The sequence below is a fragment of the Aulonocara stuartgranti genome, assembly GCF_965226115.1.
Source record: "Aulonocara stuartgranti genome assembly, chromosome: 22".
Classification (NCBI taxonomy): domain Eukaryota; kingdom Metazoa; phylum Chordata; class Actinopteri; order Cichliformes; family Cichlidae; genus Aulonocara; species Aulonocara stuartgranti.
Genome location: NC_138957.1, coordinates 137,853 through 200,812, shown reverse-complemented (window position 1 = coordinate 200,812; position 62,960 = coordinate 137,853). Strand labels below are relative to the sequence as shown.

Genomic DNA, 62,960 nt, shown 5'->3' with positions numbered 1-62,960 from the left:
CTTGCCAGCCACGCTGTGGAGTACTTGGACGCGTGTGATGGAGCATTGTCCTGCATGAAAATCATGTTTTTCTTGAAGGATACAGACTTCTTCCTGTACCACTGCTTGAAGAAGGTGTCTTCCAGAAACTGGCAGTAGGACTGGGAGTTGAGCTTGACTCCATCCTCAACCCGAAAAGGCCCCACAAGCTCATCTTTGATGATACCAGCCCAAACCAGTACTCCACCTCCACCTTGCTGGCGTCTGAGTCGGACTGGAGCTCTCTGCCCTTTACCAATCCAGCCATCCATCTGGCCCATCAAGACTCACTCTCATTTGATCAGTCCATAAAACCTTAGAAAAACCAGTCTTGAGATATTTCTTGGCCCAGTCTTGACGTTTCAGCTTGTGTGTCTTGTTCAGTGGTGGTCGTCTTTCAGCCTTTCTTACCTTGGCCATGTCTCTGAGTATTGCACACCTTGTGCTTTTGGGCACTCCAGTGATGTTGCAGCTCTGAAATATGGCCAAACTGGTGGCAAGTGGCATCTTGGCAGCTGCACGCTTGACTTTTCTCAGTTCATGGGCATTATTTTGCACCTTGGTTTTTCCACACGCTTCTTGCGACCCTGTTGACTATTTTGAATGAAACGCTTGATTGTTCGATGATCACGCTTCAGAAGCTTTGCAATTTTGAGACTGCTGCATCCCTCTGCAAGATATCTCACTATTTTTGACTTTTCTGAGCCTGTCAAGTCCTTCTTTTGACCCATTTTGCCAAAGGAAAGGACGTTGCCTAATAATTATGCACACCTGATATAGAGTGTTGATGTCATTAGACCACACCCCTTCTCATTACAGAGATGCACATCACCTAATATGCTTAATTGGTAGTAGCCTTTCGAGCCTATACAGCTTGGAGTAAGACAACATGCATGAAGAGGATGATGTGGACAAAATACTCATTTGCCTAATAATTCTGCACTCCCTGTATTTGTAAACATCGTTAGGCATGTCATTTTTGCCTTACACTTATGTACCTGCTGGCTCTTCCTTCTTGCTTTTCTAATGTTTCTGCCAATTTTTCACAGTTGAACAACAAGTAGTTCAGCTTTTTTCAGCTGGCCATTATGCTTTTCTAATGTTTCTGCTTAAGTTATTACTTTTCTGCTAAATTATAGTGTTTCTGCTACTATGTTGCATTTCTACTAAGTTATACTATTATGCTACTTTATATTAAGTTGTACTCTTACACATTTTCTTCCAAGTTGTTATTTTTGTGCTAAATATTAACATTTCTGCTGTATTACAATACCTCTGCCATGTTGTACTGTTTCTGCCAAGTTACTATGTTTCTACTAAGTTACAATATTTCTGCTAAATTCTCCTTTAATGTAGTATTTTTGCAAAGTAATTGTGTGTCTTCTAAGTAACTGCATTTCTGCAAAGTTATTATATTTTTGCTAATTTGTCATTCATCTGCAACATTATTACAATTGACAAAACAAATTTCCCACGTGTGGGACTAATAAAGGTTATCTTATCTTATCTTATCTTATTTCAACAACTGTGAAGAGAAAATTATTTAGAAGATAAAGAAACTCACAACTCAGATATCTATTTTTTACATGCGCATGGGCAGTCAACGGTCCGATCTGCTTTGCACTGACGTGCACAACAGATGAGACACAGAAAAACCGCGCAGGGCATCCAGAACGTCCTTTATTTATACTTAAAACGAGCTTTCAAGGAAGTAGGAGTGGCAAAAACATTTCCATAAAAGGAGAGACTGTTCGCTTGTCAGCTGAAATAGGAGATAACTTGGTATGTATAGAAATGCAGACATTCCCATAAAAGGAGAGAAAGAGAGAGAGAACGCCAGCTTGTCTGTAAGAATAAGAGGAAGTGTCGTATGTCACCGCATTCCTCTACACATATGGCTTCAATCTCTCTTCCTGTGTTGGCTCCAATTCACAACCTCTTCTTCCTTTAAATGAAGCTACAACTAAGCATTAATCACAAAATTAAAAATCTTTCCTCATTCCCTCCTGTTGTCGCGAATTTAAAGAATATACATCAATGTGTTTCAGACACAGACCCTACATTGTGAGTGCTTTCGGTCTGGTCGTCATAAAATGTGTATCATTCAAACATAATCATTCATCACATTAGTTTCATACTCATCGTCTTCTCCTTCTTCCTCATCTGGCACAGTGACATATGCAACGAGAGATTAGGATATCATTCGTGATATCATTCCTCTTACACAGGGAATAATACATGTAGTAAAGATACAAAACATGATAAGTATTAGGCCAATAAACATCAAAACCTTAAACATCAATGTTCTCCATGAGCCGCTCAATCGGTCACCTGTGCCTGTTGAACATTTCTAAGTAATTGTAGAGCATTTGTCATATTATCAGAATGCACATTGTCTAAAATATATGTACAACAAGTCGTATCGAACAAAACACACAGACCGCCCTTTTCTGCCAAGATCATGTCCAGGGCGACTCGGTGTTGCATAACAGTCATTCTTATGGCATCAATTTCCTGATTTTGCTCATTGTTGATGGTGGTTGATGCATTTAAAAACAGCCCAAAACGATAATCCAATAGTCAGGGGGTCACTGTGGTTTAGGACAATTCCTGAATATTGATAATCTGGACTGGCAACGCTTGCTGTGCATGTCACTTGAGTCATATTCATAGGTTTGCCATATAATATAGCATACTGTGTTGTAGTAGGCATGTGTGAGCATATATATTTGTATCAGGCGTTGTTCATCCAGGGATGGATGTGGTCCTGTGTCACTTCGACCAGGTGTGAGTTGTCATATGTCCATGTCCTTCTATACAAGTTGGCTTCTTGATCCATTAAGTGCATCAGAGTCCATGCTGTAAGCAGCAGGGCCAAGGTGGTAAACAGAATAATCTTCATGATGACCAGACACACCGATTTGCTCTGGTGAGTAGACTACAGGCGAGAAGTAGAAGGCGGGATATACCCAATCAGCCCTCCCTTCACCTGTAGATCACCAAAGAGTCGGGGTGGTGGTGTCTTTTAGGTTATGTTGTCACTCACTTCCACCTTTTTGCAATGGCTCTGGTGGATCCAAAAGGGCCTCTCAGCGATTTTGCAAGCTGTTGGTGTCGTCAAGAGTACTTGGCATGGACCTTATCGCCTGGGTTTAATCTGCAAGAGACTTGAGAAGCGTTGCACAGCAGTTCAAAACAATATCCCTATTTTCTACTAAAGTTGTCTCTCTAACAGATTTATCTATGGGTTCACTTGCATCAAATCATGCATCTTTTCACTGAGGTCTGATTCAAACTATCTGACTACTGATTCTTTCCAAAAATAATTTCACATGTAACAATTTATATATGTGTGTTTTCTATTTTTATTTACCTCTTTGTTGTGATCTGGTGGACATCTCTAAACACCATCATGAGTTCAGGCTTCAATTTCAACCCAATTATACTCCTCTGGGCTTCACCTTCCCACTGGCCCCTGTACCCTTCTCAAAGTGTCCTTTGTTGTCTTAAATCTCCAGCAAACACAATCTGTTTCTTCTCCGTTTCTTTTCAGTATTTTCCTTATAGATTAAGTCCCAGCCAGGCAAAATATCACATTCAGTGCCTTTAAACAGTTATGTCGCACTGTTCTTACCAGCCTGCTGTTAATTCTTCAGGCTCACGATGTTCTGTTGGTCTTCATCAGGAGATTGACTGTCCTTTGAGCTTCTTCTCAGGATCGGGACAAGTGGGAGGTCAAGCTGTAAAATTTTAAGCCAAACTTTGGCCTGTTTTCTCCCAATTATGTTAATCTATGGTTTTGCTGCTATGCTCAAAATTCTAGGTTGAGAAAAGTCCACCTTTATCTATTTGTGGCCTATATATTAACACACTAAACCATACCATTAATATCATTTTCATTTCTTTTCTTAAAGCCTCCATTGCTTCATCTGGCTAGAGTCTGTCTCTTCTGTTTTTCTCTCTGGGTGCTCACTCCTTCTATGGGCATGCAAAGGTCCTGTCACACACACTCTTCCTGTTACTCTCTTTTGTGTTTCTACAGGCTAATCAAACTCATTTTGCATTTACAATCTACAAACCCTTTGTAATTCTACTAACTTTTGATCTAAAATGTAGCGTCATTCACACAATAATTTCATATTTTGATCCTTGACATTCATTCAATTCAATAAAATCCATGTGGATGGTGTGGAAAACTGGCCTCTCTTAGGTCTTAAGTTTCTTTGTGAGTTGTGTTTTTGACAGAATAGGCATGTTCTTACAAATTAAAGTTTCAAAATTTATAGTGTAAAAGTGTGTATTGTATTGTTTATCTATACTATATCTCCCTCCTGTTTACACATGTATTACTTCATGTGTCACTACAGCCGCTGTCCTGTGTAACGACTCTGGTAATATTGGTTTTCCATCACAGACCATTAAGTCATCTTTCAGTTGTGCTCCACATTTCAGCCACTTGTTTTGTTCAGTGGTTGTTGCAGCTTTTTGTTCGGTTTTTAGTACATCAAGTGGTATTTGTGGGCAGCAGTCGGATACTAGTAGCTCTGCCAATTGTTGTGCAGCCTGTTTTGCTACTTGATCTGCAAAATTATTACCTTTTGTGACAATAAAATTGTCTTCTTGATATGCTGCACATTTGCAAAGTGCCAATTGTTTTGGCAAGGTGATCACTCCCAGCAAGATTTTAAAAAGCTGCCGTGTTTCACTGGGTTACCCATAGAGGTAACCATACCTCTGTTATGTCAAATTTTTGCAAAGTGGTGCACTGCTGAAAGAACAAACTGGCTGTCAGTGTATATATTTATATTGTGGCCTGTGTGCAATTCATATGCACATATGACTGCGTACGTGCAGCTGACTTTTTTACTGCCTCTGCTGCGGCTACACAGCCTTGCACATGCAGGCAGGCCTGACGCAACAGAGTCTAATTTACACGAGTCTAAGTTTCACCAGGAATGTTAATGAGCATTGTTTTCCTCCAAACGCCTGTGTTATCACAGCTGTCATATAACCTGCTCCTCTATCTACACGTAAGTAGAAAGGCTTATCATAGTTAGGCAAGGCTAAAACTGTATCTGTCTGTAATGCCTATTTTTAAATAACTGAACGCTTCTTCTTCTTTTTTCCTCTCCATAGATGAAACATTACATTTTCACTTGAGGCATTTTTAGATAATTTCTAGTTTTTCAAAGAACTCACACATCTTACATATTTCAAACTTCGAAGTTAGGGTTTTGTTTTGTTTTTTTTATATATATATATATATATATATATATATATATATATATATATATATTTTTTTTTTTTTTTTTTTTTTTTTAAACTTTGCATTGCTCACAGTTCATAGCTTACAGCTCTAAAACTAGGCATTTGTAAATCATATGCCTAATCACTATGTGTCACTGTGATCCACAAGTATGGTCACAAATTTGTTTCCAAACCAACAAAATAAAATAATCAAACAAAACTGAAAGCATACATGAGTCAGGACACAAAAAGAAAAATGCTGCTACTGAAACAGAGCAGAAGTGTGAGGGAAAACTGAGCTCACAGACAGCTGCATGTGTTGGCCTTTAATAGCATGCAGCCTCTGTTCTAAAAAAACAAATAAATAAAAAATAAAAGAAATGTGTAACATGCTCATCAACTTAGCGGTGTCCACATATTTAATTCAGCTTCTCAATCCTGTAGGTTTAGCTATTATCTACAGGGTTTGGCTTATTAGTTGTTATTATTGATGTGCTCTATATCTCAGTAATATTTTATCTAGGATAAATGACAGGTTTTCAAGCAGGTTAAGTGCCTCTATGCACCTAATTGGTTTAGATATTTCCTTTATTTTCTTCATCTCATATGTCATTATACTGAGTTTGAGCAAACCTTAAGCTTGATGCAGACTACTTCATAACAATTGTCCATCTCACATCATACTGACTAGGATACTTCTTGTTATTAATAATATTATATCATTATTAATATTATCATCTTTTTCTTTCTATATAATAACAATAGTATATTACAATATTTTATTAGTGTATATCACTATACTACTACTGAGCCAATTTAATAGTTAGGATCATCTTACTCAGCAAACAGATAATTTAGAATTCATCCAATCTGTACAAATTGCTTTTTCTCTGAACAGGTTTGTGCCTACTTTTTAGACTGGTCTTCTGTTTGCCTCATCTCAGATCCAACCTTCAGTCACATTCATTCTCTCTGTTGCATGTCGAACCAAGTAATTTATTATTATATATTTTATATTTTATTTTGTATCCATCAAGGGCTTCGGGTGATCTGCAGTTTCACCCTTTCCCAAGCTGGAGACATTTACCTTTTCACACACTTTCCTTGGCTGAACAATGACACAGCCTTAATGTACCTTATACATCTCTCTATTTTGTTTAAAAGGTTTTCATGTGAATTATTTCCTTTTATTTATTTTATACATTCTGGGCATGAACGTCATGCCAACTATGTTTCATTGTTAATATCAGTTTACAGGTTGTTATCCTTCCTATTATTAGTTTCAATACGTTAAAAATAAGTTCTAATGTAATTTTGTCTTTGTTTATTTTATTTTTGTACTTCTTATATTTATATCTATTCGTTGGGGTCTGTTTCCAACCTTTTTAAACTACTTTGATCTCTAGTTTTCACTGCACTGTAGTGTGACCTGATGCTGATTTTACTATTAAATTATCTTCTGAGAGTTGTACTTCCTGTGGTTTTCTGTTCAAAACGGTTTTACATACTTCTGTATTACGTAACATCTGCACTGGTTTGCCATTGACATATACTGTCAGTGTAGGTTTGCCTTTTACTTCAGACACTAATTGATAGACATTAAATACTTCTGCGTCACTTTTGTCATTTTCATTTGGCTTTTTTCTCATTTAGTCATTCATTTAAATACTGCCGTTTGTCTGTTTTATGTCTGCAATCTCTGGTGAAATGCCCTTCCTTGCCACAATTCCAGCACGTACTATCTCTTTCTTCACTTCTTTCACGTAAGTCTGTCTGTCCTACATATCTCTGGCCCTTTCCTCTAAATCCTCCTCTTCCTCTGCCTCTATTTCCTCTCCTCTGTCCCTGTCTGTTACCTTCTAAATCCTCCTGAAAATGCGATAAACTCTGTTTCTGGATCTAATGTGAAAGTACCTGTGCTTGCAGTTTTTTATATATTACACGGAGCGCGTGCTCGGCATATTGCAATGCGTCGGCTAGTGGTCATTCATTGTGACCTAGTGTTTTCCAACGTGGGATTTCACTGCGGGTAGCAGGCGATTCAGGAATGCATTTTTTAGCTGCTGTTGGTAAGGACCGTCGGGACCTTCATTATAATCCATTCCTGAATGTTGCCTAAAAACCGGATGCAGGCGATCTAAAAAATCGGACGCTATTTCATTTTCTTTTTGTGGCCACGGCCGGAACATGAATATATTTGGGTTATTATCACGTTGTGCCTCTCCACCTTCTTTACCTTCCCCCGTGGGTTGGCCATATCTGGGGTTTGGTACTGCTATCATGGGAAAAATGCCGGGAGGACCAGGTGGATCGACATCACCTCCCATATCTCGTCCGTAGCGATGTTTTCCTATTTTTTCCTGTGGATTTTCACCTAGTGCCATTTTATCTAACATGTTTTGTGCCTCTGCATAAGGACCAGGCTGAGGTCTAATCGGATCAGATGATAATTTAAGGGGGGTCGCAGCAGCGGGAGTGGGGGTTTGCCTCACAGCAGCAGGAGTGGGGGTTGACTACCTCTGCCTTTTTCATTTTTCTTTTCTTGTTTCTTTTTTTTATTCTCACATCGTCTATCTGCCTCTCGCTTCCATACTTGGAAATATTTAATTCTTGCATGCGTTTTCCTTTTTTCTTTAAATCTTTTGTTTCTCCTACTTGTTTCAGTAATGCTCCTTTAAGTTGTGATAATGCAGATGGGCTACATTTTCCTTCCCAGGTGGTGTCACGATCTGGTACAGGGATTCAAACGCAGAGCGGTAAGGTATCTCCAAGGTGTAGTTTATTTACAGTGCCAGTGCAATATATGTACAGTGAAGGGATCCAAAACTCCGGGGGAATCACAGGGTAACTCGCTCACGTCTTCTTTGCTCACACTCACACACGTTCCCGCAGCAGGGAGGTCGCAGGTCCGGGGGGGAGATCTGAGGCAGACGAGAAGGCAGGTCACCAACTAATCACAAATCACGAATATGAAGCACAAGAGCTGTGAGAACACTAACGTTAGGGGTACAATCATCCAGCGACGAGAGGATCTGTGTTCCAGCCTCAAATAGTGCTCCCGGTGATGATGGGTGAGTGTTGTCAGGTGTGTGTGTGGGCCAAGGGCGGGAGCCCACAGTGAGCTCCGCCCAGGCAGAGAGGGAGAGAACAGAAACAGCAAATGTAGCCTTGTGGTGCCGGGCAGGCACGGAGACCATGACAGTACCCCCCCCCCCCCCCCCCCTCAACGGGAGCCTCCCGGTGACCCACCAGGCTTGCCTGGATACCTGCGGTGGAAGTCCCGGAGCATGGCCCCATCCAGGACAGCAGCTCGAGGCACCCAGGAGCGTTCCTCTATCCCGTAGCCCTCCCAGTCAACCAGGTACTGAAAACCCCGACCCCGGCGCCGGGAGTCCATGATGCGGGTGATATTGTAGACCAGCTGACCATCCACTAGCCGGGGGGGTGGCGGGGCCCTGGAGGGAGGGCACAACGGGCTGGAGAGCACCGGCTTGACCTGAGACACATGGAAGACATTGTGAATGCGCATGTTGCGCGGCAGCTTGAGGCGGACAGACACAGGGTTCACAATGGCTTCAACGGGAAAAGGGCCAACAAACTGAGGAGACAGCTTCTTCGACTCAGTCCGTAGCGGCACAAAACGGGTAGCCAGCCATACCTGTTGACCGATGGTGTACACGGGGGCCGGTGTCCGGCGACGGTCAGCGAGGGTCTTGTTCCGCTCCTTAGTACGGAGTAGGGCAGCCCGAGTCGCCCGCCAGGCACGACGGCACCCGCGGAGGTGAGCCTTTACAGAAGGAACGGAGTGCTCACCTTCGATGGCCGGGAGCAAAGGCGGTTGATAGCCCAGGGACGCTTCGAAGGGAGACTTGCCCGTGGCGGAGGACGTGTGGCTGTTGTGGGCGTATTCGATCCATGGAAGCTGTTCACTCCAGGTCGATTGGTTGTGCGAAGCGACACAGCGGAGGGCAGCTTCCAGCTCCTGGTTGGCCCGCTCCAATTGCCCGTTACTCTGTGGATGGAAACCGGAAGACAGACTGACCTTGGCCCCCAGTGCGGAGCAGAACTCCCTCCAAACACGGGACGTGAATTGCGGCCCTCTATCCGAGACGATGTCCTCGGGGATCCCGTGAAGACGGAACACATGGGAGGTGAGGAGCCGGGCCGTCTCCAAGGCAGAGGGGAGCTTCGGGAGGGCGACGAAGTGTGCAGCTTTGGAGAAACGATCGATAATGGTAAGTATGGCGGTGTTACCAGCGGAGGGCGGCAGGCCCGTGACAAAGTCCAAAGAAACATGGGACCACGGTCGGGCTAGTGTAGGGAGAGGCTGCAGAAGACCCGGTGGAGGGCGGTTTGAAAGCTTATTCCGGGCGCAGGTCGAACAGGCCGCTACGTACTCCTTGGCATCCCTAGCCATAGCAGGCCACCAGAAGTAACGTCAGAGGAACGAGTAGGTGCGGAGGACCCCAGGATGGCATGAAAAGCGAGCGGTGTAAGCCCACTGGAGAACCTGAGAGCGGACGGCTGAAGGAACGAAGAGGCGACCAGGTGGACCAGTGCCAGGATCCGGTTCGGTCTCCTGCGCCTCTTGGATGAGCCCCTCGATCTCCCAGGAGATGGCTCCAATTACGCAGGTGGCCGGGAGGACAGGCTCAGGGTCCGAGTCCTCCCCAGTGATGGAGAATTGCCTGGACAGGGCGTCTGGCTTTACGTTCCGTGTTCCTGGCCTGTAGGTGATAGTGAAGTCAAAACGAGCGAAAAACAGCGCCCACCTGGCTTGCCGGGAATTGAGACGTCTAGCCGAGCGCAGGTACTCCAGATTCTTGTGATCCGTCCAGACGATGAATGGTTGTGCCGCTCCCTCCAACCAATGTCTCCACTCCTCCAGGGCCAGCTTGACGGCCAGAAGCTCCCGGTCCCCGATGTCATAGTTACACTCTGCTGGGGAGAGACGGCGAGAATAAAAGGCACACGGGTGCAGCTTACCGTCCGTCTGTTGAGACAGAACTGCCCCAACCCCGGAGTCCGACGCGTCCACCTCCACAACGAACTGCCGTGTAAGGTCCAGTTGCTGGAGTATGGGAGCAGTGGTGAACCTGTCCTTGAGCAGGGCGAAGGCTCGCTGAGCGGCAGAATCCCACTGGAAGGGAACTTTGGGAGAGGTGAGTTTAGTGAGAGGGAGAGCGATTCTGCTGAAATCGCGAATGAACCGTCTGTAAAAGTTGGCGAATCCCAAAAAACGTTGCACTTGGCGGCGATCAGGAGGAGTAGGCCATTCCACCACAGCCCGCACTTTCTCCGGATCAGTCTGCAAGTCCCCCTTCTCGATAATGTGGCCCAGAAAACTCACTGACGTCACGTGGAAATCGCACTTCTCCCCCTTCACAAAGAGCCGGTTCTCCAGAAGGCGTAGCAGGACCTGCCGGACATGGACCTTGTGCTCCTCGAGTGTCTTAGAAAAGATCAAGATGTCATCTAAGTACACAAACACACAACGGTTAACAAAATCACGAAGGACATCATTAACCATCGCCTGAAACACTGCGGGGGCGTTAGCCAGCCCAAACGGCATCACGAGATACTCAAAGTGGCCCCGATGCGTATTGAACGCGGTCTTCCACTCATCCCCCTCTCTGATGCGCACCAGGTGGTAAGCGTTGTGCAGATCCAGCTTGGTAAAGACGGTCATGCCCTGAAGCAGTTCAAAGGCGGAGGAAAGCAACGGCAAAGGGTATTTGTTTTTAACAGTGATCTGGTTAAGGCCCCGAAAGTCAATACACGGCCGCAGCGAACCATCCTTCTTATCCACAAAAAAACCCCCAGCCGCGACAGGGGAAGAGGAGGGGGGAATCAACCCTGCCGCCAGCGACTCCGAGATGTAGCGCTCCATAGCATCCCTCTCAGGCCGGGAGAGGCTGTACAGGCGGCTAGACGGCAGCGGAGCTCCAGGAAGAAGACGGCACAATCGTACGGGCGGTGCGGGGGAAGGGACTGCGCCCGATCCTTACAAAAAACATCCCGCAGATCATGATAAACCCGCGGAACCATCAAGAGGTCCGGGGCGTCCGACGGCGAGGCCGCGGGCGGGAGCGGAACGGGGGAAGCCGTGGCCCGGAGGCAGTTCATGTGGCAGGCCACACTCCAACCCAGCACGGCACCCTTCTCCCAGTCGATATGCGGGTTGTGGAAGACAAGCCAGGGGTGACCCAGAACCAGCGGAGTGAGAGGAGCCTTAAACGAAAAAAAACAAATCCTTTCTGCGTGATTGCCCTAGAGAGATAATGAAAGGAATTCAGAAACATGAGTGATGTCAGGCAGGCGCTGACCCGACAGTGCGTGAACGCGGAGGGGGCGTGACAGAGGCTCCAAGGCGATGTTCAGTTTGGCGGCGAGTGAGGTGTCAATAAAGTTCTGCTCAGCCCCAGAGTCAATGAGAACGGAGAGAGAATGAGAAACAGTCCAAACACGCAGTGTAGCCGGCAAAAGAAGTCTGGGGAGAGGGCTTTCACTCGACAGATCGCCCACCAGCACCCTCACGATCACTGGTGAGCGTGCCCTTTTGCCAGCGTTGGGCAGGAGGAGACAGAGTGGCCTTTACGGCTGCAATAAACGCACTCACCGGAGGCAAGGCGGTGCTGGCGCTCCGCGGGCGACAGCCGTGAGCGCCCAAGCTGCATGGGCTCTTCCCCATCATTGGTGTCGGCGTCAGACGACCCATGGGCTGCAGTAGGGGTCCCACAAAAGTCCAGCGGGGCATGCCCCGAACGCGCGCGTGCGCTCCGATGTGCGCGCACCTGATCGCACATCGGAGCTTGAGCCCAGGTTAGAGCACGGTCCTGGAGTAACTGGACGATATAAGCGATTTTCGCACCATCAGTAGAAAAGGCTTGTGGTTGCTGGCGAAACTGAAGGGCACACTGAGTGAGATCTGAGGCAGAAGAGAAGGAAAGTCACCAACCAATCAAAAATCACGAATTACGAAGCACAAGAGCTGTGAGAACACTAATGTCAGGAGTACAATCATCCAGCGACGACAGGATCTATGTTTCAGCCTCAAATAGTGCTCCCGGTGATGACCAGTGATTGTTGTCAGGTGTGTGTGTGGGCCAAGGGCGGGAGCCCACAGTGAGTTCCGCCCAGGCAGAGAGGGAGAGAACAGAAACAGCAAATGTAGCCTTGTGGGGCCGACCGGGCAGGCACGGAGACCATGACAGATTAGTCCTTAAGCTTTTATTTTGAAAATCCTTTCGGCAGATTAGTCCTTAAGCTTTTATTTTGAAAATCCTTTCGGCGGATTAGTCCTTAAGCTTTTATTTTGAAAATCCTTTCGGCGGATTAGTCCTATTTTTACAGATCCGTGCAGTGGATCAGACTAATTACATCCTTTCGGATAAGACCTAGGTTCGTTTTACGCGAGTGTAAGTGAGTGGTTTCTTTACCTTCCCAAAACTCTCTGGCTATGTTGAAAGTCAGCCACTGGATCCCAGCGTCGTGGACGACTTAATGACACTGGCCAGAACCCGAATTTCACGTCTCTGGACTTTGACTCCTAGGCTGTCGACAGGCTTTTCAGTGCAGCTTCCACGACGCCAGGACACAGCGGCCGATGCTTCCTATCCGGCTCGGAGGACCAAGAAAATGTGAAGAGAAAATTATTTAGAAGATAAAGAAACTCACAACTCAGATATCTATTTTTTACATGCGCATGGGCAGTCAACGGTCCGATCTGCTTTGCACTGACGTGCACAACAGATGAGACACAGAAAAACCGCGCAGGGCATCCAGAACGTCCTTTATTTATACTTAAAACGAGCTTTCAAGGAAGTAGGAGTGGCAAAAACATTTCCATAAAAGGAGAGACTGTTCGCTTGTCAGCTGAAATAGGAGATAACTTGGTATGTATAGAAATGCAGACATTCCCATAAAAGGAGAGAAAGAGAGAGAGAACGCCAGCTTGTCTGTAAGAATAAGAGGAAGTGTCGTATGTCCCCGCATTCCTCTACACATATGGCTTCAATCTCTTCCTGTGTTGGCTCCAATTCACAACCTATTCTTCCTTTAAATGAAGCTACAACTAAGCATTAATCACAAAATTAAAAATCTTTCATCAAGAACTTTTCAGATACTGACTTCAGCTTATTCAGCTTATTCAGCTATTTTCAGCTATTTTCAGCACAGCATCCACACAGCATTTTCGCCATAATGCAAATTTTTCTAGTTTAGATTTTCTTTTTCTGCAGTGAAGCACTTTAAGTACAAGCACTTTTTCAGTACCATATTTTTCTAGCTATAAAGCGCACTTAAAATCCTTAAATTTTCTCAGAAATCGTCAGTGCACCTTATGTATGAATTCTGGTTCAATTCAATTCAATTCAATTTTATTTATATAGCGCCAAATCACAACAAAAGTCACCTCAAGGCGCTTCATAGATACAGAGAAAAACCCAACAATCATATGACCCCCTATGAGCAAGCACTTTGGCGACAGTGGGAAGGGAAAACTCCCTTTTAACAGGAAGAAACCTCCAGCAGAACCAGGCTCAGGGAGGGGCGGGGCCATCTGCTGTGACCGGTTGGGCTGAGAGAAGGAAGACAGGATAAAGACATGCTGTGGAAGAGAGACAGAGGTTAATAACAGATATGATTCAATGCAGAGAGGTCTATTAATACATAGTGAGTGAGAAAGGTGACTGGAAAGGAAAAACTCAATGCATCATGGGAATCCCCCATCAGCCTACATCTATTGCAGCATAACTAAGGGAGGATTCAGGGTCACCTGGTCCAGCCCCAACTATATGCTTTAGCAAAAAGGAAAGTTTGAAGCCTAATCTTAAAAGTAGAGATAGTGTCTGTCTCCCGAATCCAAACTGGAAGCTGGTTCCACAGAAGAGGGGCTGAAAACTGAAGGCTCTGCCTCCCATTCTACTTTTAAATACTCTAGGAACAACAAGTAGGCCTGCAGAGCGAGAGCGAAGTGCTCTAATAGGGTGATATGGTACTACAAGGTCATTAAGATAAGATGGGGCCTGATTATTTAAGACCTTGTATGTGAGGAGCAGGATTTTGAATTCAATTCTGGACTTAACAGGAAGCCAATGAAGGGAAGCCAAAACAGGAGAAATATGCTCTCTCTTTCTAGTCCCCATCAGGACTCTTGCTGCAGCATTTTGGATCAGCTGAAGGCTTTTCAGCGAGTTTTTTGGACTTCCTGATAATAATGAATTACAGTCGTCCAGCCTGGAAGTAATAAATGCATGAACTAGTTTTTCAGCGTCACTCTGAGACAGGATATTTCTAATTTTAGAGATGTTGCGCAAATGGAAGAAAGCAGTCTTACATATTTGTTTAATATGTGCATTGAAGGACATGTCCTGGTCAAAAATGACTCCAAGGTTCCTCACAGCGTTACTGGAGGCCAAGGTAATGCCATCCAGAGTAAGAATCTGGTTAGATACCATATTTCTAAGCTTTTCAGGGCCGAGTACAATAACCTCAGTTTGATCTGAATTAAGAAGCAGAGAGTTAGCGGCCATCCAGGTCTTTATGTCTTTAAGACATTCCTGCAGTCCTGCAAGATCTAGAGTGTGATTAAAGTGGTGGGTGGGTTCTTTTACATTTTGAGAGAAGCCAGTTGAGTCTAATAACAGATTAAATGCCATGTTGAGGCTGTCATTTTTAGCATCTACATTGATGTTAAAATCACCCACAATAATTATTTTATCTGAGCTGAGCACTAAATCAGATAAAAAGTCAGAGAAATCAGAGAGAAACTCAGTGTAAGGCCCAGGTGGATGATAGATGATAACAAGTAAGACTGGTTTCTGAGTTTTACAGCTGGGGTGGACGAGGCTAAGCATCAGGCTTTCAAATGAAAGTCTGTCTTGGTCTTTCGTTAATTAATAGGATGGTGTGGAAAAATTGCTGCCACACCTCCCCCTCGGCCTGTGCTTCGAGATTTCTGGTAGTTAGAATGACTCGGGGGTGTTGATTCATTTAAACTAACATAATCATCCTGCTGCAACCAGGTTTCTGTAAGGCAGAGTGAATCAATTTGTTGATCAATTATTAAGTCATGTACTAATATAATGTTTGTGTCACAGATCTTAAAGTCTCTCTCTGTGTGTAAACAATGGTTGCAGGTGCGTCTTCAGGTCCACGTTAGTCACATTAGTTGAATGCACGTTTAAAAATCTGGTTTAGTTTTGTCTTTGGACCCTTGTGTAACAGGTTCTGGGTCCCAACTGTGGTCTGCCTGTTAGTGACCTCTGACCCTCAGTGACCTCTGTCCTCCTGTTACAGGTGTGTGTGTGCTGCTGCAGTCTGCACTGACTGTTTCTGCAGGTGAGTTGGTGGAAGTGAAAACATTCAGTGAGACTCCAACAAGAACACAAATACATTTATTCTGTGTGTGTGTGTGTGTGTGTGTGTGTGTGTGTGTGTGTGTGTGTGTGTGTGTGTGTGTGTGTCCTCCAGTGTCTCTGTCTGTCAGCCCAAACCTTCAGCAGTTCTTCAGTGGACCTTCTTCAGTGTATCTGACTTGTGTTGATGATGGACAGATAGTTGATGGATGGACAGTGAAGAGGACCAGAGGAGGACTTACTGAGGACTGTGGAGCAGCTGCAGGCTTTGGGGAGTTTAAAAGTTACACCTGCATCCTCTCAGACATCTCCGAGCCAGACTCTGCAAGTTACTGGTGTGAAACCAGTTCTGGACAGAGGAGTGATCAGATCAACATCACTGTAACTGGTACACAAACTCACTGCTCCATCTGCTGGTACAGCATCTGGATATGACTCTACTCTCATTAACTCTGTTTGTCTCCATTGGTCAGAAAAACATCTTATCCTTGAGGTTCCTGCACTTCCTGTGAGGACAGGAAGTGATGTCACACTGCGCTGCAGACAAAGGAATGGTGGCACAGTTCAGGGTTATTTCTCCATCAAAGGAAGTTCTGTTGGTCCTAAACGAGAGCACAGCATCACTAACATCCAGCAGTCTGATGAAGGCCTCTACTGGTGCTCTACTGATGACGGTGGAAAGTCTCCTCAGAGCTTTCTGAGGGTCAGAGGTCAGATCACTGGCATCACTTCCTGTTTAAAGCCATGAATTAATCTGCTGAGCTGATAATAAAGTGACTGAATCATCTTCATCATCTCTCCTGCAGATCCTCATCTTCCTCAAACACCATCTCCCTCCTCTCCTCCTGTAAACTCTCCTCTTTTTTTTACTCTTTCCATTCACCACCCAGCCTCCCCCCCCCCCCCCCCCCCCCCCCCCGTCTCTCCTGGTCACAGTTGTAGCAAGTCTCGTCTCTGTGGTTCTCCTGGTTCTAGTTGTGGGTGGAGTTCTGTTCTTCTGCAGGGAAATAAAAGGTGAGAAACCTGGACAGAAGTAAAAGTCCTGTCACTTTAAAAAATTCATTTAGAATGAACTGTATATTTGAATTAAACAATTTGATTCAATTCAGTTTTATTTCCACAGCATCAAATCCCAACAACTGTCTCCTGAAGGTGCTTTATATTGTAAGGTAGACCCTACAATAATACATACAGTGAAATCCCAACAATCATTTGACTCCCAGTGGGAGGAAAAACTCCCAGGAAGAAACCTCCAACGGAACACAGCACCTTTATATAATTTAGTGTATGAAAATAAGGCCAGATAATGATAAGAAAAAAGAGGCTTTTTAGGGAATACTGCTCAGTTTTTATGATATATGTAAGAACAAGAGTTGGTCTGTCATTAACATGGTTCTTTTACATTTTGAGAAATCGAGGTTTCTGGTAGTTAGAATGACTCAGCTGCTTCATTTAAACTAACATAATCATCCTGCTGTGACCAGGTTTCTGTAAGGCAGAGTAAATCGATTTGTTGATCATTTATAAAATCATGTACTAACAGAGACTTGGAGGAGAGAGACCTAATGTTTAATAATCCTCAGTGAGTTGTTTCCTCCTTTGGTGCTTTTGCGGTGGTTTAATTAACGTCAGTGGAGAGCTCCTCCTGTGCTGATGAAGATGATGATTGTTTGTTTGTTTGTTAATTTATTTCAAACATGTAAAAAAAATATTCAGGTACATTTAGTAAAGAAAATAAGAGGGTGAAAAAATTCTATACAAAAGTCAATACATTTCAATATTGCTACCGTTCTGATTCATTTACATGTTGAACGGGAGTGGGAAGAAGTAGACACCTATTTAATCCCACCCTTTTGCCATAAATTATTAGTTAATTTATTAGGAACTCCTCCTGTGCTGATGAGACTCTGTGTAATGTAGGAGCTCGGGGAGAAGACCTGTGGAGGTGTGGTGGTGACGGCTGTCTGAGACGGAGCGTCTCCCTCTTCTGTGAGTCTTGTTCATGTTTCTTCACGTATCATCTGTGTTTCCACCACTGGAGGGCGCTGTGGATTATTGATGTGTGGGAACAGTAACCAATCACTGCAGTATGAATGGTTCTCTTTGGTCATGTGAAAATTTGATCTCTGATCAGTATGTTCTTCGTTTTCAGGCCTGTTTCTGCTGACTGCTGCAGGTGAGCTGATATTCCTACACCTGTCTGTCCTCATCATGACCTCTGACCTTTGGTGAACTTTAGTGATCTCTCACCTTTAGTGACCCCTGTCCTTCTGTTGCAGGTGTGTGTGTGCTGCTGGTGAGGTTTTTTTAAATTTTTTCTATAGGTGAGTGACAGTAAAAACATTCAATTATTTTTCTGGTTATGTGTCTGTGACGGTTCTCAGTCATCCAGTTCATTGTGGTGTAAGGAGCTTGGAAAGAAAAGAAGTTCCATCTTCACCAAGGCGTTCCCAGGCCAGCCGAGAGATATAATCTCTCCAGCGTGTCCTGGGTCTGCCTCGGGCCTCCTCCTGGTGGGACATGCCCAGAACACCTCACCCAGGTGGCGCCCAGGAGGCATGCTTGTCAGATGCCCGAACCACCTCAGCTGGCTCCTTTCGATGTGGAGGAGCAGCGGCTCTACTCTGAGCCCCTCCCGGATGGCTGAACTTCTCACCCTATCTCTAAGGGAGAGGCCAGCCACCCTTCGGAGGAAGCTCATTTCTGCCGCTTGTATCCGCAATCTCGTTCTTTTGGTCACTACCCACAGCTCGTGGCCATAGGTGAGGGTAGAGACGTAGATTGACCAGTAAATTGAGAGCTTTGCTTTTTCGCTCAGCTCTCTCTTCACCACGACGGACCTGTGCAGTGTCTGCATCACTGCGGCCGCAGCACCAATCCGTCTGTCGATCTCCGGCTCCCTTCTCCCATCACTCGTGAACAAGACTCCGAGATGCTTAAACTCCTCCACTTGGGGCAGAGATGAGATTCTGAGGCCACGTAACTGAAATCCCTCCGCCACTTGGCTGCACCTAGAAATCCTGTCCTTAGAAAATTATGAACAGAATCGGTGATGGATGGATAGATTCAGATAAACAATCTGTAACACATCCCAGATGTACACATTTCTTGAAAAAGTAATGAATTTTGTAAATTAATTTGACATTAGAAACATAAGTCAAGGCTTTGAGTCTCTTGACTCTTCCTCTATGTCTTTCTCCTTTAGGTCCTCCACTTCTTTTTTCTGAGTCTGTGCTTAGACTCTTCTGCCATCTAGTGGTCTTCTGTCTGTACTGCATCTCCACTGGTCTGCTGCTGTCCATCTGCTGTAGCAGGAAGACACGGAACAAACAACCTGTTTCCATGGAGATGACCCAGCGTGATGGAGGTCAACGTTTGCAGCAATTGGATGAAAAGTGTGATGATGTTACTGCTATTATCACCACTGAGCATGCCTTCTGAGCTGCAGAGGCTGTTTTACGATGAAGTTGTGTTTGCTTTCATGGTGGATGTTCTTGAGTGTTCCTGGATTCATGTGTTCATAACTTTGATGTGTAGCTGCTGAAGGTGAATTCTTTAAATGACTCCAACCTCTGCTGGGCTGTGTATGAGCAATCAAACATCTTAAAGGGTTTTTCTGCCTTCAGCTTCTTGTAGAGTCATTAGCTGAGCTCACCTTTGCTAGCATGAGTGTATCTTCATCAGAAATCTCTTTGGTAAAGCTGCTGAACAAAAAGTAGCTGGATTATGTCGTTTTACAGCTTCTAACCTGAAAGCTGGCTGTCATACACAAGATATTCTGTTAATATCAACATAAAAGGCAGACACAGGCACACAGAAACTGTGTGTCTGTGTCTGATTTATAACACAAAGTCTCTACGACTGATTTTGTACAGATGTGCATGTGTGTTGGAGTGTTTGAAGCATCATCAGTGTCTCTGTTATGTTCAGTGGCAGGTTGTTCGTACAGTGCAGAGAGGTCTATTAACACATAGTCAATGTGTTAATAACAGCATAACAAGTAACGGTGTCAGATCTTTCTCTCCATTTTGTGGGTGCAGGACCTTGTTCGATTGAGAGGCTAGTCAGGGACTAGGCGCAGTGGTGATCCAGGATTACCCCATGCACATTAAAACAGGCTAAACAAAGAATAAAAAAGAGACGGTATAGCAATTCAGATTCAGAAGACTTTATTTATCCCCAAGGGGCAATTAAGAGACTGACCTTGCCGACCATACATACAATACAGAAACATCACATTTGGGATAAACGCTCTCGATCTGAAAACCTAAACCAGTGTCTCTGGTGAAGTAAATAGAAGGATGGAAACTAACGGTGCTAACAAACTCTTATGTCTCTGGAAATCTAACGGTCTCACAAAAATAAAGAGATTAGTTATCCTATCAACTAGGTTGGCTGATTGTGGACAAACGCTGAGGTAAAATCATCAACTATTGCTTTGAGAGCTCCAATAAAACAAACTCCTAAAGGTAAACATGCAGGATAGAGGCATAAAACTACACTGTAAACCCGAACAAGTTGACTGAACTTAAAACTTTTGTGGAAACTGATTACCTCAAAAGATTTAAGTACAAAAACTCATATCTTCTAAGTATGGGGGTACTCAAAATTTGTATTTATTGTTAACCTAAAAATTTTAAATTATATTTTATATTTTATTAATTGAGCTTTACTCAAAGACTGTATACTTTAATTTCAATATTTTTGTGTTTCTTGTAGTTTATTATTTTGATGCAACACAATGCAATTATATTACAACCTAAACTCAAATTATCTGATTATTAATTAAAAGATATTTATGTTTCAATGTTTGAGTGTAGACTACTAAAAAAAAAAAGTACGGAAATTCAGTTACTTTACATTTTGTTTATTTAACATTTTTCATGAAAATTTAAAAACATCACAAATGTTTTTATAAAACAACTAACATGGACATCGGCACCATAAAGTGAGCATTATAAATTCTGTGTAGAACATTTATCTTTTTATACAATCACAAAGGACGACATCAGTCCTAATTGCATCTTTCTCAAAATACACACAAATGCAAAACAAAAAGTCAAATACTAATCACTTTTTTTTAAAATAGAAATGAAAAACAATTTTTTAAAATGGGTACAAAGACGATCAGCTTCCAAATAACCAGATAAGGCAGTCATGTATAGGAAAATTAGGTAAACTGATGGAGTTAAATCCACCCAAAGCCTGTAGTAAACTTAAAGTGCTTCAAACAAAGTGCTCAGTAACAGAGTGCGTGTCCTAACAAACATTGCCTTATATTCCTTAAGAGCATGTAGGCAGGGGTTTCAGGGGTTTGCCGTCATCAAGCCCCATGAAGATATTTTGGACTAAGGCAAATGTGTGAACCAGCTTCCTGGAGTAGTCTAAATGCAGAGCATAGATCAAGCCAAAGAATAAAGCAAATGCATCTGCAAATCTGGGAATATCACGCATCACCTAGTCGCCTTTCACCACAACAGCCATGCTTGAGGAAGTAAAATGGACTGGACTGGGAAGCGCCGTCGGTAACCACTGTGAGAAGGGCAACTGAAGTGTCAATGAGGGTCGACTCATCCAATGCGTCCGCCTGGAATAGACACAGTATCAATGGTAAATGGCCGGTATTTGTATAGCGCTTTACACATTCAGTCATCCAGACATTCACACACACATTCACACACTGGTGATGGCAGCTACATTGTAGCCACAGCCACCCTGGGGCGCACTGACAGAGGCGAGGCTGCCGGACACTGGCACCAGCGGGCCCTCTGACCACCACCAGTAGGCAACGGTTGAAGTGTCTTGCCCAAGGACACAACGACCGAGACTGTCGGAGCCAGGGCTCGAACCGGCAACCTTCTGATTACAAGACAAACTGCCAACTCTTGAGCCACGATCGCCCCAATTAAATAAGTAAGGTTGGTTTGAGAGAATGTGACAAGCATGACCTGTAATCTAGCAAAACATTCAGCAGTGTAGTGGGTTACTTTGTAACGAGTTAGGGTACTCTACTTTTTTTGAAAAATGTACATTAACGTGTTAGCTTCTTGCATTACATAATTTGTATTTTTGTTATTTTTCTAAAAAAAAAAAAAAGTAATTTTTTATTTCATGACTTTATCTCAAAAAGAAACTAAATCTTGACTTCAGCCTGGTTTTTGGGCCACCTGCAGCATAGCCATAGTGCTGTGATACGCCTGTGCCCTGCTCCTGACCCGTGTGTGTGTGTGTGTGTGTGTGTATGTGTGTGTGTGTGTGTGTGTGTGAGGGTTTTCTAAAGAGAGGGTATTTTGTTTGTACAATTTGGTAGCTGCTAGGGTATTAAATTGTATTTAAAAAAATCCATAGCATTTTATCTTACTGGCAGAATTTAAGTAATGCAAAAATACACTTACATTACATGTCTAAAAGAATTCTGGGTCCTCCTCCCGCAGGTATACAGGAAGGGCACAAAGTACTGCAGTGCGTTTCACATTGATATCAGGCGCCTCCTAAAAAGGGAAAAGAAAAGTTCATTTAACGCAAAGTTTTCAGGTGTCATTCTTTGGGGAGAATACATGTTTATGAAACTGCATGACATCAGACTTTACTAAATTTTGGAGACTTTTCTTTTAAGATACAACCTTTCTGTCTCTTGTGACAGAGAGTCTGTTTCTTAATCATTTGACAAAAACCCTACACAGTATTTTAAAATAGTGTTCTCCAGATCAGAGCTGTAATCTATATAGAACATGGGGTTCAAAGCAAGGAAAAATTGTGTGTTTATCAGTGAACCTTTTAATTTGTGTTAATTTTATCATTATCAATATATGAAATCTTCACCTTAAGGGACTTAATGAATGGTTTCTTCTAAAAATTAGAAATGATTGAGTCATTTCACATCATATGAAAATATTAATTTTTAATACAAATTTGGCCCTACAAAAATGGAAACTCAATAACAAAGATAATGGAGATTCTCTAAACACGAGCGAATATCACACTAAAATTGTTGATTGTGATTTACACATTGGATGTATCCTCAGTGATTTGGTACAATTATACAACATTTTATAAGAACTGAACAACTGATGAAACAACTTACTTATGTGACCACATATGAAGTGTTATAACTTACCACAAAAGGTGAACTGTGCCACTGACCCTTGGTAGATCTGCACATGATAAAAAAAAAAATGCATTATAAATACTAACACAGCTATTAATAATTAGGGGTACATTTAAGATGTTAATGTCACAAAATAAAATAGACTGGTAGAAAGAAGTACAAGGAAATGGTAATGGGGGGAGCCATGAAAATAGATCTTTTCAACATGATTCAGTGTGACAAAGCCAGGGCATGATTTAAAAAAAAACAGGTTGTTACGGTCCTGGGTCAGTGACCCAGTGTTTTGAGTTTCTTGTGCCTCTGAGTTTTTTGTATTATGTTCTTAGTTCTCTTTGTTGTCCCAGCTTATTCTTTAGTGTAGTGTCTTAGTTTGGCGTTCTTGTATTCTGTTTAGTTCTGAGTATTTGGTAGCTGCCCTCTGTGTTTCTTAGTTGCTCTGTCTCCCCTAGTCTAGTTTGCATCTGTACTAATTCCTGTTTTACTTTGAAGGTCTGTGTCTCATGTGAGTGTATCCTACTTTGCTCCCTTGTCTAGTCAGTTCTGATTTCTCCCAGCTGTGCGCTCCTTCTGTGTCTCATTCCCCTCGTTACTTCCCATTGTATTTAAACCCTGTGTTTCTCTGAGTCAGTGCTGCGTCATCCCTCAAGCTGTGTGTTTCCTTGTGTGCTTCTCTGCAAGGTGTGAGTTTATATTTTCCCAGTTTAGTTTTGTATGCTCGTTTTCTGTGAGCAGCAATTAAAGCTGTGATTTTGAGTTCATCCCCTAAGTCTGAGTCCTGCATTTTGGGTCCAACTCCTGCCTGCCGCACAGCGATTCATGACACAGGTCTTTTAACTAGTGATGGGCAGATGAAGCCCCATGAAGCACTGAAGCTTTTCATCCAATTGGTTCACCCCAACGCGAAGCTTCATGAAGCTTCATTTGCTCTAGCAGGACACCTACTGGACGTAAAAATAATAGCTGGCATGAATTTGAAGAGTGTGGCATTTTGCACACAGCCTGTAAATGTCAACAACAAAAGGAGTGTGTAAAACATGTATATTGTAGTGATGGCAGTATACTGTGTATATTTATAGTGGCAGTATGGGAAATGATTATTTGGAAATGCTTGAAATGGAAATGATCATTTACTGTGAGGTGAGGTGTGGTTGGGGTGTGGACAGTAGTTGTGCTTTTGTAACGTTGAGGTATGGACAGCTACACACTGAGGCTTTGAGCCTCAGTCCTGCCTGTTCACATTTTATTCTGTAAAAACTAAATTTTCACTGCTTTTATGACCTTTTTAGTGGGGAGAACATAGCTAGGATTTAATGATTTAACAAATCTTTTGAATCCTTTGTCCTCCACAATGCTAAATAGCTGGGAGTCCTCAATCACCATGCTGACCAGGGGCCCGTTCTTCGTACGTCGCTTACTACATCCAAGATCAAATGACACATCCAAGACCAAATCATCGCGCTAACCGTGAGCTCGCTAATCCGGTTCTCCGAACACACCTGCTGTTGACGATTAGTACAGCTGGATGAAGTAATGTGAGATCACTGGGTGTCGTAAAAGGGGCTACGCATCGATAGTAGAAACATTGATCGGCAACCCTCTGATTGGTCGGCGAAAATGTCGAAGGAGCGCGCTCGGTATTTTTCGGCAGCAGAGCAAGAACTCTTGATTGAGGGATTTCAGGAGTTTCAGAGTTTAATCAGAACGCAAGGGAACACTGCAAAGGCTGCAAAAGCAAGGAGCGAGGGCTGGCAGAAAGTTGCTGACAAATTAAACTCGTAAGTAATTTAATAATAACAATAATAATGGAGTGGATTGATATAGTGCTTTTCAAGGCACCCAAAGCGCTTTACAATGCCACTATTCAATCACTCTCACATTCACACACTGGTGGAGGCAGCTACAGTTGTAGCCACAGCTGCCCTGGGGCAGACTGACTGAAGCCAGGCTGCCATATCACGCCATCGGCCCCTCTGGCCAACACCAGTAGGCGGTAGGGTAAATTTACTGTATTACACTATATTATCCAATATTATATTACATTATATTATGTTATATTATATCCCCTTACACATTAGAGCCACAACAGGACCCACTAGAACATGGGAACAAGTAAAAGTGGAATATAAGAATATGCTACAGAATGGTAATATTTATCACTTATATTGCTTTTCGTCTCTAGGAAAGAGACCCTGAAATAATCTGTTTGTTTGTTCATAACAGCAACCAAGAAAAGGGCAGAGCAAAAAAAAGACAGGTGGTGGTCCTGCACCCCCTCGTCAACAAGTTGGTTAAGTAAATAATACCCTCACGGGAATATCGATATCTCTCAATGAGCACACTGTCGCGCTGAGCTAAAGGATCCTGTCTATCCCGCAATATACGCTGAATTCTGAAAACTCTCCTTATCAATCTTGCACCTTCCGCAATGGGTTGGTCGCGTATACGGACAGGACATGGCTGCGACAGGCTTCCCAAATCCACCTTCGCTTTTATAGCCGTGGTCTCTCATCTTGATTACACAAAGTAATTTGCAATTACTACTGTGAAATATGAATTACATCTGTAATAATCACATACATGTAATAGAATGTTAATAGTACATTTCCCTTTTTTAGGAAATGACCTGTATGTATCTGTGTGACATCAATAAAAGGATCAAGTGCTGCATTATCTTTAGTTACATTGATAATATTTATTTATGGTGAAACAGTGGTGGAATATCGCTGTTGCTTTCGTATAAATGAAGCGGACATACCTGCGTGGCCGCGATCTAATCCTGTTTACATAAAGTGAACCTGCTCCCGAGCAGGTTTACGCTTACGGCTCTGTTGCTATGGCAGCAAGTCCCGGATGAGCTTCGGGGAACCGAACGATCCAAGATCACGCGAAATCGTCAACAATCTAATCCAGCTAACTTACTTAGCGAGGTACGAAGAACGGGCCCCAGGTCTTCATCTATTTGAGATTGTTCTCCTGAGGAAAGACAATAAAGACAAAGCACAAATATAAATATCACACACGTAACTTATAACAGTTGTATAATATTGTTATATCATTTAGTAACATTACTGCATGCTATATTATCATTGCATTTGATGGCTCACCTGGTCTTGCTCCACAATCGGTGTCCCCCTTATTCTCATGCAAAGCTCTGTAGTGCCTAAGCATGGATGAGGTGTTGTTGTTGTTGTCATATCCCAGCTCCCTGGCACATAGCAAACACTTCACCTTGTACAAAAGTCAAGACAGCTCAACATAAATTGTATTGCACCATCAGTATCATGAAAATACATCTTCTGTAGAAATTTACATACCTTGTTGGGAGGAATAAGATCAAAATGTTCCCACACAGGGGAGGACATCCTCCTCTTCTTAGCTGGCTCCATTCTCTCCTGACTTTCCTCACTCTCATAAACCTCCAAACGGTCTCCAAACTCTCACTAACCGCAACTCTCCATCAAACACCCACATTTTTGAATAAAGTCTGAGGGGTTTATATCGCTGTCATATCTCGCGGCAAAGTTCGAACCACTTCATGAACCAGTCACGTGGTACAGCCGGGCAGCGAGGCTTCGGACGTCATCATTTTCAGCTCCTCCCATAAATGAAGCAAGCCTCGATACGCGCTTCGCGGAAACGCCCCCTCAATTACTCGACACACGCTCCGAAGCCTCGATACAGAACGTCCCATCACTACTTTTAACCTAAAAATGTTTTAATGGCCATGAAGAAAGGTCTCTTCAATAGATCTTTCAACTCACCTGTGTTTACTGTCTCCACCTGAAATTAATTGCAGTCTGAATTTTTTTTTCTTCTGTCTTTTTGTCTTTGGTCTTCAGCCTTGGAAGAAAAAATAAAAATATTGAAAACCTTATCAGCACACTAAATATACAACACCTTGCTATATTTCAATTGTTTTAGATAGAAGTTACCACTGCTAGCTAAGTCACTTTTGAATGATGCTAATGAGAAGAAAAAAAACCCCCTGCTGAACAATGAGGGTGCTGTTGTAAAAACGCCAACTTTCTTGCGTTGGCAAGGGGTCGTTAAAATATCACTAAGACCCTTTCTTTACGTGTGATTCTTAGTAAAACTGTGTTTTAATCTGTTAAAACTGTAAAACTGACGACATAATCTATGTTTGAAAAAGAGCGCGAACAACTATTCACCACCTGGGTCTGTGCTTTTTAACACAACAGCGCATTCGAAAACAAGTTATTGGCTGCAACATACTAATATACTTGCTTTTTTACGGAAAAAATAAACATAACGAAGGTTCCGTTTTACTTACAAGTTTCTCCAAATGTGTTCTCCAGTCGCTCGAGAAGGGCAGCCATATTGAACAGAATTTTCTGTCAACGTCGTTCAGGTTAGAGAGAAGACGTCATGACGTCATGACGTACACATGCGGAGCTCGGAAAAAAACATTTACTCAAAAATCATAATTAAGAAAGCAGTATTTACTCTTAACTTCTAAGCCATGTACAATTATAACTGTTTGAATCATTAACCGAACAGAAAAGTTTTAAGTTGTTTCAACTTTGTGAGGAATTTTAATTGTTATATCCACAAACTTTATAAGTCAGGTAGACTGTTGGGGTTTACAGTGTATGGCTGGAGCCACCAGAGCTTTAGTACATGCCAATTAAAGAAAATAATGAAGGGCACTTCAAAATATCAATAAGAAGGCTGTGAGTCTAAACCACACACATCACTGTCACGGCTAAGACGTATGGACTCAGATGGAGACAGCACACAGGGGTGAAGAGTATGCATGGAAAACAACGCTTTTATTGACAGAATTGACAGCACTATTAGTTAGTGTTGTGCTCCACAGTTCACTCAGCGTATATGAGACAAGAATGTGCAACAATGTCAAACTAAGACTGACTCAGGGGTGTTGATTCATTTAAACTAACATAATCATCCTGCTGCAACCAGGTTTCTGTACGGCAGAGTAAATCGATTTGTTGATCAATTATTCAGTCATGTACTAACAGACTTGGAGGAGAGAGACCTAATATTTAATAATCCACATTTCACTGTTTTACTCTTTGGTTCAGATGTGGATACTGTATTGTTCTTTCTTTGTAATTGTTTATGTTTAAGTTGTTTGTTGCTGGTTTTTAGTTTGTTTTTCGTCTTTTTGGGAGCTGACACAGTCTCTATGGAGATGGGTTTTTGGGGGGGTAGCAGGAGGAGAGAAGCTGCAGAGAGGCGTGTAAGACTGCAACTCTGCTTCCTGGTCCCAACTCTGGATAGTCATATTTTGGGGGTTTAATAAATCTGTCCATATTTCTAGAAATGAGAGCTGCTCCATCCAAAGTGGGATGGATGCCGTCTCTCCTAACAAGTCCAGGTTTCCTCCAGAAGGTTTGCCAATTATCTATGAAGCCCACATCGTTTCTGGGACACCACTCAGACAGCCAGCAATTTAAGGAGAACATGCGGCTAAACATGTCACTCCTGGTCTGATTGGGGAGGGGACCAGAGAAAACTACAGAGTCCGACATTGTTTTGGCAAAGTTGCACACCGATTCAATATTGATTTTAGTGACCTCCGATTGGCGTAACCGGGTGTCATTACTGCCGACGTGAATTATGATCTTACTGAATTTACGTTTACCCTTAGCCAGCAGTTTTAAATTTCCTTCAATGTCGCCTGCTCTGGCCCCTGGAAGACAATTGACTATGTCTCTAGTTTCACATGTCTGAGAACAGAATCACCAATTACCAGAGTTTGACCCCCGGCGGGTGTGTCACCGATTGGTGAAAAACGGTTAGACACATGAACAGGTTGGTGGGGCTTCTGTTTAGGACTATGCTTCCTCCTCACCGTCCCCCTAGCCGCCCTCTTTCCCCAGCTGCTTGGGGTCTGCCGGGGAACAGCTAGCGGGGCCTACGCTATCTTTGGCTGCACCAGCTACAGGGGCCTGGCTAGCTACGGGTGAATGAAGGGTGCGAAGCCGAGTCTCCAATTTCAGTAATCCTGGCCATCCGCTGGTTTCCTCTTTCTGGCGCAAAGTGGGCGATAAACAAACAAGAGAGAAAAGCCGATCAGCTGATCATTGATCAGTTTCATGATTGAAGTAGCAACAGGAGAGGGAGGGGGAGAGAATGAGAGAAGGAGAGGCAGCCGCAGCGTAAAGAACCAGAATAACTCCACCTTTGTGTCTTTTTCCATTCTAGCTGAAGGACGGGACAAACTGTATTTCTTTTCAGCTCAATACGAAATGTGTAATATTTTCTCTGAATGCAGGACGATTCCCTTTCTTCTGTTTAAAGATTGCTTTCAAAGCTGTTGCCCAAAGGTGGAACACCTCCTCGGCTGTAATGGGTCCAGCCCAGAGTCGATTGGGACCAATTGGCCAATCCAGCATCGTTTATACCATTAAAAAAAAAAAAACACCAGCCCACCACGCAAATGCCCATTATGTCCGTTGGCCACTCCAGCTGTGCATTACACGCATTTGTATGAATACAACCTCTTCCACTTAAAGCGTAAACAATACAACTTCAAATATGTGAACACATTTTAAATAGTTTCTCTCTGTATTTGAACCATTATTGTGCATTTTTGAACATTTAAACACATCATAAACTTTTTTATGATTATATTTAGTTATCAAAATAAAAGATACGCTGATATACTGCTGTTGATACGCTGCTATTCACAATATCACTGTTATGTCTATTTTTAATGCCGACAGCTTTTATAATACTAACATTTAAAGTCAGTTACTTTGGTCGTGATAAGCTGATCACGTGTGATTCTCTAATGATTATCTAACAATAATCTAATAATCTAATACCATGACTGTTAAAAACAGCTGGTTACCAGTACAATGATGTTCTGAATCACTGTCTCATATAAATATATATATATAAGACAATCTGTGTTATTATTTAGGTGTAACCCAACACACATTCTGAACAATCACAGAAATCCGGTTAAACTAAACTGACAGGTAGAGCGAGTTCATCCGCTGCAAAAGGTTTTCCTGCAACGACTTCTGCACAGCACCTTTTACAGGTGGAGGGAGTGCCACTAAGAAAACTCTGAGGTGAACGTACCAGCTCTAAATAGCTGCTGATGTCCTTTATCAGCAAAGAAAGTTTGACCAGGAAACTAAAACAGTTAAAGTGTCGCAGAAGAGAAGGAGAGGATGTTAAAATCACCGTTCTCTGTGTTTCTCTTCTGTTTGTTGCGACATCTGGACTGTACAGGTAAGCTGCGCGTACCTATGTGAATAAACCTGCTGGTTGCGGGGAGAGATGTGGGGAGTTTTACACTGTGTACTTTACTGCAGTGTCTTTGAAAGTCAGCGTGACAGTGTAGAGTAAATGTAGGCACACAGGTAAAGGTGAGACAGGGAAATGGATTCAATGGAGTCATCTTAAGTTTACTTTCATTTTGACGTGTCTGAACGTAATCGCGCTGACACTCGACACACAAACCTCGAATAACGAGCAGCTGAGACTCTGCTGTGCCGTAAACATTAAATTTGAACAAACTTCCGTATTTTGCCGTAAAATAGATCATATTATTACTAAGATTGATGCAGTTTTTGACAAAGTTAGTGCGCATGCTGAGGGCAGGATGCTTCCGCGTGTCTGTCTGTCAGTGATGTGTGACAAGAATCCACAGATCAGGACTGTCAATAAAACTTGTTTGGTAACAGGACTGTAAGCTGAGCCACACTGACAAGAAACAGAAACAAGTTTGGAGAATCTCAAATTTTAGTTTTTACAGTGGTTTACTGCATTTATGGTTTAGTGAAGTTATGGTTGTTTTAAATAGTTACTATAAATCTGAAGTACAGAACCAAATTAGTTTAAATATGAATGCAGGTTAGCTGAATGAATGGATTGTTCAGGGTTTAGAAATATACTGGAAAATAATTTAAGGACATTTTAAATCAGTCAGTAATTATTAATAACAAATTTGTCTTGTTCTTATTCTCAATGATCCATGTAGGTAAATCCCAAAAGGTTGATTCTGTTCATCTGGATCTTTTCAGTGGGAGAAACATTTCATCACTGATCCAGGTGACGTCTTCGGTCTCAGCTGACTGCAGATTTCCCCAACCTTATAAACAGTGGATTGGCATAATGACTGAAACCAGCCCACTGAATCTAAGGAGCTTGGGAGAGACTGGACTTCTTTAAGTTGCTTGAAGACATTTCACCTGTCATCCAAGAAGCTTCTTCAGTTCTACGATCAATTGGTCGAGGGTCCCAGATTTAAGCCCTAGGGGAGTGTCCCCCCAAGAGGGACATGGACCCCCTAATGATCCTCTACCTAATCAAACAAGCCGAGGTCAAACAGATGTCGGTCACAAGAAACGTAAAGAAGTCCAGCCACTTTTCTTTCCATGCTCCTTAGACTAAGGCTACGTCCACACTAGCCCGGATAGATTTGAAAACAGCGTTTTCGTCTGAAAACTAGTGATGTGTCCTGTGTGTCGAAGCTTCGAATCGTGCGTCGGGTAATCGCGGGGGCGTTTTTCTGAAGCGCGTATCGAGGCTTGCTTTGATTACGTAGGCAGTGACGTTCGAGGCCTCGCGGGCAGTCCGTACCACGTGACTGATTCAGGGACTGGTTCACCGGTTCGCGCCAGATTCGAAATAACATGGGCAGGAAAACAGCTGATTCCCCATCACACCGTGTTGTGGAATTGGATTACGTACGTGCTACATAGTTACTTGTGCATTTCTTCTTCGATGGAACCAGCAAGGAAGAGATGTTTTGTTTGTTTTTTTAATTTTGTCTCTCCTAATAAAGTATGCACACAGTAATAAATATCACAAATGATAAACACCAAAATATAAATAAACAACACTACACATCCTATAATCTGATTTCTGTCTTTTAGTTTATTAAAAAGTGAAGCACCAAACACTATTGTGTCATTATCCAGATGTACATAAGGTTTACACATCATTATAATCAAAGAGCCCGCTTCACTTGAATTGTCCACTTGATGGCGCAGTAGAGCAAATGAATCATCACAATGCTTCGAACCATGAGTCGACCATTTGGATGGAAAGCTTCAGTTCATCATGAGGCTTCATCTCACCATCACTACTGAAAACGCTCTGCATCCACACTAGCGTTTTCAGTCGTTTTCACAGAGTTGCGCGTCCACATTGAAAGCGCTTATGTTCCAGTACTGCGCATGCGTGAAACGCAAGAAGATTAGGCCTGCCTCATTTCTGTCTGCCGTTTATTTACTTTGCGACTGTTGAAAAGTCTCTTTGAAAAGCACAGAGTTTTTTAAATGGACTAACAATGAGGTGGAGTTGTTTCTGCAAGTAACACAAAAGTACAAAGTTGCAAAAGTGAGTGAGAATTAAAGAATTTGAAGAAAAGCTCTCTGGAGCACGTACAGACTAATATTAATCTTTAACAGGGCTGTCAAACAAAACAACTGCTGTATAATGCCCTCCACTATCTTAGTTTAATTGGTCACATGACTGCATCATATGACTAAAATGTGTGGGCTTAATGGAGCTCACAGATTCTGCTTCAAGGAACATCATCATCATCAGTGTGTTTCATGTAACGTGGTCTGAGTGTTGTTTGACTGAGTGTTCAGGTTTGAGTCCAAACAGGTTAAAAAGGCCACTCTGCTGGTTCTGTGTTCATGTCCAACACAAAGCTCACATAACTGCTGAAAGCTGTTTCTTTCTCTCCTCAGTTTCCCAGCATGCATCTAGGGTGCAGGTGTATGAGGGGGCGGAGTTTGTCCTGCTGCCCTGTCAGGTACCAGCTGATGTTTCCAGTGACTCCACAGCTGTGGTGTGGAACCGTGATGAGTTCACGATCCCAATGGTCCACAAGCGTGTGCAGAGCAGTGACGATCTTACAAACCAAAACCTTCGTTACCTCGGTCGAACATCAATGAGAGCCACCGCTCTGCAGACTGGAGACCTCAGCCTCACTCTGAGGAACCCCACAGTCTCTGACAGTGGAACCTATACCTGCACCGCCCGCAAGACTGGAGACAATCTGAAGGAGATCCATGTGCAGCTGAAGGTCTCAGGTGAGTGGACAAAGGTCAGAGGTCAACTGCAGAGGTCCTGAGGTCCACACAGACTTCATGCATGAACATGTTCAGTTAAAGTAAAGTGAGATGTGAGTGTTTCTGTCACAGAGGTTCCTATCTGCTCTAATAATAAGGTGTGTGCTCTGAGGTCATCTGGTTTCACAGACCTTTAGTCTTTTATGTGTGTTTGTGCTCAGACTGAACCTCATTAACTTTAAACTAACATCACTCTGTGAGGCCGAAACCTCAGAGTTTAAACTCAGAGAGTTTTACAGTGTCTGAACCCTGCGGCCTGTGGTTCAGTTCTTACCACAGAGTAACCTGATGATGCTCTGAGTAACACAGGTAAAATATTAATAACAGATTCATGTAATCATGTCATTGAACATGTTGGATGATCTTGTGTTTGTGTTACAGAACCTCCTCCCCGCTGGCCCATAGTTGTGGCATTCGTGGTTCCTGTGCTCCTCCTGGCTGTTATCTTTGGTGCCCTCGTGTACCATGCAAATAATAAAGTAAAGAACAGAGCAGGTTAGTGTGTGACACAGTAACTTCACTGACCTTCACCTCCAGTATGTTAATGCTGATGTCTGCAACCTTTTACCTCACACGTCCTTAAACTGCTGATCTGGAATCAGCCACAAACAGCAGCAGGTTCCAAACATCCCTGAAACTAATAACTGATGATGCTGAGGATGTTCCATCAGCTGTCCACACACCTCTGAACTATGTTAAGCGCAGAGGTGTGTGGAAGAACACAGGAAGCTTTCAAAATAAAATAAAAAAACACAGAACACAAAGAAAAATAACAAAATAAGAGCTCATTTTAAACTAAATGTGAACTTTCTGTTAAAATATGTAGTCTGTGTGACCTTTAGTCACAGACTGTTACGCTGATGGATGGCAGCTGTCAGTGTGTAATCCATAGAGACAGCTGAGGTGTTGTCATGGTAACAGCCTTTTTACATGATGGAGGTGAATGTATCAGCTCATTGTTTCAGGCTCACACAGGTACTGTAACAAGTGAGCTCATGTTCAGTGTCACAGCTCTGCTCTCTTCTCTCAGTCTCCATGCTGAAAGCAGAGAAGGTGACAGAGGGGGCGGAGTATATCAAACTGCTCTGGGATAAGAGTGAAGTTCCGCCTGCTGCTGTCAGAGTGAAGTGGACACGTGAACAACCCGAACATGGAGAGATCTGTGAGTGTGTGAAGGATCAGACGGGTCAGTGGAAGCTCGAGTCTGGTCCTGTTTATAAAGGTCGTGTACAGATGGATCAGCTGACTGAAGGAGACTTCACCCTGACTCTGATGAAGCCTCGCTGTGATGATGGAGGTGTTTACTTGTTTGTCGTCTACGGCCAGGATGGAAAACCCATTAAAGTGACAGTAGTGGCGCTGTGGGTCAAAGGTCAGTATGACAGACTGTGAGGTAGACTGAGCTGAGACAAACAGAAAATGAAGTGTCACTGCAGTCACACACAGTCACCGTCATAACACTGCTCATCCACATTAACCTGCACGCACCTGTGATATTATTACTATTATTAATATTATGACTCTGATCAGTCACTGACATTCACAGAAACACTTTAGAATCTGTTTGGTTGCTGCATTTATTGTGAAGGAAACACAGGAAGTGGAGAGGTACACAGAAAATGGATCAGAGTGAGTGAGTGAAGGATGCTGGGTAAGATGAAGGAGGACGGCTGTGTCCCAATTCAGGGTCTGCAGCCTTAGAGTACGCAGCCCTAACGGGTCACAAGGGCCACGTACTCAAAGACCGCTAAAGCCGGAAGTGAGAGGCTTGTGAAATGGGACGGTCTGGCCTTCATCATGCTGCTCAGGTTGCCTAGCAACCATGATACTAACCACGAGAAACGTTTCATACAGCATTGTTTGAAAGAAATGAAGGAGAAAAAATATTTTTTGTTCATTCATTTTTTTAATGACATCACTTTGATCAGTTGAATATCTGTGGCTGAGACCACGGGACTGTAAAACATGATAGTTGGGCTTCATTTCTGTACTGAACAGTCAGTTTAAGCTAGTAAATAACAATTAGTTAACCCCTGGGGGGTCTTAGAAAAATGCATACACTATTGGTCTTAGAGCCACAAATCGACCACGCCCAAAAAAGTGCTATAAAAAATTTATATATTAATATTTTTTTCCACTTTAAATTAGCCAATCTTTTAGACCTACTTCTCCTTGAAATATTCATGTCAAGTTTTAATTACATTTCGCGGATTTTAACCCTTTATATCCCGGTTTCGTCACATGAGCGCACTGCTTTTTTTGCCCCAAAAAACAAAAAACTTGAATATTTTCCAAAAAAAACATTTGAGGTAATATTCAATTGTTATTATAATTAGGCCTTTGGATGGACTAAAGATTGGCACCAAGAGTCATTTCGATCGCCTTTTATTTTTTTTCCAGGAGCGCATTTCATAAAATGCACACTATCGACCACGCCCAAAAAGTGCAATAAAAATATTAAATATTAATTTTTTTTTTCACTTTAAATTGGTCAGTCTTTTAAAACTACTTCTCCCTGAAATATTCATATAAAGTTTTAATTATATTTTCGTTGTTTTAACCCTTTAAATTACAAAAAAACTAAAAAAAAAACTAAAAAACTAAATATTTTCCCAAAAAAACATTTGAAGTAATATTTGATTGTTATTATAATTAGGCCTTTAGATGGACTAAAGATTGGCACAAACAGTCATTTCGATCGCCTTTTATTTTTTTTTTTCAGGACCAGAAAATGGTCTCCAGGCGGCAAATGCTCCTCCTCTAGCCCGGAATCGGTGCATGCTCCCGGGTTGACTCGCGACGATGACCGGGGCATGTTGCGTCGGACCCCTTTTTCCAACACACACATCCGGTACCACGTCACAACAAATACGTCATTTCCTGTTGATTAAAAAAAAAAATCCAACCTCAAACGGTCCTGGGGCCGAAAATTGTCCCGCCCGATCAGCGGGCGACGCCGCTGCAGCACGCCGGAAAAGAGGCGTCATTTCCCGCAGGTCTCTTTAAGCAGCCCGCTGTTTTCCAGCCCCGGGTCAAATGTGGAGCAAGGGCACCACCCGGTGGACAAATAAAAAAATTACAATTCTAAGGCCTCTTCTCCAAAACAAAAACGAAACCTAAGCCATCACCCAGATGTTAACGGTATAAATCCTGCAGTGAAAAATAGCGTTTATAAAGGGTTTCAATGGGGCACAAATCGACCCTAGGATTAATAGCGTAAGTTTATCGCTAGCTTAGCCACTGAAGCTAATTTCCGGAAGTCATACTGAAATTTTAACAGTAAATGTGACCAAACTTTTTTTTGCAGACTTTCGCTATATTCCATTCAACACTGTGCAAATGGCAGGTAATCAAAATTTGAAAATAGCCAAAAATAGCCACAAATCGACCCAAGGCGCCCCAGGGGTTAATGTTGTTCATGAGACTAAAGTCATTTCACTTTGGTAATGTAAATATAATTTGGCCAATATTATAGTTATTGTCAGATTATTATAATATACACTCAACAAAAATATAAACGCAGCACCTTTGTTACTGCTCCCATTCCCCATGGGATGGACGTAGAGACCTAAAATTCATTCCAGATACACAATATAACCATCCCTCCCAAACAGTGGTCACAAATCAGTCCAAATGTGTGGTAGTGGGCACATCTGCTATATTGAGATAATCCATCCCACCTCACAGGTGTGCCACATCAGGATGCTGATCTGACATCATGAGTAGTGCACAGGTGTACCTCAGACTGCCCACAACAAAAGGCCACCCTGGAATGTGCAGTTTTGTCTCACAGCAAAATGCCACAGATGCCACAAGCAATGAGGGAGCGTGCAATTGGCATGCTGACAGCAGGAATGTCAACCAGATCTGTCGCCCGTGCATTGAATGTTCATTTCTCAACCATAAGCCGTCTCCACAGGCTCCACACTTTCAGCTTGATGTGTTTGTGGATATATGACTTTAATTATCCACAAAATCATCACATTCTCTGTAAGATTAAGGTCGACTATTGAACGGCGTATATTTTAAAGTAAAGGCTTTAAAACCAAGTTAGTACAAATAATAATAATGGATTGGATTTATATAGCGCTTTTCAAGGCACCCAAAGCCACTATTCATTCACTCTCGCATTCACACACTGGTGGAGGCAGCTACGGTTGTAGCCACAGCTGCCCTGGGGCAGACTGACAGAAGCGAGGCTGCCATATCGCGCCATCGGCCCCTCTGGCCAGCACCAGTAGGCGGTAGGGTAAAGTGTCTTGCCCAAGGACACAACGACCAGGACAGAGAGCCCGGGGATCGAACCGGCGACCTTCCGGTTACAGATACGCTTCCCAACCCCCTGAGCTACGGTTGCCCCACAAACATCACTAATGTCACATAACTTTGCCGACATGTGGCCAACAGCAATGTTTTAATGTTCTTCATTATTAAACATTTGCACATAAATAAGTGACATAATATTCAGTACTTACTTTTGAAAGTTTACTCTTCGGCCGCCCTGCTTCAGCCATGCACGTTTTTTTTCCGGCAAAATTATCCACACCCACCGCCGCGCTATGAAGTCTGGGCTATGGTGGGCAACGAAGGATACACAGACCCATCCTTAAAATTCAGGGCAATGAAGGACGCATTTCGAGCAGCCTTTGAATTGGGACAGCCTTCGTCGCGTTTCTGATGTAATCGACCTTAAAATGTGGCCTTTAAGGCTGCAGACCCTGAATTGGGACACAGCCGAAGTGTGTGTTTCCACCTGAGATTATGGATCTGACCTCAGCTGTTCTTCATCACTCTCATGTTGATGATGTCACTGCTGTGTTTGTCCTCTGCAGAGACCTGGTGGAAAATCATCACAGGCTTGTCTGAGAGGAGAACCCTCGACACTGAAGAAAAGTAAGTGTTCAGTGAGTTTATCTGAAGGTTTGTCATGAATGATTCTCACAGTCATGATGTTTGACTCCTTCCCCTCTGTGGACACATGTTCACATCATCATCATCATATTTACTTAAAAAACACTTTGAAACAATCACAGCTGACACAAAGTTCTGTACATTGGAACTAAATAACAAAATGACATAAGATATAAATAAAAGCCAAATAAAATACAAAGTAAAATAATTCATTAGAGAAACTAAGTCTCACTGAGTTTAAAAGCCAAAGAATAAAAGTGGTTTTAAGACGTGATTTAAAAGTGGACAGTTAAGAGGCTTCTCTAACGTGCAGGGCAAATTATTCCATAATTTTGAAACCACGATAGAGAAGGCCCCGCCCCCTCTGAGCTTCCTCCTGGATCTCGGTACCTCCAGGAGCAGCTGGTCAGCTGACCTGAGAGACCGACAGGGTATGTGGGGATGAAGAAGCTCAGAGAGGTAAGGCGGGGCAAGATTGTAAAAGCATTTAAAAACAAACATGAGAATTTTAAAATGAACTCTAAAAGACACAGGCAGCCAGTGCAGTGAGGCTAAGACAGGGCTTATATGCTCTCTTTTACAAGTTCCTGTTAGGAGTCGTGCAGCCGCATTTTGAACCTGCTGCAGACCCGAGAGCAACAACTGACTGACCCCCACATAGAGTGAGTTACAGTCGTCCAGGCGGGAAGAAATAAAAGCATGGATCACTGTTTCAAAGTGCTTCCTAGAAAGAAAAGATTTTACTGCTGCCAGTTGCCTTAAATAATAAAAACTAGACTTCACCACTGCTCTAATTTGGTTGTCCATCCATCCATCCATCTTCATCCGCTTTATCCGAGGCTGGGTCGCGGGGGAAGCAGCCTAAGCAAAGCAAATTTGGTCGTCCAATTTAAAATAACTGTCCAACTTAAATGGCAAATGGTAAATGGCCTGTATTTGTATAGCACTTTACTAGTCCCTAAGGACCCCAAAGCGCTTTACACATCCAGTCATCCACCCATTCACACACTGGTGAATGGTGGTAAAACCAAACAACAGGTTTAAAATAGACTTCCAGGCGTCCCAAATCACAGAGGACGACTCACAGGGACCACTGGGTCCAAACACCATCACTTCTGTTTTCTTGTCATTAAAATTTAAAAATGTTCAGAGCCAACCAAGTTTTAATGTCATCTAGGAATGTCATGAGAGGTTTTACGGAGATGCCATCCATCTGCTTGAGTGGCAAATAAATTTGGCATAACAATGAAATGAGATCCCATGCCTTCTAAAGATGGAACCCAGAGGCAATAAATACAGTAAATAGAGCAGTGGCCCTAAAATTGAGCCCTGTGGGATGCTGCAATTTGGGGTTAGTATCTTGCCCAAGGATATTTGGCATGCAGACTAGAAGAAGCCAGGAATTGAATCACCAACCTTCCAATCAGTAGATGACCTGCTCTACCGCCTGAGCTACAGCCACCCCACAAACCCTTAATAATGCAGATTCTGTGCTATGAAGGGTTTTAAAACCTGACTGAAAAACCTCAAAGATGCCATTATCATCTAGAAAATCTTTCAGTTGACTAAAAACAATTTCTCTAAAACCTTGGAAAGTAAAGGCAGCTTGGAAACAAGCCTATAATTAGCTAAAACTGTGTGATCAAGGCCAGGTTTTGAAATTTGCAGGAACCACACCAGAAGTCAGACTGCTGTTAATAATGTCAAGGACATACTGCTCTATACTAGGAAAAATTATTTTAAAAATTGTGGAGGAAAAGGATCCTGAGGGGAACCTGCGGGCTTAATATTGTCATGATCCTGGGCCATGTTGGCCCAGCAGTCTTAGTATTCATGTCTTTTTGTGTATTGTTCCTTATTTGATTTCCCCTTGTGACTTTTATCCCCTGTGTGCCCCTCGACCATGCCGGACCCAGCGACACAAGAGAGTGGGATCATCCAGACGGTGGAGTCGCTATGTAGCAAATGGCTGCAGTGTTCCGGAGTGGAGGAACGGGAGGAGTTAGCCCGCCAAGTGGGAGTATGCGCGTCTGTATTTCCCTGGTTATGGGAGGCACTACACCCGCTGATCGTTGACTTTCTCGTCACCGCTCTCCAACTCCGTCCGCAGCCGCAGCTGCCCAGTGTGCGGGCTGCGCCGCCAGAGCCCTGCTGTTGTCCTGTTTCCCCGCTGCTTCGTGAGCCAGACGCAGTTAGGGTCGGAACGGTGAGGCTCACCACCGTCACACCATCCGCTCGCGCCTCATCGGCTTCCGGGTCTTCACCGCGGTCTGGCCACACGGCGCAGCGCACAGAGATGACGGAGGCCATAGACTTTGGTGAGGAAGAGCGGCAGCAGGTGTTACGGGCTTATCGGGAGGACGAGCTCCGGTGGAAGCCCTGGCTCATTCTGGAGGAGGAACTCACACCTGTTGCATCGCCTACCAGCCGCTCGCCCTCTCCACCCCGCTCGGACTTCACTTCCCCTGCCTCGCCTTTAGCGAGGATATGGGCAGAGGATGAGATTGCCGCTACGTCACCCTCTGCTTTGGTGGCATCAGCGTCCATGGCACCAGCTACCAGAAAGAAGCGGCGCCGGCGCCGCTGTTGCACCGCGCTAACTCCGGTGAGTGACTGTGTTTTTGTGCCTCACGATCCTTCTATGGAGAAGAGGGAGATGAGCATTGATTTGCCGGGGCCAGAAACTATAGCGGAATTGTGCTCCAAAGCCGACAGAACTGTATTTAGTTGTTCAGAAAGACCTACTACGGAAATCATGGAGGCCGGCCTCTGTGAGCGGCAGCAAGCAGCTTGCACCCACGTAGAGGAGGAGCTCCGGGGAATGCCGTGGCTCACCCCCGATTGTCAGCACATCTTTCGGGGAACACGCCTGGCTCTCGGGGGCCCTCGGAGCTGCCAGGGTCTGCCACCCCTCACTTCCCCAACAGCCAATGCTTCAGCCTCAGTGGTTTCCTCAAGGAAGAGGCGACATCCACGTCGCCGCAGCACCATGCAGCAGCTGGAGGTTGGTGGAACTCTCGTTTCCTCTCGGACTCCGTTAATAATAGAGGTTAGTGACAATCTTTCGCCTCAAAGTCTTCCTGAGTTGCTGGAATGTGACTGTCATGAAGGGTTCGCAGACGCTCCAGAGATAAAGACAATTTCTACATGTGCTGGAGGAGCGATAGCGACCCAGTGCTCCTCAACACCACCCATTCTCTTGCTAAACGATGAAAGTATTGATCACGAACTCATGTTTGGTGTGAAGGGTGGTGATATAACCTCTGGTCATGAGCGGTGTGACTTTAATAATGACACCCTGTCTGTACCCGGTGATCAACTTGACTGTTCCTTAGCTCATCCATCTTGTGACTCATCTACTTGTTATGAATTGTGTAAACCAGAGGAGAACAATTCAAAGCGATCTCTGAGTGATGCTCTCACTCCTGTACTCAACAAGCACAATTCACCTGAGTTTTGTGTTCCAGGTCAAGAGAACAGTAATGGCAATGTGGTCTATGCTCTGAACTCTAAGAGTGAATTGTGCCCCCCGGAAGAAGATGGGGCACACATGTCTGAACCATGTAGCTCCAGCACCCCTCAGGGTGCAGGGAATGCTGAAGCTGAGATCTGGGCCTCCGATACTGTCTCTAATGGTCATGTTTTACCGTCAGTTTGCGTAAATTTGGAACCATGTTCTTTTGATTCTTCTAAATCATTTCAGGATGGTGTGTTGGTTGGGAGTACTACTGATATAGTAAGCTCACAGTCTGCACCACCACTGGCAGCCACAGCTCTATTAGACACTGTGTTAGCGGCACCTCCATTCATAGATGACTCAGAGTCTCTGTCTAAGTCAGCTTCTGGTGGGGGGGCTAGCTGGGGAATGCAGGCCTGAGACTGCGAAATACCAGGCCGAGCCGCATGATTCCTGTCAGTCAGAGCATAATGAGGCTTCAATCCCCTCTGACAGCATCACTTTTGATTTGTTTGTGACTAATGTGGTCACTGCTAAAGCTAATGGCTCTGTCAAACCAATCACAGAAGAGTTTATTCAGACTCTTGCCGTTAACCTAGTGCCAGCCGTCCCATCAGAAGGAAGTGTAACTACTGTGTGTGTAAGCACAGACACCGATGAGGTTACAAGTCCACCACATGACTGCAAAATGAGCGTGTATGTGTCTTGTTTGACCAGTTGTGCCGACTTAATGGATGTCCAGGAACCTAGCCGTGAACTGATTAATCATGTTTCTAGGAACGGTTCAGTTATAAATGCAGCTCATGTGGTCGAACTAGCCCCTTTGGTGACTGAAACCCTGTCACAGGTGGACACTGAAAACGTCACGTTGTCTTCCTGTGACAGAGGAAATAAACTGTGCTGAGAGCCTTGGGGGTCCACTTTTCGAACAGGGTTTGTCCATAACAGTTAACTTGCTTGCTAGGAATGGCGAGATTTCCGCTAGAGATGGTGCAGAGACTGTTACTGACTCTGGGCAATATTATGGGGTAGATGCTGCCTGTGTGTTCAAGATTAATCAATGTAATTCTGGTGAGGGTGAGGCAGCCAATCTGAGTTTGTGTTTTTCTGCTTCTGAGTTAAAAGAACCAAATACTGAGAATAAAGACTCTGACTTTATGTTTGTGAAGGAAAACGAGAATATGAATTTGGACAATGACAGGCAGACCTCTGAAAGGAACACACACCTAGTACTTGGCTGCGACACCACTTTCTCCCAGACTGCCATGGACATGTCTGTTCTGGGTTCTGAACCAGACGGTGACCAAATGAATAATGTTTTCAGGGGTGATCTGGTGGGAAATGAACCGTGTGATGTTACATTAAATTCCCCAGAGAGTCAGCGGCATCTTTCTTCTGCCAGGGTAACGGCTCAGCCCCCTGCTCAGCTCTCTGTTTTGCCAGGGGTCTCCATAACTGCTCATCCTGCATCTGTAGCTGAATGCCTGGGTGTGCCACTCCAGCACCCTGCAGCAGGCACACCACTTCACGCCACATCAGCTGGAGGGTCCGAGGGTCCCGTCCAGCCTCACGCCACGTCAGCTGGAGGGTCCGAGAGGCCCGTTCAGCCTCCTGTCTCCGCTGGAGGGTCCGAGGGGCCCGTTCAGCCTCACGCCACGTCAGCTGGAGGGTCCGAGGGGCCCGTTCAGCCTCCTGTCTCCGCTGGAGGGTCCGAGGGGCCCGTTCAGCCTCACGCCACGTCGGCTGGAGGGTCCGAGGGGCCCGTTCAGCCTCCTGTCTCCGCTGGAGGGTCCGAGGGGCCCGTTCAGCCTCGAGCCACGTCAGCTGGAGGGCCCGGGGAGCCCGTCCAGCCACCATCTACTTCTGCGTCGTCTGGTCCAGCCGCAGCCTCTGCTTCTGCCACGCCTGGTCCGGCCTCCGAGCCTTCATCCTCCACGCCTGGTTGTTACACCCCCATCCAAAGTACATCCGGTACCTCGGCATCGTCGGCCAGTTTCTGGGCCTCTAGCCAGACGTCATCGCCGTCGTGGTCGGCCCCAAGACCGCCTTCGCCTGAGTCGCCGCCGTTGCCTTCCGCACGGTCGGCCCCCTGACCTGTCTCTACGTCATTGCCGCCGTTGCCTTCCACGCGGCCGGCCTCCGGACCCGCTCTGTAGCCGCTGCCGTCTTCCACGCGGCCGGCCTCCGGACCCGCTCTGTAGCTGCCGCCGTCTTCCACGCGGCCGGCCTCCGGATCTGTTCTGCCGGCCACTGCCACTTTTTCCGGCCCCGGAACAGCTGAATTGTGAACTTTTGTGCTGTCGCCCCCCAGGTTGACCTTCTGACCTCTTTGGACATTTGCCTCCCTGTTTTGAACTGTTTTTGTGTCTTTGTGGGCTCAGTTTTGGTTCATGCTCCTCGTCTTTGTTTGGTTTTGTTCCCTCCGTCCGGGTCCCCCGCCTCCCGCCCTGGGTGGGTTGTTCTGTTTGTCTTGTGTTTTGGTTCTCGGGTTTGGGCTGTCGGGAGCCGGCCCTTGGGGGGGGGGGGGGGGGGGGGGGGGGTGATGTCATGATCCTGGGCCATGTTGGCCCAGCAGTCTTAGTATTCATGTCTTTTTGTGTATTGTTCCTTATTTGATTTCCCCTTGTGACTTTTAATATGCAAAACACACTAACATTTTTATTGCAGGATTATAGGTCCAGGGTGGTGCTGCTCCAGGGGAGGAGATGCCCTGCTGTTGCCTGGGACATGATCTGGCTACCCTTTTTCTTTCAAACAGGAATCTGAGTTTGATGAGTTGACGCATGAGAGTGTCCATGCGTCAAGTGGTGGGGTCCAGAATTAACACTAAACAATGTTTACTATTATTGTTGCAGTGAGTTGTGTGATTAACCGTTTATTTACATGTTCAGATGAGGCTTTGATGGCCTATAAGTGAAGTTCACTGAACTAAAGAATGTGGTTTGATGATTGTTGACGTGCTCTCCAAATAGAAGTTTTTCTGAAATACAGGTGCAGCAGTGAGACGCGAGAAACATTCCAGGCATAGCGGACAGCCCAGGCAGTGGTTGAGGTCAAAGGTCAAGCTGGTTGGGGCCCATCATGAGATCAGACCTTGGAGCCACAGCAAGGACCATTTCAACTGCCTGCAAAATAGCGAGAGACCCTCCTGGATTTATCAGAGCCACTGCAAAGAGGTCGAGGTCCCAGGAAACCCCGGCACCCCCAAGACAGCACAATAGAGAAATCTCACACTTGGTTGTTTCAGTGGTGAGGGGGGAGTGCTGATTGAGCCCCCGTAGGGTAAGCTCGCACTTCAACCTCCAGCCTCTGATCAACTCTAGGGCAACCAAGTGCGAGGCGTGACGCACCTGTGTGCAACCATGGGAAGGTGGACCCTCTTGGTTACCTTGACTACGACGCTCACCTTTACAGGACCCCAGCTGGTGCCGGAATCAGCTGAACCAGGAGGAAGGCAGAGAGGATGGACACATGACAACTCTCACCTAAGAGACATGATGCAAGACCACATCCCTCCATGGATGAATAATGCCTGGTACCGTTATATCCACGACAGAACAAAAGCAGAATCGGCAAATACAGACTATTATGTCTGTTCCCATCTACCCAGCACGGCAACATACCCCACACTATATATGTTCCTGGACCAACTCTCAGGGAAGAACTACTCTATGATATTAGCAGAGAAAGGGGACTTTGTGTCCTCTTCAACAACACATGCTGCATTTACATAAAGAAGACGCACATTCATCAAACATGACTGACGCCCTGAATGTTTTGAGACAGATCCAGCAGGCCCAAAATCAGGACTATCCATGACGAAAAGGAGTGCCTGAGAGGATCGTCCACAAGATGGGAGCTGAGGCCAGGAGAGAGACTTCAGGAGGATCAGAGATCATCTTCAGCACAGCAGACATCACACAGAGAGCTGTGCTACTGAGCTTCCAGGAGATCAAGAGGAGACTTCCCACAGCAAGATTTTAAATACAATGAAAGATTCAATGTTGACGCTGAGGAAGACAACTAAGGTGTACGACGTGCTCTGCCTTAAACCTTCAGCAGCGTTGGAAGGAGTCTAAGGATGACATCATGATTCTGTGAAAAGCACAGGAACCAGAAGCTATGGTGGTGATAACAGCAGTTTCCTATGAGGTCTGCAGCTTTGGAAATAGCTGAGACCCATGTTGACAAACAACAAAACTAACTGGTATGTTTGAATGTCTATTCTACATACATTTGGACTCTGGTCCTATGGACAGTGATGGAAACAACTGGAAGAGACATTTATGACACCCTGCAGAACTCAAACCACTCTGCAGAGAGACATGTGATTGCACACCCGGAGGAAGCATCACCAAGATGGGATGTTTTTGAAAATGTTATCTTCTTATTTTCACTATTAAATTAACAATTTCTTTGTTTGTTTGTAGGATGCAGTTTGCCATGAGATGAGATCAATGGGGAATGGGATATCCGCTAATACCTTTGTTAAACTCTGTACTTTTACAGTGATTTAGGGTGATTTGACGTATGCTGAGTATAACAATGTTGGCATTGAAACTGTCAGACATGAGGTATTCATAACTGGAAACTTTTCTAGCATAAAGGTCAATAAAGGGGGGAATGTTAGGTTTTGTATTGTTGATTGTCATTTATGCTTAGAAACATTTACTCATATATGCTTAGAAGTGTATAATCAATTGTAGATTGAAAGAATGTCTCATCCTAGGAGGTCTGTAACAACTCTGTGTAGCATGAAGAGGGGAGTGCGTTCACTCCTCTACAGAGTGTGTTCTGGCATAGATCACACCCCCTAGGAGAGGTTTTATCTTTTCTTGATATATGGTATAGCAAACACATGTATATCTGTTTGAGTGTAAGAGCCTTTTGTTTAGATGGACCTGTTAGACTCCTGGCACCAGCTTTGGGGAGTCTTCACAGGGTCACATCTTGACCTCACACACACAGTATTCTTTGTTCACATGTATACCTATGTAAGATGTTATATGTTAATGACCCAATGCATATTCATGTCACCACAATAAAAGGAGTGCTCTGGGGAGTCTGGCTGAGAGTCTGACGGAGGTCAAGTGGTGGGACGACACTTGGCTCCAGCCAGATCTCCCTCATGCATGAGTGAACCAGAGAACTTTGGTGCCTTGAGTCTTGCTTTTTGCTGCGTAGCAGATTGTCCTTAACGTTCCAGCGAATAGGTTTATGCTACAAACCTATCATTCCCCATCACATTCATCACCTGTTCCTCTGGTGTCTCTGATTGGAGCACGCAGGTGTGTGGAGCAGAGTGAAATCACACACCTAATGCTGTTTTATTCAACCTGGATCTTAGAAGTTTTGATTAACATTAAACATCGTTTAAACTGTATGTGTCTGTATCATGGGATGGATACACCCTTAACAAAACAAAGAAAATATGACAAAACCAAGTTTCCCCTCATGCTGTCGGACGCGCCTCGAGGAACCAGCTCCATTTAAAACATCACAGTCAGCTGTAAAGTGTCGTTTCAGTTTTTATACAACGTCAAAGAGCTTCATGTTTGAACAATCAGCTTATGAACAGGAATAAGAACTGCACGGTCTGGTTCTGGTTGGATGCAAACAAACAGCTGTGTGTTAATCCAGCAGCAGGACATGCTGGAGGATGGAGCTCAGCTGAAACGACCCATGAAGTCCTCACCGACTCTCATGTTTACCATCAGGACCAATCCCTGCAACTGAAATATAATCTACTAAATATCAGAGTTGAGAAGGTTGTGTTAGCGTGTGGTGAGTGCAGGATGGGGAACTCCATCCTAACGACAAATTTCATTTCCTTAAAAAGGCATCAAGAGAAGCTTTGAAGGTAAAATGAAGGTTTTAGTGTGAAACTGTTTTATCACAGCTGCAGGAAGCTGCAGATTTATGAATACACAGAAGGATTTAGTTTCACATATTTCCAGACAAAGCCATAAATGCTTCTTAATCAATGCCAGTAATATACTGCTTCCTGCTTTTAAGCTTGGGCGAGCCGTAGATGCTGAAATATTGCACCGTTCTTACAAATAAAGCAAACAAATGAAGAAATGTATTTCTATGATCTTACTCCATGGCCACATTCATACATGTGAAAGTCTCCATCCTGTGTCCTTCACTTATCTTCATCCCAGGTGTGAATTGTTCACAGGACTTAAAAGGAGGACGTGTCTGTGGAAAAGCCTCCGGTCAACCTAAACTCCTCCCTCATCAGGACACAGAAGAGCCGCTGAGGCAGCGCCTTGGAGTACGCTGCTGGTCGCGGCACACAGGTGCGCAACAAGATCTCCCAGCCTGCTGGAGGAGGGAAGTCTGGTACTCTGCTACTTCCCCCAGTTTGCTTCTTGTCAGATCCCAAGTCCTCATCGACGGGCGCCAGAAGGGCAGCCTAAAAGGGCAAAGGTCAAATGTTAGCAAACAGCAACCGATTCTGAAGAAATGTGCTGTGTGAGGTGGACACGTGGATATTCAGAAGTACTGTAACCGAGTCTCCCACAGAGACCTGATCCAGACTACAGCTCACAAACACAGCTCCTCTACTAACACCTCACTGCAGCTGCACGCTGCTGATCCTGTCTGTGATTAGAAATGATTTCAATAAAGTAAAACAGAGGCTCGTTTTCTATGAGCGTAAACAGGGATCTCTGTTTCAGTCTCAGTGTAACAAACATGTTTACTGAATAAGTCTTTCAGTAAATATGTTTTTGTTAATTCAGTAAAATCTGCAAAGATGACTTGTACTGTTGGCAGCAACAAACAGAGACAGAGTGTGGGACAGACAGGAAGTCAGGACACGTCTATGTGCTTCACAGTGGGACTAGAACATGAACATTTCTACACACACCACAGGCAGCAACTGTGCAAACCTCCACGTCACCAAAAACACCCTGCAGGTCCCATCAGAGCAACGGCAGAGAAAACAGATGAAACATCTGTTAGAGAGAAAAACGCTTCGCTGCTTTCTTACCTGTATGACACTAAAAGGGTTTTGTTTTTTTAATAATAAAGGCTTCATGTTTTACAGTTAAAGCTCATGCAAACATGCAGGCTTATTTGTCTGATCAATGCAAAAGTTCAAACATGTCTCTTTCAAGCCTCATTATCAGCTGAGATCATAGTAAAGACACAGACAGGATCCTGATCCATCTGTTCTTTATATAATTACTGTTTTTACTGTAATGTACAGTGGGGCAAAAAAGTATTTAGTCAGCCACCGATTGTGCAAGTTCCCCCACCTAAAATGATGACAGAGGTCAGTAATTTGCACCAGAGGTACACTTCAACTGTGAGAGACAGAATGTGAAAAAAAAAATCCATGAATCCACATGGTAGGATTTGTAAAGAATTTATTGGTAAATCAGGGTGGAAAATAAGTATTTGGTCAATAACAAAATACAACTCAATACTTTGTAACATAACCTTTGTTGGCAATAACAGAGGTCAAACGTTTACTATAGGTCTTTACCAGGTTTGCACACACAGTAGCTGGTATTTTGGCCCATTCCTCCATGCAGATCTTCTCGAGAGCAGTGATGTTTTGGGGCTGTCGCCGAGCAACACGGACTTTCAACTCCCGCCACAGATTTTCTATGGGGTTGAGGTCTGGAGACTGGCTAGGCCACTCCAGGACTTTCAAATGCTTCTTACGGAGCCACTCCTTTGTTGCCCGGGCGGTGTGTTTTGGATCATTGTCATGTTGGAAGACCCAGCCTCGTTTCATCTTCAAAGTTCTCACTGATGGAAGGAGGTTTTGGCTCAAAATCTCACGATACATGGCCCCATTCATTCTGTCCTTAACACGGATCAGTCGTCCTGTCCCCTTGGCAGAAAAACAGCCCCATAGCATGATGTTTCCACCCCCATGCTTCACAGTAGGTATGGTGTTCTTGGGATGCAACTCAGTATTCTTCTTCCTCCAAACACGACGAGTTGAGTTTATACCAAAAAGTTCTACTTTGGTTTCATCTGACCACATGACATTCTCCCAATCCTCTGCTGTATCATCCATGTGCTCTCTGGCAAACTTCAGACGGGCCTGGACATGCACTGGCTTCAGCAGCGGTACACGTCTGGCACTGCGGGATTTGATTCCCTGCCGTTGTAGTGTGTTACTGATGGTGACCTTTGTTACTTTGGTCCCAGCTCTCTGCAGGTCATTCACCAGGTCCCCCCGTGTGGTTCTGGGATCTTTGCTCACCGTTCTCATGATCATTTTGACCCCACGGGATGAGATCTTGCGTGGAGCCCCAGATCGAGGGAGATTATCAGTGGTCTTGTATGTCTTCCATTTTCTGATGATTGCTCCCACAGTTGATTTTTTCACACCAAGCTGCTTGCCTATTGTAGATTCACTCTTCCCAGTCTGGTGCAGGTCTACAATACTTTTCCTGGTGTCCTTCGAAAGCTCTTTGGTCTTGGCCATGGCGGAGTTTGGAGTCTGACTGTTTGAGGCTGTGGACAGGTGTCTTTTATACAGATGATGAGTTCAAACAGGTGCCATTCATACAGGTAACGAGTGGGGGACAGAAAAGCGTCTTACAGAAGACGTTACAGGTCTGTGATAGCCAGAGATTTTCCATGTTTGAGGTGACCAAATACTTATTTGCCACCCTGATTTACCAATAAATTCTTTACAAATCCTACCATGTGGATTCATGGATTTTCTTTTTCACATTCTGTCTCTCACAGTTGAAGTGTACCTCTGGTGCAAATTACTGACCTCTGTCATCATTTTAGGTGGGGGAACTTGCACAATCGGTGGCTGACTAAATACTTTTTTGCCCCACTGTAGAATATCATGGACATAATACACAGACTGCAGCCTAAATACTGCTAAAAACAGCCCTTTTTATTTTTAAGGTTTTACGTATTAACCTTTTATTATAAGAGTCACCTGATCCTTAGCAGGTGTGTATACAGAAATACACCAGGTCATTATTTAAGCAAAGCGAAGCCAAACTGCTCCTGTGTGACAGATGAAGTCCACCTTTAAACAGCATTTAGATGCTGCTAATGAAACTCGATTAGTGGCAGCACTGGTCTGTGGGCTGGGGACACTGGTGCCACCAGTACAGCGCGCACTTTTCACAGCGCCATCATGTGGATCAAACTGTATTCTGGGTCAAACCTGATGTTTTATCATTTACACTGAACAAAAATATAAACGCAACACTTTTGTTTTTGCTCCTGTTTTCCATGAGCTCAACTCAAAGATATGAAACATTTTCTACAAACACAAAAGACCCGACACTCGCAAGCAATGTTCCCTCTAAGCTGCGCGCGTGCACAATTGCGCACTGCTGGCACAATTGCGCACTGCTGGCACGGTCTCTGCACAGAAAATCTGCGTTGCGCACAAAAAAAAAAAAAAAGAAAAATCACCTGAATTGAAATTAAAATGAAAACTTTAACGATTCTGTTTTGCAGTGTTAGTCAGTGACTGGCTGCTCCCGTATGGGATCAGAACGAGGCCACCTTATCCCGTAGTCCAGCCAATCACGCGATTCACATTCGTATATACGCAGCTGATCAACATGGCTGACAGGCTATGACAGCGTCCTTATGTGCGACACCGGTGTTTTAGCAAAGCGGCTGATGTGGAGTGAAGCCACGTTAATGACAACGTGTACAACCATTGGAGATGTGAGCAGGACAGACGGAACAACTGACGGACAAAGTGTGGACTTTATACCAGTTTTTGAATTGTGTTGATCGGCCACGTAAAACCAGAGTTATGATAAAATATCTGCAATGTTTGGTTTTCTTCCTGAATACTGTCGTTGTTTATATTTACTGCAGGAAGAAACGGTAAAAACGCCGTTTTATAAGGAAAACGCTCGAAAGCCTGTGAGCAAAAACAACACCAAAACAAACCCCCACCAGCCTTTCCTATTGGTGGAAAAATGCACCATGTCGACCAATCAAAAAATGATATGGCAACATGACATTTAGTTGTTTAGGAAGGGGGAAGTTTTAGGAGTGACGGCGTGTTTGAGATGCGATTGCCAAGTTTAGCACAAATCTTGTGTAGTTAGAGTGTAGTTAGTGTGTAGTTAAGAGTGTAGTTAGTGTGTAGTTAGTGTGTAGTGTAGTCAATAGTTTTGTTGTGTGTGTCAGAACAATGGTTTACAGGTGTTGCAGCAGTGACACATCTGCTGCTGTCAGGCCTGCAGGTATCAGGCTGTTGTTCTCCTTCATCTCATAGTGGACAGAAATTATTTTTTGCAGCGGCACAAATAATTTGTGTGGCATCAGATTTGATGCAGAACAGCTGATTGTTCTGCAAATAGTTTGAAATGTTTATTTAAAAAACACCTCGGCTGCATTTTTAGGTAAACAGCTGCAAAAAACTCTGTTTGCAAAACTCAGTTACTTTTTTGAAGAAGTCTTGTTGTGTAAAAGTATTCTTGGATGCTGGTGTGACCACAGTGCACACGTCTGCTGTTGCTCACAGTGGTCCAAGGGACGCTCAGGGAGTTTGTGTGTTCAGACACGTGAAACATTACAGGGAACATTGCTCGCAAACACTGCTCACAAATCTGTCTAAATGTGTGTTAGTGAGAACTTCTCGTTAGCTGAGATAATCCATCCCACCTCACAGGTGTGGCATGTCAAGGTGCTGATTAGACAGCATGAATATTGCACAGGTGTGTCTGAGACTGCCCACAATAAAAGGCCACTCTGAAATATGCCGTACATGTGTAGCACAATGACACACATGTCGCAAAACCAGTCAGGATCCGGTTCAGCTCATGGAAACAAAAGTGTTGTGTTTATATTTGTGTTCAGTGTAACAAATACTGAGACGTGTAATAATGTCGTGTGTTGTTCATCTGAGGACGCTGCAAAGAACCAGATTATTTTTATTATCCTGTTTGTCTGTTATGTGAACGTTTAGAGGATGTACCTTATAATGACTGAGTGTGTTTATCGCACTATGTTAAATGTAACTGTGAGCGACACGAGGCTTACTGCTCATGGTTACCTCATCAGTGGTGAAGTCAGCCAGCTTGATGCAAGAAACAGGAAGAAGAAAAGGATGAAAGAGCAACACACAGATGAAAAACAAAAACAGACTTTCTAACCGACAGAGCTGAAATCTGAACATGTCACCAGCTGCAGGAGGCAACGCTCTGAACCACGTCGTTCCTCCTCCAGATGGAGCTTTCACTGCCTATAGTCTCTTGACATACAATGGTTGGATTCTCCTATGATACTGTATCAGCTGAGCCTCAAATTCTTATGATCTCGAGCTTCTTCAGTCTCAGTGAATCCTTAGTTGGCTCAGATGCATCATCTGGTGTTTGAGTGTAACAAGGTGGTTGTAACACAAAAGGAGTGTAAACAGGTGAGTGTGGTTTGTAGTGTAAACTAAAGCAGCGTGTCTAACCAACCACATCTCCATCGCTCCACAGCTGCTGAGGGAGCTACAACCCTCATTCAGCCTTTCACAGACATACAGCAATGAACTGTATGAACAATAAACTTTATTCATACACACAAATCCCTTTAGGGTTGTGTCAGCGAGGGCAAACGTGCCGCATCAAATACATGGAGCTACAAGCTGTGGTGACCCACTGTCAGTAAGGGAGCTTTATTACACACACACAGCATCACAACAACAGTTACCTCAAGCTGCTTCTATGTTATAAGGCAAAGACCCTGCAGTTACACAGGAAACATTAGGTGACCGTCTGTGAGCGACAGTGGGAACCAAAGCCTCTAACATCCATCGATAGATGAGGGGCAGACGGACTGAATGCAGAGAGGTGTACTAACACATGTTGAGTGAAGAAGAAACACCCAGTGCATTATGGGGAACTTAGACCTATAACTTAGACCTGTGCGCCTTAGCATATGCTACTTCCGGCGCATAGCGCTTAGTTTCCGGTGTGATATTCGCTCCTTGTTCAAGGTCGGGTTTTTCAACCAAATGGACGAATCAAGTGGCGATTTACATTTCTCGAGATGTCGAATGTATCTGTAGATGATGTTGATCGACTTGTCGATATTTTTTCCCCCCGCGCCTCAGAGAGAGACAGGATTCAAATTTTATACTTCTCAGTATTTGTATACAGCGCTCCCTCGTTTATCGCGGGAGTTACGTTCTAAAAATAACCTGCGATTGGTGAAATCTGAAGTAGCCAACTTTATTTTTTACAATTATTATAGATGTGTTAAGGTAAAACCCGTCACTACACACTTTATACACTCAGACCGACATGAACATTTTCACACGTTTCTCTCCTGTTTAAGCTCTCAAAGTTCAAACCTTCGTAGACAAATAAGTCCAGTATTACAGAAACCAAAGATCAAACCGTGTTTTCAGGTCCAGCACATGAGAACAGAGCAGCTGAGAGATAATTCAACATCAATGAATCATTAATGAACCAATGAATAAGCGATTCTGTACTGTACAGGAGAGACGGCACGGAGGAGATCAACAATAGTCTGCAGCCAATCAGGACGCAGAACACAAAGCGCTGTGATTCATCCGTGAAGCGCACACCTCTCCAACGTGCCAGACGCCATCGAATGTGAGCATTTGCCCACACAAGTCTGTTACGGCGACGAGCTGGAGTCAGGTCAAGACCCCGATGAGGACGACGGGCATGCAGTTGAGCGTCCCTGAGACGGTTTCTGACAGTTTGTGCAGAAATTGTTTGGTTGTGCAAACCAATTGTTCCAGCAGCTGTCTGGGTGGCTGGTCTCAGACGATCTTGGAGGTGAACCTGCTGGATGGGCTGGGCTGGTGTGGTTACACGAGGTCTGCGGTTGTGAGGCCGGTTGGATGTGCTGCCATATTCTCTGAAACGCCTGTGGAGACGGCTTATGGTTGAGAAATGAACATTCAATGCACGGGCGACAGATCTGGTTGACATTCCTGCTGTCAGCATGCCAATTGCACGCTCCCTCATTGCTTGTGGCATCTGTGGCATTTTGCTGTGAGACAAAACTGCACATTCCAGGGTGGCCTTTTGTTGTGGGCAGTCTGAGGTACACCTGTGCATTACTCATGATGTCAGATCAGCATCCTGATGTGGCACACCTGTGAGGTGGGATGGATTATCTCAATATAGCAGATGTGCCCACTACCACACATTTGGACTGATTTGTGACCACTGTTTGGGAGGGATGGTTATATTGTGTATCTGGAATGAATTTTAGGTCTCTACGTCCATCCCATGGGGAATGGGAGCAGTAACAAAGGTGTTGCGTTTATATTTTTGTTGAGTGTATGTAAGCTCTGCTCCAGTGTAATGCATAGGTACAACAATATGCTTTATCTTTAATATAGTTTGGTCACAAAAGACCAAAACTGAACTCTTTGAAGGCTGTAAACACACCATGTTTGGGTGGCTTCACCCCAAAAACACCACAGCAACACTGAAGTCTGGAGGCGGGAGCATCATGGGGGGGCTGTTTATTCAGCGTACAGCACTGAGACATTAAACATAACTCCAGGAAGGATGAATGGAGACATTGTTGATTAGAATCTGCTGCCATCTACCAGGATGATGAAGATGAAACAAGGATGGATGTTTCAGCAAGACCATGATCACAAACACAGCCAATGGAAACGGTTGGTTTCAGAGAAATCAAGTAAAGCTGCTGGAACGGCCCAGCCAATCACCTGAGCTGAATCTGTGGGAAGGATCCACGGAGCATTCGGGATTTATAGACTGTTTGTGTGGTGAGTGGGTCAAAGTCATGAGCAATGATGGGACTGGTTTCTCCATACAGACGCTGCCATGAACTGTCATCACCAACATTTGTATAAAGTAATAAATAAATGTCCCTGTGTCACTTTGTATTATTACACAACTTCATCTGTGGTTTGATTCCTTTGCACGTCTGGATTGGAAGTGTTGTTACCGACATCTGGTGATAATTTCACATCAAAGCACCTTTAGAAATATATTTACTTAGAGAACAGCCCGCAGCCCACCGTAGTAATAGTTGAACAGACACACACACAGAGCCAGACGGTAGGTCAGACTGTCACTGGGGGCCGACTTCAGCTGGTGGAAAAGGTTCTACAACGAGGGAAAAGACCATGAAATCAATAAAAATCCTGACAAAGTACTGACAGCACTGAGCCTGTCTTCACTCTGAAACTTATATTGGACCTGACCTGAGTGTAACCTTGAGTGTGCGAGTGGTGAAGAGGCAAACATACATAATCAGAGGTTTTCTCTTGCTCCGATGTCCCACTGGAGTTGGACAGCTGAGTGTTATTCTTACAGTCAGACTTCTCCACAGCAGCATCTGGAAACAGAGACACAAACACAAATAAATAAGTCTGTCATTTAGAAACTCTGTTGTTTTCTAGATGTTAGAAGAATTAAACAAGTGCAGCTCACGTAGTCATCACTTCATGATAAAACACAGGATGCTGATCGCTCAGTGGCAAAAGCAGGATGTGACCAGAAGTAGACAATAAAAATAAGAACGCTGCCTGATATCCTGTTTAAGATGACGCTCTTGTGCTTTACTGAGCTGCTGTCAGATGGGATCAATATCTGTGGCCAGCACTCTAAGACATAAATGCAATTACGGCTGTAGTTTTAAGATTCAAGGCTGTCTTAGCTCGAGCTCGAGCTGCTGAGTGTGACGGGCTCAACAGTAACCAGGAAGGAAAAACTGTTTGTGAAAAGAAGCAGAGGAGCCACATCAGTACGAGTCAAACTACCACACGCTCCGAGGTCTCTGCTGCTCTGAATATCACGCTCACCGTCTCCTAACACGGGATCCACACCTCTTCTGTCAGAATCAGTTTCCTCATAAAATGAGCTGAAACCATTAAAACTCAGTCAAGTATTAGTCAACTCCGACTAGTTAATGCCTTTTAAACAGGTTACATGATTAACTCTTACCAGAAGGACAGAATTGAGTATCTCGGTGTTAAGGGGCGACTCATCGATGCGTCGATGGCGGCGAATGTGCTTCCGGGCACTGTGCACCATGTTGGAGACAGACAGTTTGGAAATGGGCACAGTTGCTGCTGGCTCGGTCAGCTTGGACAAAGCAGAGCTGATATCACTGTTTTCTACAGACGACAAACACATCCAAGAGTTTCTGTTCAATTGCTGAGGCCCGGGTCAGCACAGATGCCCAGATCTCCCAGTAAGCTACGCACGTTTCCAGAATGCAGTATGGTCACTCAACAAGTAAAGCCAGGAACCTGACCTTTGCCCTCATCTTCAGCGTATCCTCTTCCAGGAATCTCCTCTGTACACTCAGTCCTACAGCAGAGTTTAAAGAGCTCTGTCACAGCCTCACCTACAGGGAACACAAACAGTTACTGACCTGATATTTTCTTATTCAAACTTTTCATGAAGCACACGCTTCAGCACAGCGAAGCAGGACAACATCTGTGTAACATTTTCTAAATCATGGACGTGGCAACAAAAGAAAAGTCCACTTTACATCACATGTAAAGTGCTTGGGGCTATCATGAGAGGCGGGGCACACCCTGGACAGGTCGCCAGTCTGCCGCAGGGCAAACACAGAGACAGACATTCACACAGTGGGAAATTTAGGGCCCCAATGAACCTGTCCCCACTAACTGTATGTCTTTGGACTGTGGGAGGAAGTAGGAGGCCCACACATAGAACAATGAGGAAAAAAAGACACTTTATTTGTCCTTTACTATGTTCTTTCTATCGGTAGCTTGATTACATCCGTCTTATCTGCTGCGTATCATTTGATGCATGAATTTTAGCTTAGAAATAGTTTCCTCTGTGCTTATCTTAATGACCTTGTAGTACCATATCACCCTATTAGAGCACTTCGCTCTCACACTGCAGGCCTACTTGTTGTTCCTAGAGTATTTAAAAGTAGAATGGGAGGCAGAGCCTTCAGTTTTCAGGCCCCTCTTCTGTGGAACCAGCTTCCAGTTTGGATTCAGGAGACAGACACTATCTCTACTTTCAAGATTAGGCTTCAAACTTTCCTATTTGCTAAAGCATATAGTTAGGGCTGGACCAGGTGACCCTGAATCCTCCCTTAGTTATGCTGCAATAGACGCAGGCTGCCGGGGGATTCCCATGATGCATTGAGTGTTTCTTCTTCACTCACTATGTGTTAACAGACCTCTCTGCATTGAATCACATCTGTTATTAATCTCTGTCTCTCTTCCACAGCATGTCTTTATCCTGTCTTCCTTCTCTCACCCCAACCAATCACAGCAGATGGCTCCGCCCCTCCCTGAGCCTGGTTCTGCTGGAGGTTTCTTCCTGTTTAAAGGGAGTTTTTCCTTCCCACTGTCCCCAAAGTGCTTGCTCATAGGGGGTCATATGATTGTTGGGTTTTTCTCTGTATCTATTATTGTACGATCTACTGTGCAATATAAAGCACCTTGAGGCGACTGTTGTTGTGATTTGGTGCTGTATAAATAAAACTGAACTGAACTGAACAGGTAAAAATATGGCGACATCAGGAGTTTCAGACGGTGAGAGAATGAATCTCGCTGCAAAAGAAATGATGTTTTAAACCCTGCATGTCAACGTCTCCCTGCACACCAAGCAAACATTAAATAAACTGTTTTATAGTCACTGTCTCGACTTGTTTCTGTAATTTGATGTCATCCATTTTTTTTATTTTGCCATTTTTATAGGAACAACAGAGCAGCTTTTTCATTTCAGTCGTTTTATTTTGACTCATGATTTTTTTCTTGACGTCGTTTTTTGTTGCTGTGATCTTTTGATGTTAAAGTCTAGTGTTGACCACAGAAAGAGACTTACTGTGATTATACTGTAATCTGTGAAAATCCTCTGTGTGCAGCTGATGGTTAAAAGAAAACATTTCAGTTCATTCAGATCATTTTTATGTTGACAATAGAAAACCATCCTGAATGGTCGGTTTGAATAAGTGCAAATTTAGATCCTATATGGTTGAAAATAACTTAAACATATCGTGATTTATTTCGTGTTTTGTGATATAGCAAAAAAATATTGTGATATTACATTTTCCTCATATCACCCAGCGCCACCATAGATGTCCATACATGACGTCTAACAATGAAGAATGACACGGGGGAAATGTATTGGACAGAAAGAAAGGTGCAAAAAGACACATTTATGAGTAATTACAGAGCAATCCTGCCACTTAGTGCAAATTAATATCAGCCGGTTCAGTCCCAACTATGGCCTCATTAGCCAGGTTTCACACAAGAAGCGTCTCATGATGGGTAAAACCAACAAGCTCTCTCAAGACCTTTGCACACTTAAGACTGATGGCATCGGCTACAGAAGAACTTCTAAGTTACTGAAGGTTCCAGTGAGCACTGTTGGGGCCATAAACCTGGCGTTGCCCCTGCAGGGTTTTTATTTATTTACGATAAACCAGCCACGACCAAGCGCTCCCCACACGATTTCAGACAGACGAGTGAAAAGACTTATCAGAAAAACGACCTGGAACCAGCAGGTACAATCGTTCCACAGGAAACAACAACATGACCTGCATCACACACACGACTCCTAAAAGCCACTGGCAGGGTTTCTGGATGTCAGCCACTTGCTGACATGTATTTAAAAAAAATTTAATAATTTCTTAATAATAATATTACATTTTTCTATTTGTGTATTAATGACATGACATGTACTGCCTACCTGGAGGCTGCTGTGGCCATGAATACTGCTGCCAGTCTTGGAGCACGTAGGTGAAGCGAATGGCGATGTTGACTGGAGGCAGAGGGAACAGGGAACAACCCTGATGACAACAGGAAGACATCAGCTCATGTTTATGGTAACAAGCTGCAGCATTAATCTCTCTGCACAGGCGTGGATTACACCTCGTCATTGTCGGCTGTTTCTGGGAACATACTGAACACATTTAACCCTCATGTGTGGATGATGACAACATCAATCAGGATTTTTATTCTTCTTTAGGAATGAATATAAGATTTTTGAACTTCATTTTTTAAATGTCCACTTAGGTGGACAACATCGGTTTTGACTTATGAAGGGTATGGAGACATCAGTGTGTAGTGTTTCTGTGCAAGTTTACCATCAACACCAACACAAATACAAGAAAACAGCCTTTGAATAGCTGCAGACCACTGTGCATGAAAGGGTTAAACAACGTGATGTCTGGGAATCCATTGTGTTTCCAGGAATAGGAATAAACAAAGTTCAAACAAACTGATCATTAAACCGACATCCACTTCCTAACAGTCTTTATTTTATTCACAAATTAACTCCACAAAAATCCAGAAACCGAATTTACACAGAATTAGACGTCTTCTTCTTCCTCTTCTGTTTTCCCAATGTTCACATAACTAAGCAGTGTGCTGTACTGTTATCAACCTGCTCTTTGACGAACTATTACAAGAATATATTCTTATTATAAGATAAGATGTTTGTGTTATTTTCAAGTTGAATACAGTTTTTGTGTGACTGTCAGAGCACAGCAGGAGGAGGAGGAGGAGGAGAGACTGTACATGAGCAGGAAAAACCAGATGAATAAATGTTTTAGAAAATACATTTACATGCACTTCGTGGATGCTTTTATGATTATTAGTTGCATTTAACAGGATTCACATCGTCCTAAAATCGTCTGGAACAGGATGCTGAGGTGATACTTGTAGAACATGGGTACATGACGCTCTGTGGCTGCACAATTTTAATTTTTCTTTATTAAAAACAAACAAACAACCTTGAAATATGATCCATATAAAGATGTTTGTTCCAGAGCACTTACTATCTTAGATTTGAAGATGTCGAGCAGGCCGGACAGGTGGTTGTACTGCACGGGCGCTCGACGCAGGGGAACGATCTCAAAGTCGGTGCGCACGCCTGGTCCTTTGCACTCTCCGGCATACATCCGCCTCCACTTCTGCTGGATCTGCACAAACATCGGCACCTGACTGAACACAAGATAAACAGCAGAAGGCATTACTAGCAGGATCTCTGGTACACGCCCGACATCCAGCTTCAGTTTCTCTCAACCAGCAACAATCCAGCTAAACTAAACAGTCCGACTGAAACACAGAGCAACAAGCTGCAGAACTGCATTGTACTGGCATGTATGTCAGCACTGTCACTGCACGGACCACTGAGTGCTACACAGACTGGTTTTAATATGTTGTGTTCATTGGCGTAATCTGGGGCTGCAGCAATTCATCACTTCTAAAAAAATCCTCCAAACCCATTCTTTGCTGCGATGCAGCGATGCAGCGATGCAGCGATGCAGCGTGCTCTGTGGCACAGACTTGTTCAACGATGTAAACGTGTGTGAGGGATAGGTCAGTAGGTAGAGTGGCTGCCCCGGGATCAGAAGGTTGGGGGTTTGAATCAAGTGAAAAGCTAAGCTGAGGTACCCCTGAGCAAGGTCCCTACACGTCTGCTACCCACCAGCTCGATAGCTAGCCGGGAGCTCGAGGGTCACTGAAGCCGCAGAGAACGGCACAACTCCCGGCACATCATATTCAGATCACCGCAGACTTTCGCTACTCAGGTTAAACGTGATATATAAGTCACTTAGACAACCTAAAAATGTTATTGTTGGACTTTTTTCAGTGTTTTATTTGTTCGTGAGTAAATCGGTTTGGCTGAGATTAAAGTTATTAGATTAGATAAAATAAAACTTTATTAATCCCCCAGGTGGGTTCCTCCTTGGTTTTCACACAGCTGAATAAACGTCAAACAGAAAACTGATTAAACAGAAGTGTGAGATGGTCGAGAGTTTACTCCAGTGTCCTGTTATATTTTAGACAGCAAGGAGCAGACGGCCGAGTTTATTAAACTCCACCGAGACAGCAGTGACGCTAATCCGAAGGCGAGACCGTCCAATTTAACAGCCGTTTACTTCCGGCCTACCCGACCTTCTCAGGACCCGGCCCACATAGACCGCGAAGGCCGGGTCCTCAGGAGGATGCAGCCCATGAATTTGGACACGACCACTGACATGTTACAAAACAAACTCACATCGCTATCAGCAGCCATGTTGTTGCCTTTGGCTGCCTGATCGGTTCAGGAAATTAGGATGTTTTTCTACGCATGTGCGAAAAGGTGGTCGCTTCCTCTATAGTTCTTTCACAATAAAATAAAACAAACAAATTCTAAATTCATCCATCCATCTTCATCCGCTTTATCCGAGGCCGGGTCGCGGGGGCAGCAGCCTAAGCAAAGAGGCCCAGACCTCCCTCTCCCCAGCCACCTCCTCCAGCTTATCCGGGGGAATACCAAGGCGTTCCCAGGCCAGCCGAGAGATATAATCTCTCCAGCGTGTCCTGGGTCTGCCCCGGGGCCTCCTCCCGGTGGGACATGCCTGGAACACCTCACCCAGGAGGCGCCCAGGAGGCTCCAATCTCTAAGGGAGAGGCCAGCCACCCTTCGGTGGAAGCTCATTTCTGCCGCTTCTATCCGCGATCTCGTTCTTTCGGTCACTACCCACAGCTCGTGGCCATAGGTGAGGGTAGGGACGTAGATCGACCGGTAAATGGAGAGCTTCGCTTTTACACTCAGCTCCCTCTTCACCACGACGGACCGGTGCAGCGTCCGCATTACTGCAGCTGCAGCCCCAATCCGTCTGTCGATCTCCGGCTCCCTTCTCCCATCACTCGCGAACAAGACCCCGAGATACTTGAACTCCTCCACTTGGGGCAGGAACTCATCCCCGACCCGGAGTGGGCACTCCACCCTTTTCCGGCTGAGAACCATGGCCTCAGATTTGGAGGTGCTGATCCTCATTCCCGCTGCTTCACACTCGGCTGCGAAACGTTCCAGTGCGAGCTGGGTGCATTGTGTGCCGGGTGGCGGCCAGGAGCGGAGGCCCTGGCGGACTGACCCCCGGCTGCCAAGACTGGCAATAGGGACAATTCTAAATTCAATTCAATTTTATTTGTGTAGCGCCAAATCACAACAACAGTCGTTGTGCAAAACTCATTCAGGCATTTGATGACAGGTTTCAAGATGTGAAGAATATCCAAAAGGAACTGGAGATGTTTGCTACGCCGTTTAATGTGCAACCATCTGTGCCAGACACTTTCCAAGTGGAAATAATTGGGCTGCAAAACAACTACGAGCTCAAAGCTAAGTATAACAGCCTCTCTCTGCTGGACTTTCACAAACTGTACGTTCATGCTGAGGCTTTTCCCATCCTGGCGAGACATGCCCTGAAATTTGCATCTCTGTTTGGGACAACGTACCACTTTGAACAGGTCTTTTCAAAACTGACTCTTGCAAAGAGGCGCTTCCACTCAAGACTAACTGAATCAAACTTGAAAAAGCAGCTTCGAGTGGCATCATCATCATCACTGCCAGCTGACATCAGACACCTCGCCAAAAAGAAACAGTTCCAGCCATCTCATTAGGTGAGTCTGATGAGCAGAAATGCAGCAGTAACACAGCAGCAGCCCAAGCAGAGAAGCCTCCTCCAGCTTGTCCGGGGAACGCCAACCCATTCTCAGACCAGCCAAGAGATGTTAATATAAGCAATTAGCAGGGTGTGTCAAAGAGTGAACAGAACATCGCCGAGTCAGCTGACAGCTCCATAAAACGTGTTTCCTACAGCAGCAAACAGACTTCAAGAAGTGACAGTAAGGAGAGGTGTCAAGATCTGTGGGCCAGTCAGCCTCTTGTGTAAAGGACACAGTGATGCTGAAGTCATAGAGGCTGTGGTCAGGTCAGTCAGCCCAGGTTTCAGTATTCCTGACATGCCTGAGATAAAAGGACCTCACTCCCCGTTAGTTAAAGGAAATATTGAAAGCTCATCAAAAAACTGCTGACTTAACTCTTTGTGCT

General features: G+C 44.3%; 2 protein-coding genes and 1 long non-coding RNA gene across 8 annotated transcripts in view; 1 reads left to right on the top strand and 2 right to left on the bottom strand.

Annotated features, from left to right (window-relative positions):
- Positions 1-21,053: 21,053 nt before the first annotated feature.
- Positions 21,054-27,109, bottom strand: LOC309698886. The gene is made up of 4 exons (XR_014274204.1): positions 27,023-27,109; positions 26,493-26,571; positions 22,019-22,114; positions 21,054-21,210 (listed from the first exon to the last, which is right to left on the bottom strand). It is a non-coding gene; the product is annotated as an uncharacterized lncRNA (long non-coding RNA).
- A 2,629-nt stretch (positions 27,110-29,738) lies between these two features.
- Positions 29,739-46,333, top strand: LOC309698864 (uncharacterized protein). 5 transcript variants are annotated; one of them, XM_082521605.1, is made up of 7 exons: positions 29,739-29,958; positions 30,753-30,780; positions 32,433-32,777; positions 33,198-33,311; positions 33,847-34,188; positions 37,649-37,709; positions 43,852-46,333. In XM_082521605.1, exons 3-7 carry the CDS (start codon positions 32,564-32,566, stop codon positions 43,913-43,915), a joined length of 795 nt encoding a protein of 264 aa, XP_082377731.1. In that variant the 5' UTR covers positions 29,739-29,958; positions 30,753-30,780; positions 32,433-32,563; the 3' UTR covers positions 43,916-46,333. The 5 variants fall into 5 exon arrangements, with proteins under 5 accessions (XP_082377731.1, XP_082377730.1, XP_082377729.1 ...); XM_082521604.1 differs by having other exon boundaries at positions 30,710-30,780; XM_082521603.1 differs by lacking the exon at positions 30,753-30,780 and having other exon boundaries at positions 44,176-46,333.
- An 8,702-nt stretch (positions 46,334-55,035) lies between these two features.
- The window catches only part of LOC309698874 (rab3 GTPase-activating protein catalytic subunit-like), a 19,895-nt gene continuing 11,970 nt past the window's right edge, over positions 55,036-62,960 (bottom strand). Inside the window, exons 6-11 of one of the 2 annotated variants that reach the window (XM_082521625.1) lie at positions 59,917-60,082; positions 58,827-58,926; positions 56,404-56,496; positions 56,091-56,263; positions 55,394-55,482; positions 55,036-55,250 (exon numbers count right to left, since the gene is read on the bottom strand). In XM_082521625.1, the coding sequence (XP_082377751.1) occupies positions 55,232-55,250; positions 55,394-55,482; positions 56,091-56,263; positions 56,404-56,496; positions 58,827-58,926; positions 59,917-60,072 (630 nt within the window). In that variant the 5' untranslated portion in view covers positions 60,073-60,082 and the 3' untranslated portion in view covers positions 55,036-55,231. Of the gene's footprint in view, positions 55,251-55,393; positions 55,483-55,980; positions 56,008-56,090; positions 56,264-56,403; positions 56,497-58,826; positions 58,927-59,916; positions 60,083-62,960 lie in introns of those variants that run through there. The other variant, XM_082521626.1, reaches the window with a different exon arrangement.

Coding starts and splice junctions, on each gene's coding strand:
- LOC309698864 (XM_082521601.1), top strand. CDS start 29,898: ATGTTAAAATCACCGTTCTCTGTGTTTCTCTTCTGTTTGTTGCGACAT. Junction 29,959..32,432: donor GCGACATCTGGACTGTACAG/GTAAGCTGCGCG, acceptor TTCTCTCCTCAG/TTTCCCAGCATGCATCTAGG. Junction 33,312..33,846: donor TAAAGTAAAGAACAGAGCAG/GTTAGTGTGTGA, acceptor CTCTTCTCTCAG/TCTCCATGCTGAAAGCAGAG.